Source organism: Aphelocoma coerulescens, chromosome 1 (assembly GCF_041296385.1).
Source record: "Aphelocoma coerulescens isolate FSJ_1873_10779 chromosome 1, UR_Acoe_1.0, whole genome shotgun sequence".
Lineage (NCBI taxonomy): Eukaryota > Metazoa > Chordata > Aves > Passeriformes > Corvidae > Aphelocoma > Aphelocoma coerulescens.
Window position 1 is genome coordinate 49,363,837 of NC_091013.1, and position 72,089 is coordinate 49,435,925.

The window sequence follows — 72,089 nt, forward strand, 5'->3', positions numbered from 1 at the left end:
TAAATAGGATAAATTTCTTCCTGTCATTTATTTTATTATACCCCTGACTCCTCCATTTTAAATCCATGAATGGAGTAAATAATGTTATGTATTTTTGTTACAGCTGGCATTTGGCAAGTTCATGCAACTAGGCTACCTTTCATGAAAGCAGGTAACAGATCATGCAGTAAACATTATAAATAAGCAACATGCAAAATATTATTTCATGTAACAGACCTAAGAGAGTAGCTCACCTGAGGGCAGGAGAGCAGTAAATGCAAAGTTGGCATGTGTCTCTTTACTGAAGATATTTTAGGGATCTTTCAAGGAAAAATCCTATGAAATTTAGGATTAAACTGAATGAATTCTATAGAGACTCTTACATAGAAAGAACACTAATAGCAAATAATAAGCTTTTATAGTCCATATGAAACATCCAGCAAAATGCTGTAGCAGGAATATAGTTTTCTATTAAATTCTACAGTCTGCTTCAAGAAAGCAAGAGAAATGTTTTCATTTCCATAAGGGAAACTCCTGCCCTCCTGCTCCCACACTGCTGAGTGGCTGTGGACAAAACCCACATTACTATTCAGTATCTCAGGTCACAGTTCTTTTTCGCTCTTTGATCTTGTCTTTAGCAGGCCACATCCATCTGCAAGCAGAACTTTCTCTTCTTTTGAATGTCTCACCGTAACTTTAATTTAGGTTTGGCAAGAAAACATTATTTTCCAAACGTCCTCTATCACTGTTGATAGCACTAACAATTTGCAGGTTACTAGGATTTATCAGTAGTCACTACAGTAAAGAAGAGCAGAAATTTGGTGAGATATCTATGTAATCAAAATAATTTTCAGTAATTCTTCAGTAGGTCACTATTACCGCAGGCCTGGTTCCTAGGGTATATCACAGTGTCCCGCAGCCATAGGGAGGAGGAGGAGAGAAGATCCAGCAGGCAGGAATTGTGCAGCAAGATTGATTTATTTAATTATTTTACAAACTCTTTTATAGACTTTTTTCTTCATAGTCTAATTGGACAAAGGATCAGCCACCCCTTGGGGTGATTGGCTAAAATCCTAAAACATCCATTGTCAAAATATTTTTCTACTATACCATAAACAAGACTTTTCAAGGTTGCAGGTGTCTTGGTTGTTTACATTCCCTGCTACCTCTTCTGTGAGAGAGAAAAGTCTCTCACGGACTTAGAAAATAGCAAGAAAATCCTTGCTAGCAGCATTTTTGTATCTACAAGTCACAACAAGGCAGTATTCAAATCATCTTTGAACATATATTGCAGGAGTTATAGCTAAGCTCATCATTTCATCTCCTTACCTTAGATTCATTTTATGGTCAAAGCATAGGGAAGGATTTCTAGAACAATGAGTTTTTGCTGAAGATATTAAGTATTGTCACTTAAAGAATCACAGTGGGTCAGCCTCCCGAACTGACACACTGCAGCCACATGTTCACTAGACTCAGTAACAAAGAAAGGAAGAGAAGACCTATGGCTGATGACGGAGGATGGGACAAAGCAGACTTTCCTTTCTTAGCAGAAAGTCATTTAATCACTTAAACTTTCTGGTCAAACCCTGCTCTAACTGGACACTGGTTATGAACTGAACAGGATGCTCTGAAGGGTCTTAGAATCTCTTACACGTGGAACATAATCACAGGGATTCAGGACTATACTCATGGTTATGTGACATCATGAATGTGTTCATGTTACAACATAATGTCATGTAGACATTTAGTTTTTTATAGAAGCCACTAAACAAATAAGAATCAGGTCAGCAGTTGCAAGCTGTATTTTTCAGCTCTGGAAACATTTTATTCTATAAAATTATGTCTGTTCCACATAAATTCTTTCGCGTTTACACCATTTATTTGAAGGGAGTCCTGCTCTTAGGGGTAATGAAGAAACAGGTACCTGTATGTAGAAGTTAAAAAAAACCCTACATTTGACCAAGGAGTCATAGACACCTGGCTTAGAAAGGCATTCTAATGTTAAAAATGCAGTAACATCTATGTGAGATTTGACTATTCCTTGCCCCAAACCTTTTGTAGTGGCAGAGTAAAAGCAGCTCTGACCCTAACCTGAACAAAAATCCATCTAGCTGACCTTTTCTATTACGTGTCTTTCTCAATTTTGGCATCTCATGACAGCAATAACATGAAAATTATCTTCATCTCCTGCCACTTCTTGACAAGCATCCTAGAACATCTCCCAAGAGATGTTGTAAGTTCACCAATGAATAATAGTAGTAATGATGATCTAATAAAGGAAAACCACTTAGATCACCAGTGTATGTGTATGTTGGTCTCCTAGAGGAGTGAAAATTAGTTGAATGACTGTCCTAAAACTGCAAAGGATCTGTACTTACATTTCTTTTTTATCCAAAACTAGACTTTAATGTAAATTTTGATTGTACAAGAGTGAACAAAATAGTGTATTAGAATACATCTATTTAAAAATATGAGCTCCTTCTTTATAGCTGTAAGCAGTCACTCCTCACTAACAACACACTGGAATTAGACATGCTTACTTTATGTCTCCAAAGTCAATCCCAGATCATGTGTCAGTTGTATAGTATTTTTTGACAGATGGAAGTGGAGAAGTTCAAAAACCTTCTTTAAAGAAAAAAAAATTTCCTTGTTTTTCAGTCAAAATAATCACATAAAATTAAATAATAATGAGAACCATAGTTAAAATAATCAGAAATGTCTTTCTTGAAAGTACTTCTTTAAAAAGTCTAGTAATATTTGGGATAGCCTTTCTGAAATAGCATTAATCATTAAGTTCTCTTTGCCATGTATCTTTTGTAGTAAATAGGATGGTGGGTTGTTTCCCCCTCACATACTATCTTAATAAAAGAATTCTTTACAGTTTTATTCATTTTATTATTCATGTGCTGGACTGAGTTTAAACTAGGATAGAGGTAATCTGAAATCAAAAGAAAACTCTCAGGTTACAAACTGAACCATTCTCTCCTTCCTTGCCATGTAGTTGTTTTTTGCTGATGCAAGATGTGTTATCCAGCTATCACAGTCTTTTCCCACTAAAGACTGATAACTAAAAATGCTGCTCTAGTCATTATCCATCAGGTATGCCTATGGGTGACCATGGCCTTGTCTCTGATCCGTTCTTATCCCAATTAAGTTTGTATGTCTGCCAGCTACAGTCTTGTTTTGCCACTCAGAGTGAATCAAAGAACCTGAATGATTTATTGATTATTATAGATTATTGAACCCCTTCCAACCTACTCATGCTGAAGGCTGTACTTGAAGAAGACAACTCAGAAGCCAAAAGCAAATGAGATACAGTAGGAACTGTTCTTTACAGAACTGTGCAATTTTACCAAGAGCCCAGCAATATTGTTTTGATTTGGAATGGAGGCTACAGAGCCGGTTCAGGAAACCACCTTTAAAGAAGCATAGTCATAACTAAAAAAGTTCCTTTTCCTGAAACTTTTCTTCTACAAATTTGCCTCTTCAGCCTAGCAAGCCAATAGTCCTAGGATGCACCAAACTCAAATTTCAAATATTCCTAAGTCTCTGGCCAGTTAGCAGTTAGCAATAATACAATTTTAAGACACAGAAAGATTCCCCCCCCGCCTTGGTTTCCTCAGTTTACTGTTCCTTATGCATTATTATCTCAGTCATTTATCAAATATGTCAAATATAGTTGCTCATTCCAAGAAAAGACATTTAGAAGAATGTACTAAGTCGGAGTTAATGAGCAAGGTTAAGGACTTCAGGTTTTTTATTGGTCCTATGGTGACTTAGGTACAAAAGCATGATTGAATTTGTTGCCTTACTTCCAATAAGCTCATACTATTCTATACCATATATTTGATTGTCATTTACATTACCTTCACTGTGCAAAGGGATCTAGGCAGAAGTGAAAAGCACATCCCAAATTGCTAAGTGCCTGCTTTGGGAGGTCATATGAGGTGGAGTCTAGATACCTATGCAGAAAAAGATTTAAAAATCAAGATAGTACTAAAAATCTGGAGAAAGCAGTGGAATGTAAACAGCAGTAAAATTATTTCTCAATTTTCAGCCAGTGTGGATGTTGGGGTGTCCAGAACGGGGTTTTCAGAAACCTCTTGCTCCCAGCCAGTTATTCAAGGGAACAGTATGCTGCATCATACCATGGATCTGATTAGCATTACTTCATGAATTAGGAAGGAATTCTTCCTATTGAACTAAACTAGCAGTAGGAATCTGTCGTGTTCCTTAGACAATGAAACTCATGTGCACATACTGTGTGCCTGCATCTGTCCTATCTCTGGCTCTGATAATTTTGCGCCAATTTTTAATCACTTTGGCAGCAGCAGTGAGGTCTCAAATTTCTTTAAGGTTGGGCAGCTGAGTAGAGGGGAGACAACATGAAGCAAAGGGCTGTCACACAGAAGTATATTGTCAAGATATAGTTTGACAAACTCCACTAGTTTCTCGCATTTCTCATGACTTTGGGAAGGTTGAATCCAGATGATGGTAGTAACTTTTTCCCAGATTAAAAACAGGTCCCTTAAAATATTATCTGTTAGCTGTTTGCAGCTGTGAAAGACTGAAAGAGCTATTTCCAGAAGAAGGTGAAGTGCATATTGGAAAAAGGATACACAAGGTTCAATGTACCTTACAAAATTAGAATCAAAATAAAAATGCTCACACCTAGGTACGGATGTGTTCAGAGATTTTAATTCACCTGCACAAACGCAGACACAACATTACTGTTCAGATGTACCTGAATATCTGAAACAACTATGTGAATTTAACAGATCTTGAACAGGACCTAGAGGAGAAAAACATAGGCTGGGGAAGTCATCTGATGGCCAAGAGACACACTAGAGCCCCTGTAAAGCGGTAGACATGCATATTTTGACAATTTAATAGTGTTAATGGGCTGATCTACTGATTTTACATAGGTGTATTTTGGGTGACCGAAAGCCTTCTTTAACTCCATTGACTGCATTGACTAAATTGCCATTGAGATCAGTGGGAACTTAGACACCTAGACAGTCAGATACACAGACACCTACACTATAGACCTTAATCTGTGAGATGGATCCTGTATCCCTTCAAGCATCTCTATTTCCTAACTCTTTAAACAAAGGCCAATGAAGTGATCAGCAATGAAGCAAAGACTGTCTACCCAAATGGCAGAGTTAACCCATGCTGGGTGTGTTAAATGCTTGAAATGAGAGGAGTGGGCATGAACTTTGAATTAATGAAATTGTGGCCTGATGCTTAAAATCTACCTGCTGCAGATGATGTTCAGGTAACAAGTCTGTCTAGTTTGTTGTGGTCACTTCTTGGGCAAGCAATCCCTGCTTCATGCTGTATCCACAGTGGATGTGTTCTACATGGAAAAATAAAATGGGGACATTTTGTCTTCTCGCTTTCTCTCCCCTCAACTATTCTCTCTTCTGTCCCATCCTCCCAGGCTCCTTCTGCTATGTTTCACTGTATAACTACGTGACACAAGAGGTGTAAAGATGTAATAAGGAAGAAAGAAAAAGGGTTTCCTTCATGAAAATGTGAGAGCTGAATTGTGAATTCATAAATTCATGATTGATATCAAACAAGAGTAGTCAGCTAATCAGATCAAGTCCTTGGATGAACACTATTCCCATGAAGGTACTAGTAAATAGACGACTTCAACTGTCTCATAAAGCCAGCTCTTCAGTTCCTTTCTAGACTTCTGCATAGAAAAATATATTTTTTAGTGCAATATAGTTACAGTCAATATTTTTATTTTAGCTGTTGTTGCAGCTATTCTTATTTCTGTCTTGGGTTTCCATAATCATGGAATCATAAAATCGTAGAATGGCTTGGGCTGGAAGGGACCTTAATGATCATCTACTTGCAACCTCATAGCATGGACAGGGACATCTTCCACTAGACCAGGTTAGTCAGAGCTCCATCTAGAATGAAAATACTTTGTTTAATATCTGGACATGTGATCTTTGATTTCATATAAAAGTAGGTTTTGAAAATTTTTTTGTTGTTAAATAAGAAGGAATGTACAGTAAATGGCTTTTATTCCTCTGTGAAAGAAATAAGGTCCAGGGAAGACAATTTTACAGTTTACACATACAAATACATGTTAAGAAATCTAACACCTAAGACATTGGAGATTTTTGTTAGATTACAGAAAAAAAGTCTTTCCTGGTCCCTACTCTGCTGAGATTAATTACGACACTGTTGTTCATCTTTTCACTGTATTGCAATAGGAAGCAGTACTTTTCCACTATTTTTTCTGCTCTGCTAATCTTGAAGACTGAGGCAAAACCCACTAATTCTCTTCCTGGTTAAATCAAACTATAATGAAATACTTCCTTGGTGACTCAAATAAGTCTTAAAGGAAAAGACAGTAAAGGAAATTTCAGGCATGCATCCTTTAACTTCTGGTTTCCTGATAACTTGCAGTAGATCCAAAGTAGACTGCAGTAGGTCCAAAGTGACTGCAGCCCACAGACTGCCCACAGAGTAGGACCCTTAAATAAAACATCATAGTCCTTTAAAAGTGAAAGTTTTGTGCAGGGAGGGGACAGAAACATATGAAGGACCAATACAATAAAAGATGCAACAGTCAGATCACTTCACTGCTCTGATTTTTTAAAAAGTTTTTCAGAAGGTCTTCACAGCCTTGTTTTGGAATGGTAGATTGCATTGTTGTAAAACACACATGGATGGATGGCTGAAACTGTGGTCTGCATACACTAGGTGAAATGTATCTATTGACTTACAAGCTGGCTGCATGTGTCAAAATGCAATCCGGTATTTTTGTAATAATAGCTAGCAGTCATAGTTGTAAATTATTTATGGAGACTATTCAGTGCAAACAGGTTAGTGCACACATCCTCTTCAGCTTGACTGCCCTGGTTTTAGATCACTCAGACATTCAACTCCTTAGAGATCTGCTCTTATCATTGCAAACCCTAAAAAGGTACCAAAACTGCACTCATTTCAGCAACTCAAAGCAGCTCAGCCATTTGCTAAAGTTCTACCTCAAGGTTCAGTGAATAAACACCATTTCTGCCCACCTCTTTCACACCCACCCTGGCCCTGGCTATGTAAGTTAATACCAGACATGAAGAGAAATCGATCTCTGGAGCTGAGGCTCTGGTGTGCTTCACTATCTTTGTGCAGAAACATGGAAGAATGTACATAGCAAAGGCCACCGATGAGCTTAACACAAAGTGACATTTCACTAATGCTGTGTTTCAGAACACAGTGAAATGACAGCCACCCAAAGAATACTTTGGTTAGATTTAAATGAGGACAGCACCCTATTGCAATGCATTACACTGATTTTCCTATGCACTGGGGTATTCAACTGCATTAGAATTTTGTCCTCACCAGTCCATTTCAAGCAACTGCAACTACTCTACACAAAAGACTAGGAGTTACGGAATTTTGTATTTAAACAACTCGGTGCCAGACAGAACTAATCCATCACATACAGAAAAAATCCTCGGACTTGACTGCTCTGACAGACACAGTATGTCAAAATATTTAATGTGTATTAGTCACTCTCGAGGAAGAGTTTAGCTAGAAAGAGCTTTGTAGTGACTGGTTTTACCACAAAATATTTCTGATAGTTCTGAACTTGAGACACTGATTCAATTTAGCTCTGCTTGGCCATTAATTTGTAAATGGAATAAAAGTTTATAGTAAATTAATAGCACTGACCTCTACAAGTTATGCACAAATTTTCTCGTGGGCAGTTTTGTCAACCGCCATCTTCTGCCTCATTCTCAGGAATTTGGATTTTGGCCTTTACCATCCACAACATTAGGCAAAGAGAAGATTCTAACTGTCTAGGCTGCAGAAAGAGAAAAAAGGGACAGAAAACCTGTACAGAGACAACAGACACCATTTCTCTTCAGTCCTTTAGCCTCCTTGCCTGGCTGTTGTGCAGTTTATACCACCACCAATTGCTGCAGCATGGGTCCCCTTGGGCCAAGAAGAAAGTTCCTGTCCACATATAAGCAGCTGCTTACAGACTAGCCAAAAGTAACTCCAAGGCATAGTCTCAATGAGAAACTTGCCTGGGGCTGAGGAGATTAAGCAACTGAAATCAGCTCTTCCTACTCACTCACATCTCAGACCTCTTCTTGTCACACAGCTAAAGTCTCTAGGGGAGAGTACAGGGCTGCTAATGCTCATCCTCCCCAGGGAATTTGTCTCCAAATCTCACATAATTTCCAATATGGATAGGAAAAAAAAAGTCCTTTGTCAAGGACATGGCGTGCACCCACGAAGGATGGAGGCGTGACATGCAGTAGTGTCAGTTAAAATGTGATACTGAGTTAACATCTCCTGTGGCATGATGACAGTCCTGGGTTTCAAATGGACCCCATAGCAGGACGTCAAAGTCTATACATGCCAGAAACTATCATTACATTCACTCTTTCCTTTTTTTTCCTCTTTTTTTTTCCTGGTCCTATCAATAAAACTGGATCACTGAGAATATCAGTCAGAAATTCCGGCTGGAAACGCACACAGTTAACTCTGACTTTCCTCTGTATTACAGACTTAATATAGATGAGACAAGGTGAAAAACCTAAAAGCAAAGTCAGAACAAAAACCCCACAGAAACAGATACATTAAAAAAGTTATATATTTAAAATTTATAATTACTGAAATATAATTATAAAATTGTGCAGTTAATGACAGCTGAAAAGTAAACCTAATGCTGCCCTGAATACATTTTGCAGGAGTATGGGAAGGATTCCACAAATCAGAGACATTTTCTAGGGCAGATTTCTGGCATAATTACAGAATCACAAAATAGATAAGGTAGGAAGGGACCAGAGTGGGTCATCTGGTCCAACCTCCCTGCTCAAACAGGGTCATCCCAAAGCACATTGCACAGGACTGGGACCAGATGGGTCTTGAATATCTCCAGTGAGGAAGACTCCACAATTTCTCCGGGCAATCTGTTCCAGTGTTTGGTCATCCTCACAGTGAAGAAGTTCTTTCTCATATGAAAACTGGAACAAGTAACATCAGAAATAAAAACTCAAAGTGTTTTTCCTCATTCCTACACTGTTCAGCTTTCATTACCAAACGAAACACACTGAATCTGTATTTCCAGTTAAGCATACAATTCCCACTGCCTGAGTGTCTGTTTATAGCTCTGTGTCAGACCCAAAATATCTCAGCATGGGGAAAAAGCTCAGTACAGGAGTGTGTGAATTCAGATTATACCGCACAAATCCTTATTGTGAGTATAGCCCCCCCATGGGTCTCAGTGCTAAATTATCTGCAATCTTTCTTTAGAAAATGGAGAGACACCAGCATCTTCTGAGGGACATTTATTGCACCTGAGAAAGTAGCAGAAATGAATTTCCTTCTGCAGGCGTCAGAGGGCAATTCAGTCCGCGTATTATTTGGAATTGCTTTTGGAGATGCCCACATTTTTCTGTCCCTACAGTAGGATATTTCAGTGACTAACATAAACTGGAATTGTTAAAGGCTGAAGTTAGATATGAACATTTCATCCTGGTGATTCAACGTGCATGAATGGAAATACTTTATTTCAACAGAGATGGGCCATTTTATTCCTGTTCCAGTTTTGAATTTATCTCATGTATTTTTATTTTAAAGCAAATTCCTTTCAATTGCAAAATTAAAGATACTTAAACTGTTTTGAAGATCAACTGTAGATACAAAAATGCTGCTAACAAGGATTTTCTTGCTATTTTCTAAGTCTGCGAGAGAGAAAAATCTCTCACAGACTTAGAAAATAGCAAGAAAATCCTTGCTAGCAGCATTTTTGTATCTACAATCAACTTCAGCTTTTATATGAGAAAAATTATTTTGTAGCATCTTTAGACTACTGTACTTTATTATTTTTTAAATTTTACAATACATGATACTGCAATTGAGTATAACTTTTTAACTGAATTTCAGTGTTTTTAAATACAGAAATTTTTTGCAAAATTAATGGCCTGCTTTTACTCACATCTAAGTAGCAACAGAGACACCTAAATAATTTCCTTACGCTGAATATTTAGGCTGGCTTTATAAACTCTAGAACATATTGAACATTTATGAGGCAGATGCTTGGCAATGTTTAAAAATGGTACCATAAAAGGAAAGAGTTCTTCATATGGGATTTTTAAAATTAGATAAGTTTAGGTAGTGCTTAGAAGGTTTATTATCACTCTCACAGTGAAGGTATAATATATGCTCACTTAATTGTAATGTCTAAAGACCAGTTTAAGAAAAAGAAAAAAATCCCCAAACACTGACAAAAATATTGAAAATGTGGAAAATTTAAGACAACTCAAATGTTATCTCCATAGGCTACTTTCAGTCTAAGCACTCAGCCCCTCACGTTCAATAGCATTTTCTGGATATAAAAATATATGTGTATATATACATGTGTATCAGTACTCATGTATGAAGGTCTAGGCTCATATATGATAATTAAATCTTTTGGTTGCTTTCCTCTTTAGCACAAGGAATTTATATTACATTGAAGCAAGACCTTACAGCAATGCTAATGCAGAAAGCTAAAGAGGTTAATATCCTCAGTAGACAGTATCATTTCATCAATAAGAGAACTATTCAATGACCCTGTATTGGAGTGAACTCAGCATAATCAATTAGCTTTGTCAAGTAAACAGATCTGTCCCTTTGGCTGCTGTGTAACTTGATATTTCTTCCTGTTCTTAGCGACTCCGTGAATGGGGAAATAAAATACCCTGAAATTATACCAGCCCTGGCTGAGGGAAGAGAGCTATTTAAAAAACTGTTTCGCTGAAAGTGTCTGTCATTCTTAATCAGAGGTTTTTGTCTTCCAGCAGAGAAGGGCAGTAGGACAGGCCTTCGCCCAGCACCACAGAACGCTTAAACAAAAACAGTATTTTCCATGTTTAGATGAATTAGATGCAAATCAGTTGGAAAGCAAAAGAAAATAAATAATGTGCCCTGCACCACTTGACATAGCCGACGTGAGTAATTATCTTCACAATTTACCATCCTTTGCTTGCTTTACCATTTTTCTTTCTCTTCTCCTTGTTTTGGTTTTTAAAGAAATAATAATGTAATTACTATAACACTAATTTGAAAGTAATGATTTCTATACACTTAGCAGGCTCTGAGACAAAATCTATGATAGGTCATGAAACAATGGTCTCAGACTGGACTCGTGTAGTTTGCATTATGAAAAAAAGGATGGGAAGGAGAGATCATTACTCTGCATAATTAGCAGGCTTAATTAAAAAATGGCCTGAGATATCAGCTGTAGCATCAGCTCAACAAACCCCCTAGGGCTTGTTCATAGATTCTGCTGCTCTCTGATTATACCAGTATGAATCTAGAAATAGCCACTTGGAATCACTCTCTCAGATGGGCATTTGCTAAGTGCTCATACACTGTTATTAAATCGGTTTGTTTGGCACAATTTTGTAAAATGATACAGGCTTTTAGACCTTTAGCAATTTGAAAAGAAAGCACGGCTAGCAAGGTGGAGTAATTCTGTGGCCTTTCAGTGTTCCTCCTTTTTGTTAAATGAAGGCCTTCAGAAATGTATTTGTCCAAATTTCTCAAGTTCTATAAACCCTAATCCATTTGGATTTTTCAAACAAACCCAACTATGAAAGCTTTAAAAAATTATATCACCTCAGGTTTGAATATCTACAACTCAAATAAAAGTGGACCGCAATTTGAATTTCTTTGTATACCTTAGATTTGTGATAGTCACATAAAACCATATTTAAAGCTTAACACCTCTCTTCTGGTTTTATTTTTGCCCATGATGGATGACACATAATGCTTCCTTCAGAGGTATGGTAAAATCTTTCTAGCACACCCCTGACCATGTAAAGAGGCCATTTATGTGAGACCGAAAACAGTTTTTTCAGAATAAATTGGTGGATAGATAGCAGTTAGGAACATAAGCAGACATGTTAGGGATGCAAGATTTTCCCGTGTCATTAAATTAAACACTGGTTTGATCTGGTCAGCACATAATTGTCCAAAGTGGAATGTCACTAGAGCACAAGAGCTAGTGACCTGATCCAGTGGAAGGCATCCTTACCCACATCAGGGGGGTTGGAACTAGATGGTCTTTAAGGTCCCTTCCAGCCCAAACTGTTTTATGATGATTCCATGATCCTGTATTGATTAAAAGACAAGTCCCCTTTGATAGGTACATGCTGGCAGTTAAAAAGCAAACTTGGCATCATGTCAGAAAGGCAGACCACCAATGTACCTTTTCAAAGGACTTTTGTAGGCTGATCATGGGGGAGGTTTTTATCGTTATTTCTGTTATTTTTACCTATTTTATAAAGCTTACTACTGTAAGAAGGAAACCAGAGATACTGTTTATTTAACAGTAAAGATGACTTTGAGTTCTTTCCTGCAAAACGTCTGGGGCTACGAACAGGCGAGAAATAGGTTCAAATCCCTCAGACCTAGCCTGTGACTGAGGGCACTCTGACAGCCCACTGGAAATGGGAGAATTTCCATCACCCTGGAGCAGGTTGGACCCATCACCTGTCCGTGAGGCTGCCCATCAGCCCTGGAGCATCACTGCTCTCATGTATCAGGAACCTGTCCTCTCTAGAGGCCCATCTAAGTACAAATCCTATTAAGATATTTAGATAATATGGTAAGATGCTTCTTTTTATGCTGAGCCCTTCGAGGTGATTAGACAGGGAAATCCTTGCTATCTATTCAAGAAGGTTTCTGGCATGTTTAATGTCATGGGAACATTTTTTTTGTTTCTTTAGGTTACAGATATCCTCCTAGGAAGTTATCTGTCAGAAGAAGGAGGAACTAAGGAGTGTACGCGTCTGTGGGGAACAGACAAAAGTTTCTATTCCATGAGAGAATACTGAACCAACAAAGTCCTGAAAGGGAACAAAATATCTCACGTGATATATTCTTTACTGTCGAGTACAAATAGTGTGCTATTCAGCAGGAATAGCAGAGATTCCCTATTCCTAACTGAGAGGCATGAAGGAAAAGTAAAAATCACCAAGAAACATGACTGAAGAATAAATCAATATGAGTTGAAAGGTCAACAAGCAGCCTGCTGGTAATCTGCCAAACAGTATTTAATAGGTCTATTTTATATTATTCACAATTTTTAAAAAATTGTGTCAGACAGAGAGACAGATGCAGTGATACAGCATTTTTGTCTTGGTGAGAGAAAAAGCTTTGTTGAGAAACATACACTGATCTAAAAGTAGCGTTCATCCCTAGAGCATCGACACCCCTTGAGGGTTAGCCATTATTGCAAATGCAATGACAATCTTTCAATACAGACAAATTAGCTGTTTTCTAGAGAGCTAATTCAGTTCTTTAAGTTACATTAATTTATCACAGTTTAATTACCACTAAAATTATACTAATTCAAATTAGAGGTGGCAGTCATGTAACACATGTTGGACACCTCGTGTGAATTCTTGAAAAATAATGTTTGTTCTGTTAGAACAGGGTGCAGTAATTTCCAACTACAAGGATGCGCTCATTTGACAAATATTTTTAATAGCTCCTACATAAAGTAGTTTCTGTTGTTTTCTGTCTTCACCCCGCTATTCAGACTTTTCCATAAGCTGAGGTTTAGTCTTTTCTCTGGGATGGAGAGTGTTTCTCGGCATTTTTAAACTTGTGTTTAAAACTGTTAAGCTTTCTTTAATTAAAATACTGCTCTAATTACAAGGCAAAGAAATTACAAGGTAAATTAATAAAACTAAAAACACTTCAAAAATATTTCATTAACTCAGATACATTTATATTTCCCAGATGGGACAGGATCAGTATTCCAAATGTAAAAGGCTTGACTTAAAAAAAAAGCAAATAAGAAAAGCATGGAAACCAACCATAAAATGCCAGGAGAGTAAACAGCTGACACATATGTAAGCTCAATTTAGAAGGATAAAAAATGAGTAGGAGAGGAATAGACCTCCTGGGTCAGCACAGATACTTGTGTTATGAGCCTTTTGATAGGTGGATCAAGTTTCTGTTCTATCACTACTGAGACTTTCCCCACCAGTATTTGCGCTGAAAAGCTGTGCCAGTGTCCTGTTTTAATGTGTGAACTTTCTCTAAATTCCAGCTAAGCTCAGCCTGAGCACATTTTCTTTAGAAAACACTGTCCTTTGCATCAAACAGGTCTCCCTTGACAGTCCTCCTGATACACCCAGAACAATATTTTCCCCTTTCATCTTCCTAGTCTTTGTTCATATTTGCTTTTCTATATTCCCCTGATTGCACTAACAGAATGACTCGCACTTGTAACTGGCTGAATTCTTCTTTCTTAAAACTGGGGGAACCAGAATTGCATTTGATATTTCATTTCTCTCACAAGTACCTTGTATAGATGACCCAACAGTTTTTTTTCCCGGTGGGGAATATCTCTGCCACATACTTGCTTGGCTTTGTCCCAGGGAGGGCCAGCTGGTGACTCTCAGACATTGAGCAGTCAGCAGCCCACAGATCTTTAGTCTCAGTCTCTCCCATGTGGTGAACTCACAGCTTGTAGTTGAAGTTCTTCTTATCAGCCCCCCCCATGAATCACTCTGTTTTGCTCCATTGAACTGAAGAACTCTAAAACTTAAATGCAACATTTTTAACCTGTGTGTTTCAGGATAGGCACTAAAATCCACATTTAATAAGGAAATTAGTGGGGTCTCTGATGAACACATCTGATCTAAAGCCTAATGATTTCTAGGTACTCAGATGCTGACTTTCACAAAGAAAAAATATCCAACTCTCTTTACTCTTCAAGTCATAATTTAGAATTCTATGCTACAAACTCAAGTGCAACGTGCAGCCATTTTTTTCACCCTTTGGAACCTTGCTTATCTTTATTTCTTCAGATGTCTGCGCTCTAAATCATAAGAAAAAATCTGCATAAGAAACCTCTAGAAAGTTCCAGAGGCAATATTTTGTTCATTAAAACTGTCTGAGCTGACCTGCATACATTCTTAATGCACCAGAATAAGTCCAAAGACTTGGGATTTGAAGTAACTAGATTAAGAAGAGCAATGGCTGAAAACAAAGTTATTGAGAAAAAAAAGTCTGGTTTTGGTTCAGATTTTTTTCTTAGTATATCTCCAAATAAATCACAAATATCTTGTGTGATTCACCTCATCTAACTTTAGCCATTTAAAACCTATTCATGTTATCATAGATGGTTTTCTAGGTTGCTTCTATAACTAATGGAGAGAGACTTCTTTGTCCTTCCAGCCTAAAATAGGTATTTAAGACAGATAGCATTTAATGTTTCATGATTCATTTTTCCTATCTTTAAATTGTCTAGAAGTTCATATCTTTCTTCATTGGCTCTAAAAGGAGTGTGTCCAATTAGTACAGACCTTCATGAGTAACTTGGGGACAGGCAAGATAGACAAGATGAACCTCAATCTTTGATCTAATACATTATTTGAAATAGGAATGGTAATTAAGGTCCGTGCTGGTGCTTTTCAAAAATCCAACCTTCCCCTTTAATGAAGCAAAATAGCTTGAAATGAAACAAAGAAAAATGAGCTAAAATAGCAGTCTCTTCAAATGGCCAAGGAAGAGAGACTTGGAAAATGGTGAGCCATTTTGAGAAGGCAAAACTATAAATTAGGCACTCAGAGAATTCAGTAAGTGTGAATATAAATGAAAAAAATAAATGTTAACAACTTGAAAGTCAGAGACAACTTCCCTTAGTGACAAAAATCATCAGACCATTAACTGAAAATTACAGCTCTGCAGGATCTGGGGGGCTCAAAGTGAGACATAGATCTATTAAGTATTAAGGAGAAAATCTAGGATGTTTCTTTCAAGATGAAGTATGAGGGGTATTTGGTATATCAAGGATAGGTTGTCCTGTGGGCAAGTATTAGTTGCTCCTGATGAGTCACTGGAAGTTATAAATGCTTGTTTGAAAGTGTTTTAAGTCATTGGGGCAGATGCTGTTAGGGTAGTATTCACCTTGACCCAAATTTAGCCTTCCAGAAGTCATCAGTTTTAGGCTAAACTGTGTCTACTTCCATGAGTGAGTGGGAGAAGGAGAGAAAGATTTGATCATTTGCAAAAAAACTTACTACCTATTTAATTTAAAGATTTGAGGAGATCACAAGTGTAAGATTCAAATACAACTGATTTTGTCTCTGTTGTGAGGGTTTGAGGTTGCTTAAAAGAACTGACTAAACCCAAAAGAGAGACCATAGTGCAGCCTGAGGGGGGTGACGCAGCACCAGTCTCAAATCTACATGATTAACTAACTGAATCCCATCAAATTTGATAAGCTCCTGAGCCCCTTCAAGCATAGGAACCACACCTCCTAACTCACTGTTGCAGGCACCATCCAAGATCATAAGGCACCAAGGAACTTTTGAAAAAAATTATGACTTCAGTTTTAGAAATACCTCTGATTGTGATTATAAATTACTTCCAAAGGATTATTTTTAGAGTTTATTTTTACCTGTGCTACTTATTTTGAGAAGTTTTATTAGAGGATACAATTATTTATTTCAAACAGAACAACCTTTCTGTTGTTGGTAATAACAACAATAGCAGTATCAACAAATATGATGGAGATGGATATAGTAATATTAGTGTCTGATTTCAGCTACACTAAAGATATTGGCAAACTTCCAATTGAAGGAGGGGAAAAAAAGGATTCATTAAGATTTTACATCCAGACTCTTCCTCTGGCTTGAGTCTCACAGTCCAGCCACTCCTGTGAATAGCAAGGAAATGTTTTGTTTCACAGGATGAACCATCACCTCTGCATCCTGCAGCCAGTTTATTCTGATGCTCCTGATGTTGCTGCAATTTCATCAATCTCCAGTGCCTCTGCACAGTATCAAGTTAGCAGAAGATGTGTCAAGGGGCACACACCAGAGCTCTGTATGCCACAATTAGGAAAATCTATTGCACTCTAAAAACAAAGCCACTGCTGCACAAGGTCACCACACACTAATAACAGCAACTCTGTGCCTCTGGAATTTATGAGGAAAAATCTTCCTCAGAAATACTTGGGTGAAAATCAGTAACTTGTATTCCATTACTACCATGGAAAATGTAAAGATACTAAATTAACTGCATTTACAAGAATGGTCTTTTTGTTTGCTACAATGTGTTCATGCATGAAAATCTTGAAGCAAAAATTAATGCAGAAGATAATTTTTTGTTACTAACACACCACCGGTGGAAATGCTGAAGAATCAAATTCTCAAGTACCCATAAATGGGTATGAGAAACTTCATTTCAAGGTCTACTTCTGACTAGTTTTTTGTTTCCTCTTAAAATAAGTGGCATTTTTTCCTCTTTGGGAACCCAGAATTTGCAATACTAAATTAGTCCACAGGTGCATTATATCCTCCTCTAGGCTTCCCACAGTGATGTTGTTACAAGAAGCAAAGATTGCCATAACAGGCACTTAGCTCATTACACAATGCTGGTTAACTTTAAAAAATCTTTGTGGCTGCCTCAGACAAATTTTGTCTTTTAACATGAATAAGAGGCACTATTTATTTTGAAGACTTCTTGACATTTGGTCTGTTTTATGCTTACAGTAGTAATTTATTGCTCTGTCATGCTGAGGACACATGTCACAATCCTCACTATGGCTTATGGTACCTTGGTGATCTGTTACACAACATCACAAGTACCTCTCTCATGTGTAATTATTTCCTCGTTCCTTTCCTCAGTGGAAAAGATTTTGCAAATTATTTACATACATACATGTATCTATTATTTATATTTGTGTATTTTTAGATTCATAGATTTTTAACTACACAAGGGACTATTGTAATCATCTAATGTGACCTCTTGCACAACACCGTGATTCCTTCAGGAAACCCAGCAAGCTAAGCTGTAGCTTATTCTTTAGCAAGACATCTACTCTTGTTTTAAAGACTGCATACAAGAATGTACCACATTCCTAGGTAAATATGCTGTACTGTGTGTATTTACATTAAAAAGAAAGATTTTTTTTTTTAATTGTATTTGGAACTGAAAGCTAAAAATGGAAACCATTTGGCTTTTCCACAGAAGATTATAGACAATCCCAAGGTGCCAAGCAGTGCAATAGAAACTTCTTACTGTGGTTCAAGTGTGAAACACTTGCAGTCAGAGCATCGCAAACTTTGCAAATGAGAAGCAAAAGCATGAATATAAACATTAGTCTTCAGAAGGTCAAGCATAGCATGTGGCAGGCAGGACTTGCTCACTATATTAGAGAAGTTATACGATATTGTACTTGACACCTGTGGAAACTTCTTCAAGGCACAGAATCTTCTAACCATTTGAACTGTTCAAACACATTTTAAACCAGAAAAAATCCACAACACGTTGTGAAAATCATATCCTCTGCACATATGGAGTCCAATCTCCTGGCCAGATTGAGTTCAGAGTGCACAGCGTGAACACAGAAGTGACTTTTCCCATTTGTGGATACAGATATTTCATCAACTGACAATATCTCTAAGGAAACACCTTAAAATATTAAAGTTATGCAGTCTTTTTATATGCCATTTTAGCCTGGTTTTCTTCATCCAGTTCTGTGGCAGCTATATTCTTGAACTTCAAGATGCAGCAGAGGAGAGGGAGTCTTTGTGTGGACAGGCACTTATGCAGACTCTCTCATATTTTCACAAAGTGAAAATAGCCTCATCCTTGCTCTTGGCTTGGTCTGCATAGACACATTAATTGTTCTTGTGACAATACTTCACTTTTCTCCAACACATGAGCTCTAAGGAGATAAAAAGCTAGATATGGCAAGTTGCTGTAAGACATAGGGTACAACTGTCTTCAAAAATGACAGTGATGAGCACAGCCCTTTGGCTTCACATACTGAATTGTGATGCTCTGCAGAAGTTCAACTGAATAAGCTCTGAGATGTCTAGCAGGAAACTAATTGTAAAGGAACTATCCTTTGCAAAAGAAATAAGATCGATCTTTCTAACCACAATTTTCTAAAATTACTACTTTTTTTTTTAGCCCAAGTAGAAATGTCAGATAAGTGCAACATGCACCTCCACTGTAGGACTTCTTAAATTCCACTCCACCAATACTTTGATTGAAAAGGAAAACAAAAAAAAAAAAAAACCAGTACCTACAGCTGTGGAGAATAAGAAAAATGTCTTCATTTTAAAAGAAATTTATGCTCTGCTAGATATCCTTCTCCCAGTACAGAAACCAAACTGCAGGAACCCAAAGAATTCCAGTATCAACCAGTGCTGATATCCTAAAGTTGAAAGCAAAATCAAAATAAGGACATATTTTGACTTCTGAGGACAATAATGATTAATCTTAGCAATAAAAATAACAGCAGGTAGACTATTATACTGAAGATCATATCCTACAACTATATCGACTCCATCATTACTTGAAAGATAAATTAAAGGGATAGTGATGACTAATTTCTGGTGATCTTAGACAGATAAATATTTCTTCTAAAAGTAAAGAAAAGATTTTGTGACAGCCAAACGTACATTTAATCTGGAACCTCCAAGTTAAACTGTGATACTTGGGATTTTGAATCTTAATTGCTAATAGGGAGAGAGGAAAGCTGTTTAAACTATTTTTATTCAGTGAATTAAACCAATATATCTCAGAGACTACACAGATTGCAAGACTCTACTGAGAAAATATTATGCAGAAAATTTCAAGAACTGTAGCAAACATTGAAAAATCTTAATATTCTCACCATGCCTCAAACCTTTGAAATTCACCTGAGGGTGTTCTATGCCTAAAACCCTGCTTCAAGATTTTTTAAATATAGGAAAATAAAAATAAACACACACTTGCACAATCTGATTAGAAAATCTTCCCTTTCAAATTAAGTCCAGCATTCCTGTGTAACTAAGTTTCCTCCCTAAAATAATTAAACAAAGTCAAAGACACCACATTTTTGAGTCTTCAGTTCTAATACACTAAATTTCTTTTTTTTTTTTTTACCCAGAATATGAATTCTGGTAATAGTTAAAAAAAAATTATTATGGAACGAAATCTCAAACATCATATTAAAAAAAACCCAAAAAACTTACTTTGCCAAGATATAAAAGCCATTTACTGCACATATCCTGCATGAATAATAGGTGTTTGATGAAAGTACAGTTAAATAGATAACTTGAAAATAACCAAATGATCATGGAACAAAACTGGGGGTTTTTTTCTGCATAACTGGCTCCTCTTGAACCTCAATGAAAATTTTCTCTTTGGTGTACCATTAACATCTGCAGAGGGACATATCCCTGATTTCAAAGAAGAGTGAGTCAGAAGCAAAGTTGCCACTCAACAGGAAATTTCTAATTTAAGAATTGGCTTTACATTAAATTTTAGGACAGAAATTATTGTTAAGTATTTATTGCTTATAACTATAATATATATATTAACAATTTATATTGTTAATATTTAAGACCTAGCTACCTTGTCTTAAAAATATCTGTGGAATTTTCACCATGTGAGCCTCGATTTAAAAGCAGGGCTGAAGAGGAGCTGCTTCCTATTCCAGTGGTTATCTCAGCAAAGTATGAAAGTGTTAGTAGCCTTTCATCTGGGCCACTGACAGAGTCAAGCTTGTCATCCCAGCCAGCGCAGTGGTGTAAGTTCTCCCAGGGAATGATTTATGTGGTTGTTAAATGGGCCAGCAAGACAGCTGAACTGTCTGCCACTGGCTACAGAGGTGGGAAGATGGTGAAAGATTTTTGAGTTCTCCCCAGCACTGCGAGCACCAGTGCTGGCCCCATGGTGGCGAGTTGCCCTGATGTACTGAGCACACCCATCTGTAAGCTCCAGGGAAGAAACAGGCATTCAAAAGAGCAAGAATCTTTTATGTTTTTACATGATGACAGCAAAAACCATAAGGCTGCGAACTGAAGGACAAAATATTGCTGCTAAGAGCTTACTGGATTGCTAAAAGCTATTAAGAAAATGGAAGCTATTAACATCATGCCAAACAATGGTTCAATAAAGTGGCTTAATGTGAAATTGAGATACTTTGTATCACTCTAAAATGATCATACAACTAATGAACTGCAAACTTCAGCAGAAGACGGTGTTTTCCTACCCATGTGCACAACTATGCCCTCAAAATGCGACACTTTACATAGTTGGGTTTTATCTGCAGATTTTCTGTGGTGGCACCATGTGGATTGTACACCTACACCATACGAGTAAAGTCCTAATCCTATACTCCTTTTTCAGGGGAAAATCCTTCAAAGTCCAGTTATCAGTAAGGATCAATAATTGGAAAACTCTTAAAATCTTCAACCCATTAACCCTCAGTAAATATATGCCTTGTTCAAAGTTCAGTGTCTTTCACTAGGAAGTAAACAACTAGCTTTGAAATCCTAAATAAAGGTTCCATAAGCTCTTTTTAAAGTATTCTTCATTATACTATATTTGCCAAGACATTATCTGTGAAATGAACAATATATATTTTAATTTATGTGGTTTATGTACTGAACATAATAGTAATATGATAATATATAGTATTTATCTTTTAATATCAATTATAAATACAATATTTTATACATCTATGAAAATTATTGCAGCAAAACATTTTAAAATTTATTCTCCAAAAGAACTTCAGTTGGTTACCAAAAGGCATTTTTGAACCTGGAGGTTTTCTGCACATTGTTAAATTACTGTCTAGAAATAATAATGAGAAACAGCATAAATCAGATTTTCAGAGAGCTTTATAACATGTTATCAGTGTTAAGAGCGTATTGTTACAATCAGCCTCACATGGCTGAGAGCAATAGCAGTTTTTACTGGTTATCTCTCTTGTCAGGTCCCAGTCTAATAGTCTGTGCTCCATTCCCACCCGGAGTATTCAGACAAGGAGACATGGAGGCAAAAAAAGAGATGCCCATAGTCAAGAAAGCCAGCTGAAATTATTCTTCTGTGGGTTCAAGGCATTTAAATTCTGCCCCATTATTCTAATAAGTGCCAGTATAAAACACATTTTGTCCTACCTATTTTTCTATGAAAGAAAAGCCTGGCAAAGTCCACAGTATAAGAGAAAGACTTGTAGAAAAGTATTTACCTGAGATGCAACAACTGAGAAATTGGAAGTTTTAATTTCAATTTTTGTGTACTCTTCCTGGCCTAAAACATCTGAACTTTTCAATATGAAACAATCCTAACCTCAAAATAGTATATATAATACTAGCTGAAGTATCTTCTGCTAATTATTTATTTTAGTCTCTCCAAGATAGAAAGGAATTAGAGTGCTTTGATGAGAAATAATGGTCAAATATATTGATCTGTACTGCAAGATCTGCAAGCGAGCCCAAAATGAAATTATCACAATTTAAAATCATATAAAGTAAGTATTGACTGTCTGCAAACTAATTCAAATGTGTCCTTACACAGGACAATGACTTCTAGGAGTACTGGAATTGGGCCAGTAGTCTGACAAATGGTTTGGATGAATCCTATTATTAGACAATTATTCAACAGAAGTAGAAAGGAACCATCAGGTTAATTTTGATGACAAATACTGTGCTTTTGACAGTTTTAACAGAATGAGCTACACTGTTACTCCTTTTGCAATAAGGTGATGTTCCTTGAGGTCATAAATGTGCCTTCATATGCTTTGTGTGTTTCATATGCCCATGAAGGTATGTAAAAATATGCTTACATGTGTACTTTATAGTTAGACAAATGGATTGGCAGCTACGTACTCAAACAGTACACATGCAGTGCATTTAATCAGAGCTGTGAACAATGTACACCCAGAGCAGATTGATTAAGAGGATTTTTACAGGTTCACCGGAAACCCTCGATAGCACTTGACTATAATCAAAGCTTTAAATACAATACCAGAAATTGAGTAGGAATTGAGCTGGCACCAGAGAGGCTAACTCTGCACATCAATACTTAAAAATAAGAGTTGTTGTGTGGAAAAGAGTGCTAAACTGGAGAAGTGCCAGCTGTTGAAAGCCTACATTTAAGGCTGAGTCTAAGGACTGCCAGTGTTTCTGAAAAAAGACTGGAAGAGTAGAGGATGGGTCCGAAAAAGCAGCACCCACCCACAGTGGGCAGGGCTCAGACTGGCAGTCTGGCACCTGTACTCCACCTGTGTCAGCCTGGGTTTAATTTTTCTGCTCCCCATACATCCATCTAAGGAAGATACTTCCTCTTCTCACAAGATATTGGATACCAGCACTTGAAAATACAAGAGAACACATCAACACATTTTCAGAGTTGTTCTAAGGAATTACAACAATTCTTAATACCTGACCTGCCCTGATAAGTGCCGAGGCCCTGATCCTGTAAAGAGGGATATGTGTGCTCGAATTTACATGCTGTAATTAAACCCAAGGAGACTACTTTCAAAGCCTAGAGTTAAACAAGGAAAAGTTTGTAATATGAAGTCTTATCTTTCATTAGAACTGCAGATATAATTGGAAAAAACAGACAGACTTTCTTGCATACAAGCCCTGTTTCATGTCTTCAGGACTTGGCAAATAGCCAGGTCTTTGCAGGATTGAAGCCCATATGTTATTAGCAGTGTTTCATTAGGAATAAACACTCTTGTAAGAGGAGCTTATTAAAAATTTGAGTTTCTTTGCTTAGAATCCTCCACAAAACAACCAAAAATTACAGCTTGTTCTCTACCTGACTTCTCATATCAGTAAGAGCAATATGAAAATATTTATGAAAGTGCTGCAAAGAGTCAGTTTGATCACTGGTTGCAAAATGGTTTCTTTTGTTCAAAAAATAATTAAAAGTTAATTGAGCCAAAGCATGTGGGCAAAATTGACTCTGCAACCCAGCATTTACAGAACTCGCCCAAGATATGGGACACCAGCACTGAAGTCTCTGGTTCAGCAAACAATTCATTAGTTTTATAAAGCAGAACAACTTTATCAAGGAGATTAGTGAGTCCTACTTTAGAAGGGCCAAAGTCCTGGTGATGAGGATTCCTCAGAATGTGGGATTCACACCCTCTTTACAAAGTTGGGAGGCGCTTTGACTACTTCTGAATCATCCTAAATCACACACCTTGTGGTCACTTCTGCCTATAGAAATAGCTCATTCCTTTTCAAAATTCATCAAACCAATAAAAACAGATATCTAGTGCTTTTAAAATATCTTTTAAAAACTCTGAGAGCTGTTCATTTTTGGAGTGAATTCAGGACTTTCTAGTTTTTGCCTCTGGTTCTTTCCAGTAATTTTTACCTCTAGTAAATTCAAATCAATCTGTCTCTGCCTTCAAACACATTATCACAGCTGTCTCTCATGTTGAAAAGGAGACATGAATATGGACAAATATCAGCTTCAAAGGTTTGACACAGAGCTGGGAAAAGTTATTACGTTACTTTCTTCAGATTCATTGAGCTTTGTGTCACGCCCACAGGTGCCAGCTAAAGATGCAGAAAGACACGAGATAGGGTCTGTTTCTCAAAATATGAGGATGGAGATGGCAATGCCTGTGACCAAGTCCAATGTAATCGTCCTGAAAACATCTCCAAATTCTATGGGGATTAACTCTGCATAGGTATGCACCAGTATGTTCCACACAGCAATCTAATTTTGATAAATGCAGAATGAGGACCTCCAGTTTCACCAAAAAGCACATTATCTCTTAGTTTCAACAGACAGTGTAGTGTCTGACAGTAAACACAGTCTCTTGAACTTGGGTAGAGAGCAAGTTAGCCAGATCAATGGGTTATCTTGCAAAGAAATAAAAATTAAGGAAAGTACTTTCAGGTATAGTTTTCATGAAGAACCTGAATTGCAGTTTGCTAAAGGCTGAGGTCATTCTGTGTAAAGTGTAGGTATTTGCTCATGCTGTTTGCATGCTCCTCTCTAAGTATCATAATTGGGGATCACAAACTGGACAGTGTGGACTTCCCTTTAATCGGATCCTGTTATTTAGATGTAAAAGCATATTTTATGGTTTTATTATGTTTATCTTACAACTTCAGTGGTATCCACCATATGCTTAGACATGGGAAGCAGTACCCAGCAATTGGGATCTGGCTGGTACCACCAGGACCAAAGATTTGGGAAACGAGCAGGAGGAGGGGTACCTGGCTGGCCAGGGGCTTCCTTTCTTTTGCCAGGATTTAAGCCAACTTCACTTCACTGTCTGACAATTAAACAATAAAACTAGGGATATTTTAGATGAACAAGACATGCAACCTACAGAAGAATGAAAGTGTTGCCATCTTAAACATCATATACAGTCACAAAAAATTATGTCAAAATTTGGTTTTCAGAAAATGATATTGACTCATCTGCTGCCTCAGTCCACCTTGATGAAACAAGGCAAACATATCCTTGAGCAGTCACCGGGCTTAGCTGATTTTTGTTACAGTCTCCAAAGTCAGTAGTCTCATGAAACACTGCTGCACTTTTCTTACTCATATCCCTTAGAAATGAGCTCCAAATACATCTCCATAGCCTGACTTCTGCTCTCTTTTGCCCCTGTGAAAACTCTTCACATTGAAGGGCTGAAAAAAGCTAACAAGTAAATGATAAAGGATAAGTTATTAAACATATATGCAACAAAACTCTTTTCCATGTTTTTTTATCTTAAACCTTAACCTTCAATGCACATTTTTTGTCTTTAATTTCCAGCTCTCAGTGTGTTCCACCTACTTTAGGCCTGAATGCAAATAAAGGAAATTTAACCTCCAGTTTTTACAAGACAGCCAAACAACTTTGTACATAAAGGCTAGCTCATGAGGTCTTATCAACAAGAACTACAATCTTCGCACATCTGGTTCACTTTCAGGCTGTAGTTGTACAAAATTATGGTTCACCGTTTAACTGGAACAACCAATATACAGAAGAGATCTGAGGAAAAGGGTACTTAGTGCAAACATAGTACAGCAATATCCTAAATTTTGTTTACATTTACTCTAATCATGGCCACGTTCTGGACAACTAGTAATGCAAATATTTCCACCTAATGACTACTAAAATTCAGAGGTTGAAAGGCAAGTTGCTTCCTTCAAACAGCAATAATTCTTTAAAAAAAAAGACAAAAAGAGCGAAATATACAAAATTGTGTTGGAGGGGCAGATACTAATATATTTCATGTCTCAATGTATACATATTTTCTGTATTGTTAACATGATATTGGTATCAATTAATCCTTTTTAACCACAGAATCATAGAATGGCCTGGGTTGGAAGGGGCCTTAGAAATCATCTACTTCCAACTTCCCTGCCACGAATAGACCTGGTTTTTCAGAGCCCCATCCAGCCAGGCCTTGAACACCTCCAGGGATGGGGCTGTTCCAGTGACTCACCACCTTCACAGTAATGTTTTTTTTCTTAATATCTAATCTAAACCTACTCTGAGTTTGAGTCCATTCCCCACTGTTCTGCCACTACGTGCTCTTCTAAAGAGTGTATCCTCACCTTTCACATGGGCTTCCTTCAGGTACTGGAAAGCCTGAATGCGATATCCCCAGAGCCTTCTCTTTTCCAGGCTGAACAATTCCAGTTCTCTCAGCCTTTCCTCATAGGAGAGGGGCAGAACCTCCTCCCTAGCCCTACTGCCTTGGATGCAGCCCAGGACACACTTCACTTTCTGGGCTCTGAGAGCACATAACCAAGTCAAAGCTCTTACCACCAATACCCCCAAATCCTTCTCTACAAAGCTGCTCTCAACCTGCCCATCCCCAGCCTGTGTTAATACCGGCACAGCCCTGACCCAGCTGCAGCACCTTAAGGTCTTCAAATGCTTCACCTTTTTCCCATTTACAAATCGAGCCTGGTTAATCACAACAGACAATGGGAGACAGAAGGAAGATATTTCTTTCCCTATGAAGGTAAGCCATTAATTTCTTTAGAAACAACCTGTCAGCCCTTGATCACTTACTGGAAAGCACAGATTCAATTAGCCATAAACAATTTTTCAAGGAAAACACACGTTGTTCAATGAGAACTGAAGCTAGAAAAGGATGCAAATATTGAAATTTGGCCCAGTGTTTGTACAGGGATATCTTGTAATCACATATTATTGAGGCTTTGCTATCCAGTCTGTAAACGTAAATGTTACATTTCTTTTATGTTTGTTTAGGTTTTTTTGTAGTTATGCTTTTGTATTATATTAACATACTTTGATGATATACAGTGAGAGCTTTTTTCATGCAATGAAGGATAAAGTACAGGTATACAGGAAATCTGCAAAATATGGGAAGAGGCAATAAAATCCCTAACTGGTTAAAGGGGAAACACCTGCTAAACAAAAAGTTTGTATGGTTGAGCTACAGAGGACTAATTCAATTAACCTGTCAGCTACCTGTGGCAAATCAGCGAGTAAATGTATATGCAAATAAATAGTAAGGTAACTACTGTTCTTGCATTGTTCAGTAAATGCAGAGAAATGAAAACTGACACAGAACAGAAAGTTTAGAGGTCACTATGGCAAATATAACAATCATGTAAATGGTGTTGGTAGCTGGTCAAAGGGGCATACAAAAAATATAACTTCTGTTGATTTGGCAATAAGTGTAAACTGGAAAAGTAAACGAGTCCCAGTACTTTACGAAATCATGAGCGTCAACCTGGAATAATTTCCACTGAAGTTAACAACATTTGTTCCTGTTTAATGTGAATGTAAAATTGGTCTGCAGAAAAGATCAGAAAGCCATATCCAGCAAAGGTTGTTCTCATGTTTGCTGCTACTATTTGGCAGGGCTGTTCCCAATCCACCACAGAAGGCCAGTAAAGTTGGTCAGGCAGGACTTACCCTTGGTGAAGCCTTGCTGGCTGTCCCAAATCACCTCTGTGTCCTCCATGTGCCTTAGCAGAGCTTCTAGGAGGAGTTATTCCAGGATCTTCCTGGGCACAGAGGTGAGGCTAACAGGTCCTCCTTTCTACCCTTTTTAAAAATGGGTGCAAATTTTCCCTTTTTTCAGTCATCTGGAACTATGATGCCATGATGTTTTTACCTGACTCCCATGACTTTTCAGACATCATGGAGACTGGCCTGGCAACTACATCAGCCAATTTCCCAGGACTGTGGGAAGCACCTCATATGCAGACTTACATACCTTCAGGTTCCTTAGATGGTCATGAACCTGATCTTTACATACAGTGGGAGGGACTTTTCTTCCCCAGTCCCTGTCTTGCAGTCCATCCACCCAAGAGGTGTGGGAAGAGAAGCTGCCATTGAAGACTGAGGCAAAAGAAAGTTGTTGAGCACTTCAGTCTTCTTGTTCGCTGTTACCAATTTGCCAGCCTTGCTCATGGGGGAGGGAGGTAGACTTTCTCTAACCTTTTTTTTCCACCTGACACACCTTCTAGTTACTCTCTGCATCCTTTGCCAAGTTCAGCTCCAGCTGTGCCTTGGCCTTCTTGACCCCACCCTTACACAACCAGGCAGCACTCTTACACTCTTCCAGGATACTTGTTCCTGCTTCCACTGCCTGTGCATTTGCTTCTTTCTTCTCAGTTTGACAGCAGGTCTCAACTCAGCTATGCTGGTCTCTTGCCTCTCTTTTCTGATTTCCTACATCTAGGCATCAAGAGCTCCTGCACTCCCTGGAAATGATTCTTAAAGATCTACCAGCTCTGTTCTGCTCCCTTGTCCCTGAGGGCCATTTCCCAGGAGGACCTATTGACTAATTCCTTGAACAACTGCTAGTTTGTGCAGAGTGTTGTGTCTTCATCACCACACACATGGAAGAGCAGTAAGGGATAAGAGTCTGAGGGCTTTACCAGGCTAGGAAGTATCCTGGTGATGTTTCCTAGAATCCTAGCTGTATACTACCAAGCATCACCTGCTTATTCAAGTGTTTTATCAAGACAATTTAAATTGAAGCATCTCAGGAGACCTAATGCTGAAATTTTTGCCTGAATAGCATACTCTCTCTGAAAGTAAAGCACTCAATTGTCTAAAATGGAATGTCATATTACTTTTCAGGGAGGCTTTTTGCTGGCAATATTTAGAAAAAGTAGATCAACATATGCTCTAATTATATTTAGCATAACAACCTTATTTAAAATGTAAATGGTTATAGTTTTTCTTTAATGTTACTTGTAATAAATCTACACTGCATTAATTCCCCAAGTAAGGGTGCATTATTTAGTGTATAAATTAAAAAAAAAAATAAAAAGGTCTTTAAAAATGTTTACTCTTTACAAATAATGGTAAATACAGGTACAGAACAAATTTACAAAACAGGAAGGGTTTTTTCTGGCTTGGTTAGAAGGGAGTATTTTTATTTTGGGGATTTCAAAATTTTGTGAAAAATTTTTACTTGTTTTTCCTCTTTTAAAGAAATGGTGTCAAAGACCTAGGACCAGACAGACCTTGTCATGTTATGGAACCTTTCCTCTTCATAGGCATTTAGCAGGTGTCATTGATAGTGAATTCAGTATATTTGATTACACGCAATACTCCACTCCTTAGGTAATTGCAGTGGGGATGCATGGTTTAAACACCTCTTAAGGCAAAATCTCCATAAAAGAGGAGTCATAGAATATTTTGGCTGCTTCCTCGAAACCTTGAGAAAAAGCATCACTAAGGAACAAAAGCTGTCATACAATGAAAATGTGCCCGATTCTCTTGTTTCAGGACAGCACTTCTCACTTTTTTAAGTATTTCAAAATAGGCATTTTGCTATAATGAACTGTGTTTATTATAATCCTTATATGGGAGGTTTTTGCAAATTTGTGAGACTGCAGATTCCCCTGAGAATGCCAATGCATTTTTCTGAGATCAAATTCTACCTCATTATCAATGGGGTAAACTCATTTTAAGATGACCAGTAGGATCCCTTCTGCCAGGAGGAAGCTGCCAATGTTAGACCACCCTTCATTTTACAGAATGGGACTCAGTTTCACAACTCCTTCAAATTTCACATGCAATCCAAGCAGTTCTGATGTTTCTCTCACCCCCCCTCATAAATCATCAAGACAGGTTATCCACAAAATTCATCAAGAAGTTTTTCCTGACAATGTGAACAAGCAGGGAAGTGAGTTAAGGTGAGTTTGCACAATCCCATGGATGACTTCCTATCCTATGTGTGACTTCTTTTTCTCATACAGCTACTAACACAGCACCTCACAAGGAAGTAGAGAGGTGAAGTAGAATATTAAAAATTCATTTGGGTTAGACCAAAATTACAATATTATGAAGTATCCTTTTAACACCTAAAATGTGGAAAAATCATAGCGTTTGTAAATATCTCCTATCACACACCAATGCCATAAAAACTATAGCTGGCACCTACATGTATATCAGGTTTAGGTGTGAAACATCTTGCTATCAAGGGTAGTATTGGACAAAATGAGACAAACAGATGTATGTGTTTGTGTGTGTATTAGAATATACAAACTACACATGAAAATATGAGAAAAATCAGACTGTCCCTCTTTTTCATTTTGCCTTTTTCATTTTAGTTCCAGATTTCTAGCAACACAATGGGTGAACTGCATCCATGTTTATTAAAAAAAAAAAAAAAGTAAAAAAGAAAGAAGAAAAAAAATATCTCCCCATGAGTTATCCCACTTACAACAATCTACCAAAAGCCTAAGGGGCACTCACTCTCTTTCCCCATCAGCATTACTGGTGCAGAAAAACTGACACTCACAGCCACATCAGCTGCACATCCCTTACTCTTACGAGCCCTCCACTGCTTTGGGGATGTATCTGTCAATACAACACAACATTTATTTATTATTATGTTTGCTTATGTTTTTATATTTAATCTGATTTGTTTAACGCTTCTCCCTTGCTGTTTCCTCATCCCTATGCATATATTCAACACTACAGTTCAGTCAGTCTGAAAGCAAAAAGCACTGGAAATATTATATTTCAGATATTTCACATAAGTTTGAACATATTCAGGTTGAGTTGCCATCAAAACACAGAACACATTTTTGACGTAAAAACGTTTGGCTGACTAGTGGGATTTGGTTCATAGTTTGTTTTTAAATTCCTATTGTGTTCATTTATGAATGTTTATATCTTCCTCTAATGAATACTGTACTTCATTTCTGGGAATGAAAGCAGGATAGCTTGAGATAAAATAGTGTCACAGATTTCTCAGTCCAGTGTTTCTCTCCAAATAAAAGGGGCTTTCTTAGGCTTGAGGAGAGATACAGTCTACACACGATTAATAGCATTTGCTTGTTTTCCCATTTTGTACATGCAAAGCCAAGAAGACTTTTAGCTCCAAAAAGCCAAAGAGATCTGGAAGAACTGGTACTTCTTTGGACAAGCCTCTGACCAGAAAGAAACAACAGGAATGTTTTGCAGAAAAGAAAATAAAGAAACAAGGCAATGCATTTCATTTTAAAGAGCTTTTTCCCAACACTGCTGCCTGAAATGCTAGAAGGTCTTTGTGATACTAGCTGGAACTGCTGTGAGGTAATTATATGTAGTTACATAAAGCAGCCTAATGCTAGGCCAGCAAATTGTCTAAAAGAAGGGAGTGTATTCCTTGTTAAATGTTTTGTCATGATGACCATGCCCTTTATTTATCTCTAACACAACATGCTTATTCTGCCCCATCCACTGTTTTCACCCTGCAAATTTATGAGGCTCTATTAATCTTCTGCCCTGCTGACTCTCTCTGTTGCAAAGTGTCAGCAGACTTTTGTACCTTGCTAATGTACAAAGTGCTTCTTATGAGTAATATCAGCATTTTGCCTTTTAATTGCACATATAATTTTTAGGTCTTACAGCTAATAAGGGAATTGAGACCGCGGTTCATCATTGTCTCGAATGGTACTCCAGGGGTGTAGGGACTGTAGAAGCTCAGAGAAGAATATACTTGTCCTCATTCCAAGCAATAGTTTCTCTCATTACAGCAGCTCCATTCACACCAGTACAGTTACAGGTTTGCCAGCACTTCCATTACAAGCCCAGCTTTTTGGGGTTTCCAAATTGTTGTAAAAATTTATAAAACATGAAATACATTCTATCAGCTTAGCTTATTTTTTTCATTATTATGATATTTTATTTTTTCCAATGTATTATTATTGCTTTTTTTTGTTCTCGTTATCATTGTTATTGGTGGCAATATTATTACTATTATTACTATTATTATAAATTTCTATAGAAGTTGATTTTAGTGCTTTAAATACCTCATTACTTGCAGAGGAGAAAATGTTGTTTTGCAATCCTGCTGAAGACTGGCATTCCTCATATTTGAATTAAGTCATAAGTTTGTTCATAGCTGGTTCCATCCTTTCCATCCAAAACCAAATTAGAAAAATGATAACGTGGTGCTAATTTGGAACAATGAACAGTAATTTTATATTAACAACCTTTAATAAGGACTTTTCCCCTCATCTTGAAATTCACATTACTGAGGAGAATTCCTATTGTTCAGACAGCTGGCATGAAAAATACAAATTTGTCTTCCTTTTCCCATGGAAGTCAAACACAGAGAAGAGCACATGTATCATATACTGGGGAGTTTGAAGAATATGTGCCAAATTGTGCAATTAAAAGCTTCTCTCATAAGTATGCAAAGCAACAAAAAGTAAACAGACTGACTATTGGAACAACATGCCATGGGAGCTGCTTGTAAGCAAATGACTGTCCTTAGCTATTGGGCATTACTTTATTGTGGAAAAGTCCACATAAGAATGAGAGGTCTGATATATTTTTCAGATCCTGCTAGGAATGGTGCAAATAGGTGTATTGCCTTCATCAATAGACGGTGCTGGAAAAATCGTGACAACAGATGAGGAGAATGCTGAGGTACTCATCAAAATTTTTGCCTCAGTCTTCAATGGCAACCTCCCTTGCCACCTCTTGAGTAGATGAACAGCAGGATGGGGATGGGGTAAGCAAAGTCCCTCCCACTGTACATAAAGGTCAGGCTCATGACCACCTGAGGAACCTGAGTGTACATAAGTCTACAGGACCTGATGAGATGCATCCCATAGTCCTGAGGAAATTGGCTGATGTAGTTGCCAAGACCATTTCCATGATGTCTGGAAAGTCACGGCAGTCAGGTGAAATCTATGGCAGTCAGGTGAAGTTCCTGATGACTGGAAAAAGAGGAAACGTACTCATCTTTAAAAAGGGTAGAAAGGAGGACTCTAGGAACCACCAACTTGTCAGCCTCACCTCTGTGCCTGGAAAGATTGTGGAACAGCTCCTCCTAGAAGCCCTGCTAAAGCACATAGAGAACAGGAAGGTGATTTGAGACAGCCAGCAAGTCTTCACCAAGGGCAAGTCCCACCTGACCAACTTAATGGCCTTTTGTGATGAAGTGACTCCATCAGTGGACAAGGGAAGGACTACAGATGCCATCTACCTGGACTTCTGCAATGTCTTTGACACAGTCCCGCACAACACCCTTCTCTTCAACTTGGAGACATGGATTCAATAGGTGGACTGTTAAGTGGATAAGGAATTGGTTGGATAGTCAGATCCAGAGGGTAGTGGTCAACAGCTCAGAGTCCCAATGGGCATCAGTGACAAGTGGTGTCCCTCAAGGTTCCATACTGGGACCAGTGCTATTTAATATCTTCATTAATGACAGATGAAGGGACGTAGTGCACCCTCAACAAATTTGCACGTGACACCAAGTTGACTGGTGTGGTTGACACACCTAAAACATGGGATGGCATCCAGAGGGACCTGGATGAGTTTAAGAAGTGGGCACATGAGAATCTTATGTGGTTTAAGAAGGCCAAGTGCAAGGTGCTGCACCTGGCTCTGGGGCAACCTCTGGTACCAACACAGGCTGGGGATGAACAGATGGAGAGCAGCCCTGCTGAGAAGGACTTGGGGGTGCTGGTGGGTGAGAGAGTGGACATGACCCAGCCATGGGCACTCACAGCCCAGAGAGCCAAACATGTCCTGGGCTGCATCCAAAGCAGCGTGGGCAGCAGGGCCAGGGAGGGGATTCTGCCCCTCTGCTCTGCTCTGGTGAGACCCCACCTGCAGTGCTGCATCCAGCTCTGGGGTCCCCAGCACAGGAAGGACATCCACCTGTTAGAGATGATCTTTACAATCCCTTTCCACCCAGGCCATTCTATGGTTCTATGATTCTTTTCAAATTAAGAACCACTTTGGGTTCTGGTTCATAATGCAGAGAGTGTGGGGAGGAAAAAGGGACTGTCACTATATGATCACCAATGATACTCTTCTATCAGAAGTTGAGATGCTTCTACATGATCTCAGAAGGTTCATGCCATGCAGATCAGTTTCTTATTTCCCTTTCCCCTGTTCCTGCACACTCATAATATCTGGGGAGATAACACTTCAGAACAGCTAATGTCTTCCCTCTGGTTTCCTCATTCTTGCTCCAAAGTTTACCAACATTTGCACCATGTTGGCTATTCACCTGCAGGTTTTTAACATTTGGTTGTTCTATCATCTCCAGCTCCAGTACTGTTGTTATGAAGTGATGTATTATTCATGCAATCCAGGGCTCAATTTTCAAACTTGTAGACTTCATATTATATTACCATCATAAATATTGATTTCAAGGCACCCACAAGCATTTTTAGTCCTTCACTGAAAACACAAAAAAGGGACATCTGTACTCCGTGGAGCATAAAATCAAAGGCTGTATACACATGACACAACAGGATGCCAAGCTAGGGATTCTGAATAGATGTCCAGGCACACAGTGAGGACTTGCAGATATGTACCAGGGCCTGCAAGCTGTGTAGCCACATTTCCACACATTTGGGAGCTTAGACTGATGAGTGTGACCTCTTACTGAGTTTGGGCACTTCACTGCATTGACATATCTACACTGCTTCCTCTTCTGGAGTCAGTTCACAGAATGGTGGTGGCATGTTGAGAGATGACTTTAAGTGACAGGTCAGATTATAATAACACCAAAAAAAAGGGACAGGAACAAAGGCCATAGTTTACATAATCCTGGAGTTAATTTTGAGCATTCAAGAGGTTCTGTTCTCTTATGAAAGCTGTCTTCTTGTTCATTTGTGGGAAAAAGATTATGAGATGAGCAGTAAAACCTGCATTACTGAATGCAAAGTGAGAAAGGCAAGGAGGTTTCAAACAGACTCTGTGTGAATGTTCACAGACTTCTTCATGAACTGTATCCTCACTCTGGCTTCCTGACTCCTTGTTTACTTTGGTGGAAAAGATTACCCCAGTTTCAATTGAACAGAGCCTTGTTGTTAACACTGTTACCATAGTTCTGAAGGAAAGATCCCAATTATACTCCTTCCAGCCAGGTTTCTCAGCGGAGTTAAGAAAGATGTTGCTGCTGTGTAATCAATGACACCTGTAGGATCTGGAAATCCACTGTAAAACAGTCTTAAGGGAAGTATTTGTGTGTGTGTATATATGTATAAAAATATGTTCTCTATAGAAAGGATGAGGAAAAAATACCTTTTAAAAGATCAATATATTAGGGAGAAGCAAGGTTCACTATAAAGGCTCTCAGTCCATCTTGGCATTACAGTAAATTCACAATCCTTTCTCCAATACTCACAACATCTCCAGAACTGCATGACAGAATTACAAGCCTTACACTTTCCATCATCCTGTGTCTGTGCTACTGAATTTAAAGAGTACTGTAAAAATTCCTACTAACATAGCTACTACTTATAACAGGAATAAACCTATAAATTTTCATTTGGTAGATTTTGATGAAAATTAGATACCAGAGGGGCTTCTAAAAATACTTTTAGGCAAAAAATTAAAAAGATGTCATAAAGATGTAACTAAATGTTCACAGTATAAAATGCTGAGGAAATATAGACATTCTCACTCGTGTTTTTAAAAAGGTTACCCAAATGTTAATTTTTAATTACTTAATTTTCTTACATTTAAATTGCCTTTATCATTTCACTCTTTTATCAATTTCTTTGTTAAGCAGTTTGAAATAATTTTTTTCTTACCTATCACAAAAATGTCTTTCCTTCTGTTTTTCTATTGTTTCTCCCCTCAAAGAAGAGTGATATTCCAAAGGAAAGTCTTAACCTTAGTTTACTTTTCTGGTTTTCTGAGGCTTACGTTATTTCTGTTCTTAAAATGTTTATAAAAAAAATATTTAATTCTTTTCTCCACTGACTGCATGATCTTGACTTCTTTATTTCTTTTTTTGGCTCCTCTTTTTAAACTAGCAGTAAGTACTGCACATAGCAGATTATCAAATGCTCTTAAAACAAAGCTAGACTACATTAATTAATGTTGTATGTGCACTTGAAGTGGGTAATATAGTTCATCCTCTGGCACTCAGCTCATTAATTTCAAAATGTATGTTACTAAACCTCATATCTTGGTTTTATCTAATTAAATTATTAAGATGAAACTTAATAAAATCAGAGGTTTTTAAGTGTCATTCCAGGCACAGCTACAATTAAGAGATCAAATATGCATAGTTTTAGAAGACTCAACCCAGCAAGACCACTTTTGTGTATGATCAATTTTGCCCTGTTTTTTTCCCAAGCTGAACTGTCTTTATTTCAATAATATTATGATTTGCAAAGATAGACAGGAAATTAGTACATACCACTCTGAACAGATAGGTTAATTAAAGTTCAGTCTGGTATTGATATGTACATATTATAGACCATATGGAATCACAGAGTAACCTGGAATCACTACTTTGCAGTCAGTCAAAATAACAAGTACCAGGCACAGAATCACAGACCTTCATAATGGAAGAGACCTCAGAGGCTTTTTATTCCAAACTCCTGCTCAAAGCAGGAGCAGCTCCAAGGTCACACCAGGTTGCTCAGGACTATGTCCAATCAGGTCTTGAGAACCTCCAAGGACAAAGATATCATAACCTCTCTGGGAGATCTGCTCCACTGCCCCACTGTTCTCACGGAAAACAAAGACTTGCTTATATGAAGTCTGAGCAGTTCTCTTCCTTCAGCTTATGCCTATTGTATTTTGTCCTTTTATCATGCAACACCATGAAGAGCTTTGCTCTGTCTTCTTCATGGCATTCTCGTAAGGTTTGGAAGTCAGCACACAACAGTTAGTTGCTGTATCTGTCAGAGCTCCCTTCCCTGACTCACCTGGAACTGGAAAGGTTTTTCACAGGATTCAACCAGGGCTACAGCCTGTGCTTCTGACTGAACACAGAAGAGCTATGAAGCTTTAAAAGGTAGCTGCCATGGATGTACAGTAGAAAGTGGTTTGGTGTAAGACCTAAGGTGCAGTGGTGGAAGGATGAGGAAAGATAAGTTCTGGGGCCACATTATCATTATTTTGGCACTTATCAAGTCAGAAAGTATGGTTACTCCAAACATGACATAGTCTAAAAGAGCTGGTCATGCATATCTGGGCTGAAGAAACCTCCCCACAGAGACAGCCACAGCTCATGCCGCCTACACAGTGATTATTATTCACTGACAATATTGGCAACTACATTTGATATTTTTCTCTGACACCTGAAACTGGGATATAACAGTTTGTAGAGTTAAGTTAGGTGGCCTTCATGTAGGTCAAGTAGCCTCACCTACAGAGGCTATTTAGAAATAACTGTAAGTCATGTTATGTGGGTACATCCCACATGTTTGTTAGCACAATGTTAGAGAAAAAGTTCTCTACACAAAATAAGCTTGAGGCCACTGCACAAGAGAAGTAGCACCAAGGAGCACATGCACATCACAAGAGAGGGGATGTAGCTTCAGTCCCATTTTAGCAAGGTAAGTCAGCCCATTCATGATACTGGGCAAGGCATTGCCTCTGCTGAGCTATGCAGGATTGGCCACATATTAAACTGTTGGTTCAGGATTGGAACAAACTATTAATTTAGGTGAATTGAAGGCATCTTGTCTATCTGCCAGATCTATGCATGCACATCTAGAAGGAGGTATGGCTGCTCTCACAGGAATGACAGTTTTCATTTAGCAACAAGAATATTAAAATGTATTGTCTGAGTTTAAAAAAAAATTCTTTGAGGCAGCCAAGATGTCTGTCCTGCTTTGTCTATGTTTGTCTTCTGAGGATGCTTAGGGAAACACCTAAAATCTTCCTAAGGACAGACCAGCTCAGTGAGTAAGGTTTCTATGCTATAAAAGACTCTTTGTCTATATTCATTTTAGATTGTACCTACAGAGGATTTATAGAAACAATACCTAGGTGGCACTGAGGAAGCTATCAGTGCTATTTACAGACAATTTAAAGGAATAAACCTGCAGTTACGCCTGTGTTTGCTTTCCCTTGTGGTCTCCCTGCAACGCTTTCTAATCCTATTGTGACTTGATTGTTTCACAGCAAAGTGCTCCGCAGAGGCCAGTAATTGGCACAGAGGTTCAAATTAGATTGCTGTGTGTTTAGGAAAGCAGGGGTCATTTCCCATCAGCACCACTCATTAAGAAGCAGAGTACTAAGTTTTCTATTACAAAAAATACTCAAATGTGTGTGCGTGTTTGGGAGGGAGGTTTTATGTATAACCTAGAGCACAATCAGTCTGTGATCAACAATATGCAAAACAGCTTTGGTAAAGGAATAGATGAACTATATACTCAATAAAAATTTTCTTAATGCTGCATCTGTCTGCCTGTTGTACACAAATTCCTTTTCACCTTGTAAATATGAAGTTAAAGTGGGTGAATTCAGTATCAGGCTTGGAGGCAGCTGGAAAGTTGGCCTTTTATGCCCCTGGCTCCTGTGAATTTTAATCAGGTTCCCAGTGTTAATTGCACAACAGCCAAGTTTCAGTTCTGGCATACTCGAGGCCCCAGCCAGCTCCTGCACTTGCTGTGGGGAGGAAAGAGAAGCCGGGGTTCAGAAATTAGTCCATTGGGCCCCAAATTAACTGAAAGAAGAGAGATAACCTCAGTGTGCACCAGAAAGGAGGATAAAGGGCAGGCTGAACTAAGAAAAACAGAAATAATTAAAAATTATGTCAAAATGAGCAAATGCTCTATGCGACAAACTTAACTGATTGTTAACAAACAACTAATCATCTGATAATGTTTAAACAGAGGAGGGGCATTTGTGCAATTCTTGCCTCAGCTGAGATACCCTGGGCACCTGAGTTTCTTGAAATGCTGAGTAGTGTCCTTTATCTAGGATGACTAAGGGAGGTGTCTATCTATGACCTACCTGTGGCTCCTTCAGTACCAGAAAGTATGCACTGCTGCACTCACACCTCTGGGGAAATCTCACTTGCTAGGCTTCCATCAACCATTTTTAAATCACTGTGATTTAGCATCTGTTTTGCACAATAGCCTGGTGGTTAGAGGTCTCCTTCCAGAAAAAGGACACCCAAGGAGTAGTTGCAGGCAGCTGGAATCCTATACTGCCCTGCTGCAGAGGAACCCTGTGGGAAGAGAGTGACAGTGTATTTCTAGGGAGCGTATTTTCTGCTGCTCAATGAACCATGGGCAGGGGAGAGGGAAGGTCACTGCATGGAAATTGCAAGAAGGCAGGAGGAAAACAAGCAGATGAGTATGTGGGGCTCGGTGGCAGCACATTCACCTGGGACTGAGCAGATAGGAAATGTTGGTCCATGCCCTGAGGAATGGGAAGTTTTTCACATGATGCCTTGAAATTAACCCCTTGAGGACTCCCCATCCTGCCTGGTCACTTAATTTCATATACCTGTGTCAAGTTTCAAATCCCAGTTTCACAGAAGTGTGATGCAGGAGACAGATGGTGTCTGGAACCTGTGCCTCATACAATTGCCTGCTCCATCTCTAGTGGATCTTCATCTAATGAATCCGCATCAGCATCTTCCTGGACACCTCCTCCATTCACTGGGTTCAGAGCTGATATGCTGAAGTCAGCCTTGCAAATTCTGCTCCTAGGGCACCATCCAGCAAGTGATCCTGTGCTTAAACTGCTTTGTTCTCCCCCTCATGAATCTATTATATAAAATGTTTCTTGAGCCCTTCAAAAAGTCCTAAAATCTCCCATGGTGGAGAGAGAATCTCATGAGAAAGGCCCAAATAGACCAACCCAGGATCTATATCCTGGGGCTACATCCTCTGGCTTGCGGACAGCACATTTTTGGACTCCACTAGTGTCCAAAAATGGACGCCTAAGAAAGATTGTAAAGACAAAATGTAAGAATACACAGGGTCCTTTCCCTAGACTTCTCCTAATCTCCAATTGCTTCCACCTCTGGGCCTTCCTGAAATAGCCTGGGATTGTATATCTGCCGTAAGCATCAGTTTAGTATTTTTTTTCAGAGTATTTGTCCAATGTCCTTTGAACCTTTGCAAACTCTTTTCTTTCCAGGAAAACATTTATTCTGCTGAAAACAAAATACATTGAGATTGTCAAGTAAACTAACTCATATTTCCTTTTCCCTCTCCTCTTACCAGAAAGATGCATTTTTCACACATCAGAATGGAAAAAAATCTGCTGTGTATGTGGAACACAGATAGCACTCTTCACTTTTACTTGCTCCCTCTGACGTGAGCCTTAAAGGTACACTATAATGATGCAACCTGTCACAGAGAGCGATATCAATTCTAGGATGATGATACAAAACAAACAAAAAATTATACCTATCTGTGGAGTTTTGCTGTGTAAATGAAGTGAAATTTCAGTCAGTTCTGGCATTTCTCTTGCCCCCTCCCTACTCACCATCAACCTGTGTCATGCATTATGATTTTTTATCTGCATTATCTTTTATATCTAACATGGCAAGTTAGCTTTGCAGAGACCCTTATCTGTATACTGGGGACTGCATTCCTCTGTCTTCTCATCACATGCCTATTGAAATGTTGTGAAATCCACAGCCATCTCTGGATTGCAAACGTGCTAGCATGTAAAGTATTAAACAGGAATACAGTTTTTACTTCAGTTCTGCTGAGATTTGCCTTTGTCTCCCTAGGATTTTACCACATATTCACTAACATGCTGAGAATACATCTTTTTTTCTCGGTATGGCAACAGAAACACTGTTGCTCTCTCAAATCTCATTCATTGTCATTGGACTTTCACAACTATAAACATGTGGGAAAAAAACCTGCTTGTCTGCTTTCTTCCTAGAGAAGACAAACCGTGAGAAACCAGCATGATATATTGAGAAATATACACATGCATGTGGTGTCACACCAGAATGAATGGCACAGATGCCTTTAAAGAAAATGGGAGGAGGTGGGGAAAGACAGAAGAAGTGAACACAATGGAAATTTGAAATTTTATAGAAATAAATGGCTTTGTAAGGTTTTATTTCATGACACAAATCCTAAGAACAGGAGAATTGCAGCATCTACTGGATCAAAATCCCACTTAGCCCAGTATCTTCCAAAGATGGCCAGTAGTGGTGATCTAAGAATTTATAACCATGTTATAACAGGATCACCAGCTGATAGAATTTCTCCAGAACAGAATTTCTCCAGAACAGTCTCCTTGTCACCATTGATTTCTTGAATGGAGCTCTATCTGATGGTCCAGGGAAGATTTTTCTTCCATTCTTTCACGCATTTTTTTTTAATTACATTTTAAGCATATAGAATATTCACTGGCTCAGCTCTACAGCTATCAAGCACCCCTTTTCTCTCTTTTAAACCTACAATTTGCTAGTGAGAAAATAACAATGCACATTGTTCTGTGTGGCAAACAAAAACCTTCTGCTTCACTAATGTCCCATGTCACAAACCTGAGGGACTGACCCCTGAATGAGAGTTTCAATCTTTCTAGATGTAGCAATATCAACAACAGGGTCCATATTGCAAAGCCCTTTTCTAAAAGATGTGCTTTCATTGACTTAATAGTACCACAAGGTAGAATGAAACAACTTTGTATGTACAAACCTACAAACCTGTCCAAGCTATTCCTTTTCACACAGTTTAGGGTAAACAGTTTTATTGAGACCATCACAATCAGTAAAACAGACACTAGTTGCACAGGTCAGAGAATCTGACCTTAAGTACAAGCCCTGCTGAGGTCGTTACATTTCCTCATATGCTTACACACATGGATTATGTTCAGAGTGAGAGGGAGGCTATAATATATAAACTCTTGTGGCGTGTATTGCTCAGGATTAACATTACTTTTCAATGGTTCAAAATGTGGTCTAAATTTTGTTGGTTCCCCTATTACCTGAAAAGATTTTTTTTCATATGCACTATTTCTAATTCATCTCCTCTCTTTTTAATTTATTCTAAAGATACCATGAAATCAAAATAATTCAAAAATCCATTAAAACATTCAAATACAATAATTTCACCTACAGAAAGGACGGTATGTAACTATCAGAACAGTCTAACTTATGTCAAATGACAGGTCAAAGAAAGTTCATTCCTAACAATGCAAATCACAAATCAGTGTCTCAGGAACAGCATATATGGAACAATGTCTGAAACATCAATAGCAGTTTTTCCCCCTTATAATTATTATTAGCTTGGTAATAGTCGTTAGTGACCTATCTCCTTCTGCTGATTTAGTAAAGTGCACCTAATAACAAGCAGGGGTCAAATGTACAAACCAAATGACACTGCGTTCCCTAGGTACATAGTGCAGTTTCTAATGATGTCATAAATGCCTCGCAGTGTTTATGTCTCATGCACCAAAATTAAGCCTATTAGAGTAAAATATGCCAACTGAAAACGTTACAAATCTTGTCTGGAATATAAAGCAAATCTTCCTAAACAGTTCTAAAATGACAAACTACCTCTTGTGTTAGAAAAGCTTAAACTCTAAAATAGATTCTATTTCAGCTCAAAAATCAAGGTTTCAGAAATTGCATATTTATTATGTAAATAGTGAGAAAGAGAGGAAGCATTATCACATTATGACCTCTTTTTTGCAAGAGGAATTAATTTTTTTTGCAAGGAATTAACTGTGACTTAAACAAAAATATCTTTTTTTGAGAATCCATCCTTTTCCTAAGAAGGAGAAAGTATTGTCCTATTATTTTAGACTTTATATGAATATTTTAGCAGAGAACAGATGACCTTCTCTTAGACAAAGAGAGCTGGTTCAAAGCTCAGGGAAAAACTAATAATGCTTATATCCATCTCCAAATTAAGGTAATCCATAAAATCAGCTAGTCCCTCACTTAACTGTGCTGGAACCCACTCAAGCCATTGAGTTTAAAACCGTGGTATTATTATTCTTTGATGTCTATAGCTTAGCAGCACAAAGCTGGTCTCCAAGCACTTACTCTCTATAAAGAAGCACAAATGTTTGGCCTTTGAGCTGTAAATATTGTGTCATCATTGATTTTTAACATATAAAGTGTATTTTCCTGAATGTCAAGTATTCTCAAAGTGTAGGGACTCCCATGAGCACAAAGTGTCAGGAATTAAAGACAGTTTAAAAACAGGAGCTACAAGCAAGGAAAGAAGAAAATAATAGCAAGAAATGAGAGAAAGAAGAAATGAAAGAATAACTAATATGAACTTGCCGAGTACTATCATTTCTCTCCCAGATGAAAGTGTCACTTGGTGAACATATCCATGATACCGTCAATAAACCTTTCTTACTACATAAGATGTTTTTCTTTAAGGGTTTGTGTTCCCCATGCCCCAAAGATTTTGTCCTAGCTAAATGATAGGGCTGATTTGAGGATCAGATATGCAAACAGTGGAAGTGTCAGTACTTGAACGGAAATGTGACTCTGAAAATTACAGCACTTCAGTGTTTGCTATTCTGTGTTCTATCAGCTGTTTTGATGCTACTTTGCCCAAGTGATCTCCTTGAGAAGTTGTTTCAGAGTAAGACCCTAACTTAGCTGGGGAGGATAGACTAGAATCAAGTCACTCTGCTCTCCTGGACACACAAGTTCTGCGTCACCTCCAGCAATGTCTGACTCCTACCATGAAGTACAGAGGGATGACTGGAGGGGAACATAGCTTCCCTCCTAAAACACCTGTGATGAATCCAGGCTGAAACAGCACCTTGATGACACAGCCAGGAAGAAAAGCTGAGAAGGAGATTCAGTGTACTGGATGCAATGTCTTTTACAGCATAGCCTCAGGCAGCACAATTCTGTAATGTCCTTTACATAGACTGGTGGTCAATCACCAGCCTATCTAATAAGGAATAAAAAGAATGTTCTTTTTTGATGATTATTCAGAGCAGACCCATTCCCATACCTTCTACAGCCAGTGCAGATAGCCAAGATTCCTGACAGGGCTATACAGAGCAGCTTATGTCAGGTTCCTCCTTTGACTCTCCACCCCTCCCACAATCTTGTGGGAATACTTCCCTAAGACAGATCTTTGAATAGCGAATTCAGTTCAGATTGGAGGAGAGATGCAGTCTTTCCTCTCCCAAAAATATCTTCAAGTAGCTGTATTGTAAAATTTGCAGTGGCTAAATCCCTGTTTGCTTTTATCTTTCCCTATCCCATATGCCACAATCCATAATTATTTGAAGGATATTACACACCAGATTCAGATATTTCTTTGAACTATTTTCTCATTTATTGTGCTTATTAGATGTTTCTTTTGGAACTTCAAAAATAGTCTGTCATCCATCTAAATTTCACCTGCCTAAGAACAGTCAAGTTGCTGTCAGATATTGTCTCAGACATTTACATAAATATTGACTATTTAATGCAAAGCATTCTTTAAATATATGGGGACATATGCCAGCTCCTCTTAAGAAGGTTAATGAACTCTGAGATGTGAAACATTTAAGGAACATTAAAGGAATCCTTTTGATAAAGGCTACCTCTTGAGACTTGGTGAGGATTTCCAACTCCCAATGTTAAAGCACTGATCTTGTCTCAGCAGCAGACATCCAGGGCCTGGAAAACCTGCCCTAGAGACCAAAGATACTTCTTTTATTTAGTATATCAAGATGAAGCTTAAGAAGTTATTTGACAAGTACGAAAGTGCAAGCACGGGGAAAAGACTTCTGATAGCAGGTTCTTTTTACATAAACAAAAGTGTACCAGTTTCTCAGAGCTAGAGGTAAGTATGTTCAGGAGTAAAAGCAGGATCTGGTCTATTCAACTAACTGAAGTTCAGGAATTGCATGTATACTATTCCAGTGATGGTAACTGAGATATCTAGCAAACTGATACTCCTAATGGAAACTTATCCTACCTGATTAAAAAAAAAAAAAATCTTATCCAAATTAGATATCAAATTGAGGTGTTTTCAAGTCTAAACAAAGCAATTACAGAAGCCCTTTGGAGAACCCTTCAAATTCTCTGAGAAACACCTGAGTTTTTTGTTTGGGTTGGGTTGGGTTTTTTAGTATTTATGCAAGAATTTAATTAAGAAGTCTGCTTTTTTAAACACCAAAACATTTAAGAAACAATTAGGTAGACAATACCTCCCCCAAAACATTCATTGTTTTTAGTTGGATTACCTCCTGGATAAGAGCTACAGTTAACAGTTACATTAGACATTGGAAGAAAGAACTGAGGACTGCATTTTACATCTAGAAGTGGCTCTCAGAGGCATAACCTCAGCTATAGGGTGTGATGGAAGGATCCCAAGGTGAAATTCCATGTCTGGTGGTGATTAAGAGATAACATAAGATGCATCTTCATCCGGATGTAAAACACTTATGAAGAAGAGCAAAGGAAGTGGTGATGTATCAGGAAAGACATGTAACTTGTCAAGTCACACAATATCAGCTCTTAGATGCTACCAATAGATTTGAGTACAATTTTAAGGTGCATTTGAAGATCTCAACTGGACCCATTTGCTTCTGAGATCCTCTTTCTATGCATCTGACGCTGAAGTGGAAACTAAATCCTCTCTGTTTTGCAAACAACCACCTGTAGTCACCAGGATCTCCAAGTAGAACCGAAGTCCCCTCATAATCAGAGCTCCTGGAGTTGTAGGTGGGGACCTTTCTTCTGGATTTTGCGTTGAGGATATCTCTGTCTAAATGCTCATACGTACTTTTGGCATATAACTTATGATTGGTACAGATGGTTTTAAAATAGGTACTGTGGATTAAACTGAGAGAAAACAAAGCCTACCAATTTGTCAAATGCAGTTATTGTGGCTTTCATTTGTCCTCCCACCACAAGGGAGAATTGTCTTTTTAAAATAAATTTAAAACTTATGAGCAACACCTACAAAAAAAAAAAAAAAAAAGAAAAAAGCCTGGGGTCCAGTAAAGATTGCAAAGGTTACAGGTACTCCTACACATTTCCAGAAAATTGTTTAACTTTATATCTTAGCAGTAAATATGTCTTTCTCTCTCTGTCTCTTTCTCACCCACTTTGAAAGGTGACACCAACAATTTAATGTACACTGGGAAACACGACAATGGTTCATGTTGTGCAGGAATAGTTTTGAAAATCTAAAATACAGCTATTGATTGTCTCAAGCTATTTAATATTCAATTAGGCATTGAACTTTGGAACGGGCAGAATATACAAGATTTTTCTATCCTTGAATAGCAGTTCATCTTTGTCTATGAATAATACATCTTGCTACAATAGTGCAGTCGGATACTGATATAATTAGATACATTTCTGAGGTCTGCCTATGGTTCATGCATCAAACACTGATCCTTCAGGCTGCCTTGTATAGGTCTATAGGCTTGGGACACTAAAGAAATGAACACAGTCATGCTAACAGTGCCCTCACTCCAGTTACAGATGTAAGATGACAGCGACTGCTCCAAGGCATACTAATTACAAAGTATTTAGCAGTCAGTCTCTAGCACACACCTGCCAGAAGCAGAGAGGGGGGAAATGTGATATCCCTGTTTCTTATGTTACACAGTTCCCAGCTGGAAGGTAAGTTCTTAAGAGGCCAATGACTGTACAAACCATATGCTATCACAGTTCAATCACGCCCATAGCTTTCCCCATTTTAATGTATATTTGGCATTACTAGGTAATGTGGCATCTTCGACTAATCTGATGGATATGTTAACTGGTGGGAATATTGAGATAATACAGTGCTACAGATAACATCCATTGCATTATGTTAGCTTGTGTTTCTGCATAATGGCTCCAGCTCCTTACTTGTTCTAACTGTAAAATTTGCCAGGACACAGCCCATTTAATATAGACACAGATTTTGTTATTTCAAATTATGCCTACTGTGGATCTTAACATTTTGAGTTCAAATAGCTCCTAGAAAAAAAAGTAAACAGCTCTGTCTGAGTGAAAATTTTACCATGTAGATCTTTTAGCTGAAAGAAATAATATGTAAACCAGTTAGAAGCATCTAAAAAAAAAAGATAAATTTGATATGTCCAATTTTTGTTGTTTTTAATAACTAACTGCAGACTATTATCACCTTTAAAATCAAACTTGTTCTAGAGTCTTATAAAGAAAGTAGAGAAAAGGACCAGAAGGAAAAAAGGAATAACATACCCATTTAGTGATGCTCTGCTATATAAAAAGGGAAATGGGGAAATAAAATAAAGAAGGGTTTAGCAGCACTACATTTCAACAAATTTCAAATGTGTGCTTATCAAATTCTCTGTTCATGAGGGATTTCAAGGAAGCCAGGCACTCTAAAACTGGGGGAAAATGGAATGTTTTTTTTTTTTCTTCTGACACTGGCAAAGGAAAGATCAAATTTATCAGAATCAGGGAATTGCTTTGCTTTCACATCATAATACACACAACTGCTGAACCCAGTGTTTTCTACAACAGTCTTTTTACTTGACTGCTTAGAGCCCTGGCCACTGGGCTAACAGAGTTGCCCAGCCTAACTCCAGGCACACTCAGGCTTTGAACCCACAGCCTCTGATGACACAACAGAGGTTCAGTCCTCTGACCAGCAGCTGCGCTAATACGATTCCATATTACAGTAGAGCTGAAGACAAGAAACCTTTAGAAGCTGCCTGGTATCTGAAGAGAGAGATTCACAATCAGAGTAGCAGCAAGCCACATCAATGTGCTTTTGTCGGCTTAGAAAACCCTATTTCATATACATTGGGTCTACCATTAGCACACAGGGGCCCAGAGTACTCAACAGAAGAAAAAAGGTTCCCTAGTGCTTTGACTACACATTTTCCATTTCAGTCTTAAGACTTTTGGGAAGGGACTCCATCTTTTTCCATGCAAACTTTCAGCTAATAAGTAAAAGATTCAATCAAATTGCTTTCAGCCAAAAATTTTGTGAAAATTTTTTGATGAACTCACTAACTGTAAAAGATTTTTTTCTTTCTTTTCTCATTCTCTCCTCATCCCTGAAATCTCATCCCTCTCTCTTGCTTTTGATCTTGTCAAAGAGGGAGAAAGAGAAAATTATGTAGAAGTACAAAATGTGTTTTACGACCAATCACCTGAAGCTCTTGTATGTAACTTCCATTTAACAAAAATGCCTATGTTCATTTTTTATTTTAACTAGACAAATACAAAAAATTTCAAACATCATCCATTTGTGAAATACAGCTGTTTGCATTACCATGAAAGAGATTTGGAACTCTTTTGGTTTGGCTGTTCAGTTTATATGTCATCTTTAACTGATTAAAGAGGAATGAGGAAAGTGACCTAGCTTTTCTCTTCCCACTATTCCCTTCCCCCTTGTCTTGCTCAAACAAAACAACCTTGATCACCAATGTAAGTCATACCTCAGTGAATTCTCTTGATGACTTTCACGCTGGTTGTTTTTGAGAAAAGACTGAGAAAGGCTTCCGGATTTCATCTATTGTGTGACTTTATGTACTTGGCTAAATTGTATTTTTCAATAATTTAGATTTATGTATCCTTCTGTGTAGGCAGAGAACTCAGGCTCTAACACAGTGGCTCCCACCCTTCTGTCCTTCAGGTGCAGATAACTATAGCTAAAAGAGGGCTAAAGCAGACAAGTGGAAAACAGAAAAGGTGAGAAAAGAACAGTGACCTATCAGAAAGTTACCATGTTTTCCAAGGAAGAATTCACCAAAATCCCCATATCCTCACTTCAGAAATTGTCATGCTACTACAAAATCTGTGTGTACATCCAAATCCCACCATGTAGACTCACACTTCCCTTCACAGAGCTCAGCTGTAGATATCAGCATTGCTGGAAAACGTGTTTATTCACATTAACAAAAGCATGTCCTTAACCCTTTCCTCACCACAGTATTGCTTACTGTGTTGTCAGACAAATACCAACCCAAGTACAGCTATGGTGCACAGATGCTCTCCTGTTCCTCTTCCATGATCCCATGGGCTTTACTTGCTAGTGAAGGAAGTGCAATTCTTCAGCCTTTATTCCTGCATGATCGACACTTTGCATTTGACTGTGTCTGCCTGGGAGCTCACTATGCCAGGGGGTTTCTGGAACAGAGTGTCAGAGGGTAATCCCAGTGTATGACAGTTGGCAGAATGGAGTTCAGTACTTTTCCCTAAAAGCAGGACTTGAACTGCCTAGTGAACCAAGCAATTTCTCTTTGAAATGGCCTACTAAAGATCTGGACTTCTTAAATTACTTTCTCCTTTTCCAAGTGGTGTCCTTGCTTCCAAACTACTTTATAAATGGAGCAATAAGAGCTACAAGAAGCTGTATTAGATTACCACTAGATAGTCTCTCTTCTCATAAGGATTTAAGTCTGTTATTCTCAGTGTATTTAATTTAGGCCAAATTCTAATTAAATACTTGATTGCGCACTGCATTTCACTGCTTTGCATGAAGAATCTCATCTGCTTGCACACTGTGTGGGATGGATACATAAATGTGCAATTACTCACTAACAATATTCTATATAAATCTGCACAGTTATAACTGAAAAAGAAAACTAGTGAGGTTTTGTGACTCTGCTACGCACAAAACACAATAGAGCATAGCAAGGTAAGCAATGACAATGGCTTGATTAAGGATAGGTAAGATAGTAAAGGTGCATATTACATGTATATTAGTTACCTGCCTGTGTAGCCATCTGAGTCACTGCCCACAAGAAGCCAGGGTTTCTGCATCCAGCTCTTCTGTGACATCACAAGGAGAAGACATCCCAATGGCCTGAGGCACCTGAGCCACTCAGATCTATTCTGCCACCTTTCTTCTTAGACAGTTTCCTGAATGTCTTCGGTCATGACACCCACTTATCCAAATCCTAACAAGCACACTAGTAAATAGTAAAGCATAAGAGTGAATTCTGTAGACTTGCTAGATTTTAAGCTAAGAATGTCCACAAGAGGAACCATGGATCAAAATGGTTCAAATTTTTTTTGCAGTAACTAAAGCAAAACACTCCTTTAATACTTTAAACAATATATGGGTTGGTTTTTTTCCCTAAAACTGACATTTATTATGAATGTTTCTTGAGTATACACCCATGTGTTTTATTTTTATAAAATAAAATATCAGGCTTTGCTTCACATTTATTATTAATGCAAGATACACCAATCTCTCTTAAAACTGTTGTATCAGGTGATATTTGCAGGTGCAGTTGTTTTGTTTAGCACATGTTCTTTCAAGGAAGGGGCACATAAAATGTTTCCCTCACAGTCCACAGGCTGGTATCTCAACAGGGAGCTGGACACATACCTATATTTCATAATATGTGCTCGTCTGTAGACTGTTCCACAGCACCCTGCCTTCAGTGCCACAAAAGTGCATTCACTGACATATTCCTATTTCCAGCTTCACACATTTCTATATGCAAAGAACACATCATACACATCCCCACTATGGGAATGTCTGAGGGGAATAATCTTTACTTGCAATCAGAGGTCAGTAAACATGCTGGAGCAGGCTTTTGAAGACTGGTTATATGCACTGCTGGTGCTGGTATAGCACATCTGGAAAGAAAGGAAGCCTGATGGAGCTGGGATGCTGTGCTGCCTATAGAACAGCAAAGTCCTGATCTTTTTAGGAAATCTTTCTAGAGAATTGTCCTAAAACAGGAGAAAACCTCCATTGAAAAAAATGCCCTTAAAGTGAGCCACACTTTTGAAATGTGGCCCCAGCTGCAGTGACATAAGGGAAACAGGGCCTGTGAATTTAAATCACTGCTGTCTTGCTGGATGTGTTATAGAATCGGTTTGGATACCTTTTATGTTCTTTTCTTGATTAACTGCATTTGGTTTGAGGGTATTATTTCTTCAGGATACTGCCCTAGTTGCACTTGGCACAGGTGTTTGAGCTGGGACGTCTCTAAGTAAAGCAGTGATGGGCTTGCTGGGAAGATCAGCTGAAAGGCACAGAAACCCCACCTTTACACCAGTACCTAGGAGTACATAGTCCTATGAAGTAATGGACAAAAATAGTCACTTCCAGAGGATCATTCATCTCTTAAGCTGAATGTCTCTGCACTCACCATACAGGTGATTACTTCTCACCCACGTGGTTTATTGAAAAACTCACAGGTAGTTGGATGGAAACTGAATTGAAAAACAGCTTTGTTGGTGTTCATAAGATATACTAGAAGAGCTCTGTATGAAAGAGAACATCTGATGAAATCAATAGTTACTGTGTGAAACCAGAAGATACTTGTTGTCTTTTCATTGCCTCATTATTTCATAGGAGTTATAGCTGTATGTTATACCTAATACTTTAAAGATTTTTTTAATGGTGAATATCTGTTAGTATGTTTTGGCAGATATGTCTTGCTTTTTAGATCTAAAAGATGAATATTCTTCAAGTCCAATAAGGGCAAAGTTTCATGCTTGTATTTTGATTATTGTTACGTCTTAAAATCTATTGACACCATTAGATTTTCTCTGTGTATCAAAATACTAACACTGGAAACTAATATTTAACCCCTATGTTAGAAAAGCTAAAAAAAATCATATGCTAGGAGTTGCTGCTTATCTTTAATTTAAATGATCAGCAAACATAAAACCAAATGAACTAAAAATGCCCAAACTGGCATTATATGTTTAGTGGGTGGAAAGACTGATGTGAAAGCTGTTGTAAATACCCATTCATGAAATCATCCACTATGATCAGAGGTAATGCAGTCTGTCATGTCTTGAAAGAGTAGTTGAGTACAATTTCTGATAATACAGACATTGAACTGATGACAGGGACCATAAGAAGAGGATATAAAACTCATTTTAATCTGTGGGCGCTTTTTCTGTAGCCAACCAGCAGAATTGAGAGAACACGACAAAAGTAGACAGGGGGAATTATTTAAGGAAAGTAAATGTTAGAAAATGCCAACCCTCTGCTATTAGCAGCCAATTTTGAAAGGGACTTTTAAACTGAAGTATCTCTGTGTGGAAGAGTTTTCTGAAAGCCTCGTTCAAAGTGCAGTGGGGAGGCAGCTAATTTTCCATGTAATATTATCTGAGGTGTGGAGGATCCTGAGATGATACAGCAACACAAAAGACAGCACATGACCACAGTATTAGTTTCAGTGAGTTCAGTAGTACCATCCACAGATAGCACATTAAGTAATGAGTTCTAGCAGTCCAGTCAAGCTGCTTGTGCCATTTCCCTACCTAAATATTTTATATATAAAAGTATCACTGGGACCCAAACAATGAAATTATAACAAGAAACCATGAGTCTCTCTTTAGTGCCTAATACCCTTCATCAGCTGGAGCTTTCAGTACAGAAAGAGAAAAAGAAAAGACTAAGCTGAGAAAGTTATAAAATATATTCATATGATTTATTCTATGATTTTTACCATCAAACCGAATATGTAGTGGCACATGCCAGGTGACCTTTTGGGTGGGTGTAACAGCCTCTAAAGCTTTCTCAGCACTACTCCATGTGAAAGTGCAAGAAACCCATTTTCCAGTTAAAAATATATAGGGGTAAACTAACACAGTTTTAACTGAGATGGGGAAATGTATTTTTTTAATATTTGTGATATCAATGCCATTACAAGGTGCTTATAAATAACAACAGGCATCTGGAAGGACTGGCTCCTATCTCAGGATATTTTACATCAGGAGACTCGAAGTACTAATGAAAGGAAGGCAAGTAGAGAAAAAGAACTCTGAAATTGACAAATTATGTTAATCTAATGATAGAAGTTTCAAAAAAAGAAGATGGAACAAAGAGGATGAAGACTTTTGTATGTGCTCAGAACTTGTCTTTAATACTAGAGCATCTATGGAGCACACTGTACAACTGTATAGGCAACAGCATCACATACTACTGTGATCTCTAGTAGATGTAAAAGAAAAAATTACACTTAAAACAGAATACCACAAAGAGCACAACAATACTTGCTTACCTTTGTTTCCCTTTTTCAAAACATCTTAAAGATTGCTAAGGAAGCAATCTAGCTGCTTGGGTCAGTTTGAGCAAAAAATAATTTAAGACTTCTAAAAATGTTAATACAAGTGCTAAAATTTATTTGGTTAATTGCTGGAATAATCAATAACTAATTTTCATTCTAAACTAGGTCCTTCACGTGTCTTAAATAACCCAATGGAAGATCATTTACATCTCAATAACAACCCTTAACAATGTCATGTCATCAAAATCCAAACTAAATCTCAATAATGTAGGTTAGTGACCAGTAAAGGACTTATTACCTGGGTCAAGTCCCTGGGGGCTATGGTGGGCCAATTGGTGAACGCCTTCCTTGTGTGTGGCTTTTACTTCAAAACATGAGCTTGCCATCCCAAAGGAATGATCCCATTATTTGGTGCTATGTCATTTTCTAAATGGTTATACGTTACACATATTTCAGGAGCCTGCAGCAGAGTCGTAATATGAAGGTCAACCAAGCATAACAAAACAAAACAACAACCAAAAAAAGGAAGACAAAACAGACATCAAAGTAATATGCAGTAGAGCGCTTTAAAATAAACAAATAAATAAAGCTTTGAAAGCTTACTTGGATCTTTACCTTGTTTTCATTAAAATGTTTCTGTGCAAGATGGTAATTAGCAGAAATGGGAAGTTAATGTATATTAGTCTTATGTACAAGCTAGGAAGAGAGAAAGGCATAACTATTTTAAGATGCATTTTAACAATGCTTTCGTGATACCAACACACTTGCTGATGATATTGAAATTTTTATGTTAATTAAACAACCCCTAACCACTCAGTACATCTCAGATATATACACTTTGTAATTACCTCCATTATTGAAATAGCTAGTTTGATTTATCCTTGCCACAGTAACATTCTAGCTTCTGTTATTTTTGTCTTTAGAAAAACATAGGTCCCAGTGAGGGAATATAAAACTATTACTGTAAATTAAATATTAAAGCTAACTTATTTTTGCATAAGAACACTGTCAAATAATGGTGATAACTATTCCTAAGAAATGAACTTTTTTTTTGTATTTTTTGGAACACTAATTAAAATCTAATTTTCAGTTCTTTTGTAAATTCATATAGTTAGCAGGTTTAGTTTTACTGATGGCAGTGGCTTAACAGGGAGCTATTATAGTCTTAGCTTAGTGATTAAGAAATACAACATTTGTTGAAGAGCTAGGCCTTTTAGTCTAGAATGGATTATCACTTGATCCTTCCTTAAGCATTTTTATACAGGAGTGCATTATCCTTGGAGCCACCCTGGGCTCCATGCCTCATTAACCTGGGTGTTAGATAAATCAAAGGCAGCCTCAGAGACAAAGATAAGCAAACTGCAGGCCAGCAAGACGATGATGTATGGATCCAGGAGGCTAATAGGAAAGTATTGACAGGAAAATGGTGTGCTTATCCTGCAATCACTGCATATTGCAATGAGAGCTCCCAAAAGCAGATGGGATACACTTCAGGGAATGCAGGAATAGGAGATTGTTAGGCAGAAATGGATCTTCACATCTTAAATTCTAACAAGAACTTTCTTTGGGGCTGCACTTCAAGCACAGCAGAGAGGTTAGTACCCAGGCAACTGCAAACTCTAAAAAGTGAATTCATGGTAGGGGTAAACAATATTATTATTTTAAGATTGTAATATAACCTCCAAAGCTGAATTTCACATATGTCAAACATTAAAGCAAACACACTTTGCAGAGACAATACACTGAACAAAATTCCATATGCTCAGAAAAATAATTTCTGCAGCCTCCTGCAGAAAACAGCATTTCAGCTGTTAATACCTTTCCAATGAGGAGGGTGGTGTGATTCAAAATTTGCAAAAATTCTGCAAAACAGGGTTCATTCTGTGTTTTCCCCTTGTGCTTGTTTTCTGTTCAGTTGGAAAGGTAACATATTCTAAAGAATCTAAGCCTTAGCCACAAATCAACTCTCAGGTCCAGTAATCAGTCAGTTTCCACTGCTTGGAGAAATGGAAAGTGGTCCAAGTTTTGTAAGGCCTGCTGCTGGTTTTCTGGGGTTTCTTTGCCAACACTCAGTTCACTGGACTGATTTTAGAAGGATTTGTTTTGCAGGGTTGGGGTTTTTTGTCGGTTTAAAAAACAGCTTAAAAAATAGCTGCACTAAGGGAAAGCTCCTAGAAAATAAAGCTGGATATGACACGATTCATTCTCCCGTTTATTTATTTCCCTTGACCATGGTCTGTTGTAATATCTTTTGTCTTAAATGTGCTTACCTACTCTTTAAAAATAGTAGGTGTCCCCCTAAATCATTTACCATGCTGTCTTTTTCCTTCTTTACTTTAACTATCAGCCTAGTAATTTTAAAGTAATGTTCCTGTGGACCCCACTGGGAGCAGGATCTAGTCCCAGGCCTACATCCTTAACAGCGTTGATCTTATTTTCCCCAGTGTTGTGACTTACTAGGGACAAGGGCCAGGATGAAGAACACCCAGCAGCATTTTGAAAAGAGTAAACAGAAATTTGAGTTAAGCTAAATTTGATACATAAAATTTGAGTCTATTTTACCAAGGCTGGTCTGACCAGCCAGACTGTTCAATGCCCAAAAACAGCTGGTGCTCAAAAAAACAAATGTGCACTGAAGGAAGGTGCTATTTGCAGAGATGCTCTGTCTCTTGCTGCAGAAGTGGGAAGGGACACAGGCAGGGAAGGACTCAAGTGATGGTGAGAAGGAATTCATGGTGTCACAGCACTAAGGTACAGATGAGTAGCACACTGGGTTCTCGCTCCACTTCTGCCATGGAGATACCAAACACATCTGAGAACATACTTTATTCTGCAATTCTCACTTTTTCAATGCGTACCTTGGAAAGAAGCACGGTTACTGCAGGTGCACTGATGGGGAGATGGACACCTCTGGGACTCAGTGTCAATTCTTGTTTCATGTTGCTTACCTCAGCATGCCTGAGGCTCGATGCACCCAGGTTCTTAACAAAGGAAAATTTAGGAGGTGAGATGGTCCATTAACTCCATACAACCCTTACCTAATGGCACCACATTTAAGGCTTGCACTTGATACTCCTAGGTGGAAACTCAAGGTAATGGGAGCTTATACGCTTGGCCTTTGGAATGTTAGTTTCCCTTAGTCTGTACTCATCCTGTGTGTTTCTACCTTCCTACAGCCTATATGCAGCCTCTCTTTTAAAATTCCACCTGGCTCTATGGACTACTACCTCCTCCTCACTCATGTTCCTAGATAAACTGCTCCTTCTTTTCTTGCAATCTTGGCATCACTAGGGAAAAGGATGAAAACAAATATGAGCAAGCTTCTCTGTGTTTCCCTGGCTGATAAAATGTAAAAGCTTTGTTAACAGGCTCAGGGAGCGCTGTGGAGGCAAAGCTTGTCTCTGTGCCTGCTACAGGTTCTCATAGTGAGAAGGAGGAGGAGGATCTAGAGCCCTTAGTGCTGACTTCAAACATCAGTATCCTTTCCCAGCAACTCTGTGAGGCCCAACCAATCTCTAACAAGCAAGTGAAAAGAAAGCAAGCCATGGATTTATAATTTGGCTGAGATTGGGGAGGCTTGAATAGGGATAATGAAAAAGCATTAACTGTAGTTTAAGGAGCATCTCTCTTTTCTGAGATGCTTGACCTTTTAAATAAAAGGTTGAAAAAATATTGTTTCTAGCAAAATACTATTTTTTAATCATCAAACCTAGTCCCAAAAGTGCTGAACAATCTTTGCCAATTTTTTTCTAAACCAATTTTGTTTCAGGCAAAAATATGGCATAGAAAATTATAGTCCAAATAGTCAAAGAGCAGCTGAATTAAAACCAACTGAACAAAGACTCTCATAAGGGAAAATAGCACAGAACTTGATGTATATGTTCATGCGAGCTGCACCCTGAATTATTCTGCTTTGAAAGAGCTGTGGAGCTTTGAAAATTACTTTCCTTTCATCTGGCTATTCTGAAATAATGCTTCAAGAAAATATCTAAGTGCAGAATTGCTCTGCGCCACCACAGACAGAAAAAAGACATAAATAAACTATTTTGTAAGTCTGAAATTTCTAGTAGCAATATTCTTCTACTATGGAAATTTTACATTTTCTGGTTGTTGTTCCACTTTCTCTCTCACTATCCCTTCTCCCCCACAGAATACATAACTGCTAAATTTGTGATGTGTACAGCCCTGAAAATTTGGAAGTTTCCTCCTTGTATTCCAAAAATTATTGTGCCATTTTCACCCAGAGGAATACCAGATGTGTTTTCTGTGATATAATGTATGTGTTTTCTAGTGTGACAAACTGTTGTATAAGACTTTCTATTAAATTTGGGCTTTGCCACATGGGATGAATCAAATCCTACAGAAATATAGAATTGCATATATAGTTACACTTGTCACAGTAATAGTTATGACTAGATATTAAAGGAGCTCAGTATATCACAGGTCCTATTGCTTTTCTCTGTGACACTGGCTTCCAACCAGTTTGGGAAACTTTACCAACATCTAGTGAGTTGACTAATCAGAAGTTATGTTCTTTAGAAAATCTGTCCTCAATATGGGTTCTAATTATACACTTTTGAAAGGATATTTCTTGACCTTTGCATTACAAGTCATTATTATTCCAGCAATTAACATGATAACAAATTGGAATTTCCTGAATTGCAGATAATGCTACTATTATGCCAGGCAGAGTAATACTACAAATTTCCTCCTCTGGAGGGACACATGGACCATTTGTCTAAGTTAGATGTATTTAGAAACTGAGCTGACCTTCAAATTTACCAGATATGTTAAACAAAACCCTCTTTATCATGTATGCTCTAGGAAACCTCCAGTCAAGCCTTTATACTAACGATAGTAATGCAAATCACACCACTTTCAAAGCAACATGCTTAATAAATTAAAACACAAATCTTATTTACCTACTTACTCACTTCTCAGTCATCATGAGTCGATTCCCTGACAGGTTTACTAAAATACCACTTACTTGTTTTCCTATCATCACTGACAAAAAAAAAAAAAAAAAAAAGACAAGTGCATTTTCCAGCTCAGCAGGTAGGTAGACAATTTTGCAAGGCTTAATTTTATATATACATATATATATATATATATATATATATGCTGTGTATCTTCTATATTTTCATATATAAGTTTTAGTGTATATATATATACATATGCATGTATGTATATATATTTCTAACAGTAATTCCCAGTGTGAACAAGGCATCCCAAACATTTTCCCCCTCTGAATAATAGACCGAAATTAACTAAGCATGGCCTGAATGCTGTGCATTTTCCAGCCACTTCCCTGCTTTTGATTTGTTTGCTGCACTTTATCTGGTCCCCTACATGATGGCAGGGAGCAGGTTGATTAATGCCCATGCAGAGCAGTGGAAGGGGCGGTCGCAGGCAGGTGGGTACACAGAGGAGGGGCAGGGACTCGGTTGCTGTCCTGGTGGTGGCAGTGCCTTTAACATCCCTCCCGGGGTCTGCCTGTTATCTGCCTGCCCCCACAGCCGGCAGCTGTGCTTCCCGATGGCCTGATGGACTGGCTCGTGTACCTGGGGACGCAGGCAGGGTGCATCCATTACTCATTTGTGACAATAACCAATCGAGGAAGATGTAGAACTCAATTCCAGCAGAAAGACCTATAATGTTGGAGTCAGGAGGTTATCGCTGTGGGACCTGCACCTTGCTCCTTACCCCTCTTATCGAGAGCTTTACGGCCCCTGCTGGAGCAGCATCTTGTAAAGCTGAGGGCTGCAGATCTGGAGCCCAGATTAGCATGCATCTTCCTAAATGCTACAACATTTAATTAAAAAGTAGGTGTTAGTCAAATTGTTACTGACTGAGAAGATGCTTTTGGTAAACGGGAGGCAAAAGCTAAAGTGTTTTACCACAGAAGGAGCTGTCAAACAATTTCCTTGAATTAGATCTTTGTAGAAGATGATATGTTTCTCACTATTCTCATTTCACAGTGAAACTTTATACAAGGGACCCGCACAATCCCAAATCCACACCATAATGCCTATTAATCCAGGTGAGAATCTGTGATTAAGGACCACCTGAAAAACCATAGCACTTGAAAAAATTACAAGGGACATAGCTTTTGACAAAGCAAAGATGTTGTTTAATGGCTGCCTATTCATATTGAAATGTTCTGAGAAAGAGACTGTCTTTTAGAGTGAAATTAGGAAAAAAACCTCAGGGAAGATCATTAGGATATGTGCAACAAAAGAAATTAAAAACTCACTTGGTGATTTACAGCCTTTTCTCTAAATATCTTGATCCTAGGAGGATCCAGGTAAATGTTTTAGGTGCCTTAATTGTTTAAAACAACTTAAACTTCTGAAAGAGAAGATGGAAATAGGACTCATTTATCATTAATGCCTTAAATTATATTTAGGAAGCTCATTTAATCAGTCATAGAAACCTCAGATTCTGGCAGTACCTTAGCAAACTGTGCCTGAACTGGAAATGGAAAGAAATAGTTTAAAAAATGGTTTTATCGGGGATAGGATGTCCTGGGTTAACAGTGTAAAACTCCTAATTACCAAATTACTGGTAGATGATATCACCCTCTGCATCACCAGAATACAGAATAAGAATTTAATTTTATCCCTACAGAAGACTATAATCCTATTCACTTAGCTATAAATCAGTAGATCTAATAAAAACAACATTCAAAAATAATCTGTAATATTTTTTACACCTTCTAAGAAAACTTTAAACTGGAAAGACAACTGAATATTTAGGCATAAAACTGACAATCAGTTTTATGTATCTATCTCCATTTATATCTACTTTCTTTAGGAGAGTGTTCCATGATATATGAATAGCATTTTAGCATAGCTCATTTTAGTATGCTTTCCTCTGTACTTTTCCCAGGTTTATTAACATATTTTAACCTTTTTTCAGCATTACCAATGTGGACTTTAGCAAATATTAATTATTCAACATATCAAAAGCCCTGTAAAGGTAGGATGAGAATAGAGACAGCAGTAAAGAACCTTCTACTTTGCAACCCCAGAATAAAATTAGCTGAATTAAAAATTATACTGCATCAGAATAGAATCAGGAGAAGCAAGACTTAGAGAAATATTTAGGGCAGGGGAAATAAGAGCACCCTTGAGAAGGTGAGAGACAAAAAGAAGGAGACAAATAAATTTTAAACTGGAAATAAGTAGAGTCAAACAAGAGGTCTGGGTATTAAAAATTAGTATTTGTATGAACAGAGAGGACCTTGCAAAAGAAAGATGGGAGAGGGAGGTGATCACACGGTTACTGAGTGAAGACTCCTACAGCTGGGCTGTTTTGCCCAGGCTTGAAGAGCCAAAGCACTATGATAATAAAAGAGAAGAGCAGCAAGAACTGCCAGGTGACCACCAACCAGAGAGTTCCCTTCCACTCTGAAAGGGCCATTGCAGCCACTCTGAAATACTGATGGTTTGAAAAACCAGGAGAGATTTTCAGCAGTTTATGCTTTGAGGAGAGCAATCCATTATTCCTGTTCTCAACTGATAAATCAAACCCCATTAGAGAATCAGGAATGAGCATAGCTAAAATAGCTACAGCTTGGCTGAAGATCTGGGGACTTACAGCTCTTTTATCTGCAGCTAGACAATACAAAAGAAGTGTCTAACTTCAGTCTCGTGAAAGAAGATTAAGGACACTTCTGCCTAAATCTCTCTTATGAGATGCTTAGACCTTTAAATTTTCAGGAAATTCCAAGCAGAGCCTACATACAAATAGGGCCTATCTGGAAAACAACATGGCCTATATACCATAAAAATGTAGGTGTCTGGATTGTTGGTTCAAGCACTGATACTGTACAAATGTTGCTGTGCTTCATGGTATGGCTAATGCATGGGCCTGCCAATGCAATGCCTGAACACATCTCAGGGAACAGCTCCAGCCTGAGACTGCTCTCTCCCTGTTGTAAGGGGAATTAACTGTGCTCTGCCACTTGCTCAGAGGATTGGAGAAGAGCCCCTGACCCACTGAGCTTATTAGTATAGACTTTAGGTTCCTTGTTCCTAAAGCTGATGTAGTCTAAAAGACAGCATGTACAGACACCACAGGGGCAAAAATTATAAAATTCATATAATCCTTTATGCTGGAAAAGACCTGCAGTATCATCCAGTCCAACCATAAACCTAACATTGTCAAGTCCACCACCATCACTAACCCATGTCCCTGAGTGCCACGTCTACACATCTTTTAATCTTTTAAACACATCCAGGGATGGTGACTCAACCACTTCCCTGGGCAGCCTGTTCCAATGTTTAACAACCCTTTCTATAAACAGGTTTTTCCTAATATCCAATCTTAACCTCCACTAGTGCACCTTGAGGCCATTTTCTCTTATCTTGTTTCTTGTTACCTGAGAGAAGAGACCAACCCCCATTTTGCTAAAACTCCCTTGCAGGCAGTTGTAGAGAGTGATAAGGTGTGCCCTGAACCTCATTTTCTCCAGGCTAAACAACCCCAGCTCCCTCAGGTGCTCCTCATCAGACCTGTGGTCCAGACCCTTCACCAGCTCCATGTCCCTTCTCTGGACTCTTTCCAGCACCTCAATGTCTTTCTTGTAGTGAAGGATCCAAAATTGAATAATATGCCACTCTGAGTATGTGTGTGTGTGTGTGTGTGTGTGTGTGTGTGTGTGTGTGTGTGTGTGTATACATATATACATATATATATACACACACACACACATACTCAGAGTGGCATATGTTTTTATAGATATATATGTGTGTGTGTGTGTCATTGTGAGCATGTCATCTACAGTAAAACTATTTCTGATGAACTTTTCAGGCAGGATGCCTACAAGTTGAATATCTAAGTCAAACCAGTGATGTATGGTACTTTAGAATCATCAGGGAAAAATTAATCGACTTCCAAAAGTAAACCCAGACAGTTCAGGTTTGAGTCTTAGGATGAGGTTAATTGTTCTCTGAAGGTGTCGCTTCTCCTTATTGGTAATCCATAAAGCCCAGAATGATGAGATCAGCCTTAGATTTTAGATGGCTAAAAGCAGGCAAAATGAGTTCTACTTCTGTGACTTTTTGGCTGTTCGGACAATTCAGCAACAAGTGTTGAAATTAGAAACACGGCCCGGATCTTCTCTTTGTCTCTCACATTCACTTCCCCTAACAGTGAGATTTGGTTCCACAGGTACAAACTGAGCTCCTGTTTTCCAACTCACTCTGGTTTGATTGCAGCAAACCCAAGAAATGCTTGTGAGATAGTGTCAGAAAACGTTTAAAGGAGAGAAAGCCTTTTGGAAGAATAACTACTGTGCAGGGGTATCTGAAAACAATATTCACAAGTTTATTTTAATTTGGTATTATCTAGACAGGAACACTTTGAACTATTATACAGCTTAATTAACTTCAACTAGTGCACTTTTCTGAGTTAGCCCTCTAAACATGGGGTGAATCTGCAATAATATCTTTAGTCATTTTTAGGTCAGATGTAGATTTAATTAGGTAAGCATATGAACTTCAGCATAGAGATGAGGCAAACAAGTTAAGACCCATGTGGTTAGATCCAGTCAGCTCACCCTGTTTTTTTAAATGAATATATCATTAACACTTTCAATCAGTATACAATAAATTCACGTTGTTTGCCACCCTATGTAGGATCACCTGGTCACTACCTATGGCCAAAATATTTGTGAATGTAAAAGGATCTACCCAGTTCTGCAGCCCTGTTCTAATTAGCAAAATTACATGGGTGAAAAGGAAAATGTCTGCACTGAGATGGATTATTTTTAGTTCTAATATTGAGCTTGTGCCTTTTTTCATCAACTATAAATGAAATCATGATCAGAAATGCTCTTTGTATCTCTAGAATGGCTCAGTAGTCACAACTAATAAAAGATGAACTTTCTAAAGTAGATCTGGATAGGGCCTTGCATGTACATTTCAACTGGACTGCTTTGAAATAATCTGTCTATAACAGGAGCCTAGTTAACTACAGACCAATGATAACATGTTTAACCATATCAGCTCTTGTGATACCTGAGCTTCCTGAAATGTTCCAGAATGTGAGGGTTTAGATTTTCTTTCTTTTTAGGATTTTGAGGTGACTCCCTTTTTTTTACATTATCCCCTTCATTTGAAAGATCAGGAAAATTGAACTGCACCATGTGTGAGTAACATTTTTAAAACTTCAAGTGAAAGAAACAAGAATGTCCTTTAATCTTGCAAGAAGCTCACTAAGAACAAACCACAAGCCTAACATTTTATGATGCAGTGTGTCTTTGGTAACAATGTATTTTCACTACAAAAGGACTTATTACCTGTTTATCTGTACCACATTGGACACAGCTGTTGGAAAGCTGCATGGCAAAAGAATGACCTGAAGGTCCTCATAGACACCAAGCTGAACATGAACCAGCAATGTGCACCTTCTGCAAAAAAGGCAAATGGTGTCCTTAACTGCATTTAAAAAAGTGTTACCAGCAGGTCCTTCCCCTTCATTCAGCATGGGTGAAACCATACCTGAGTGCTGTGTTCACTTCTGGGTTCCTCAGAAGAGGAGAGACATGGACATACTGGAGAGGGTTCAGTGGGGAGCCACAGGGATGATGAAGAGACTGGAGCATCTCTCATATAAGGACAGGGTGAAAGAGCCAGGACTGTTCAGTGTGGAGAAGAAAAAGCTCAGACGGATTCTTATTAATGTGTATAAATACCTGAAGGGAGGCTATAAAAAAGACTAAGCCAGACTCTTCCCAGTGGTGCCCAGTGACAGGGCCAGCGGCAATGGGCACAAACTGAACCACAGGAGGTTCCCTCCAAACATCAGGAAACACTTTTTTATTGTAAGGGTGACTGAGCACTAGCACAGGCTCCACAGAATGTCTGTGAGTCATCTCCATCCCTGGAGATACTCAAGGACTGTCTGGACATGGTTCTGGACACCAGGCTTGAGCAGGGGGCTTGAACCAGATGACCCACGGAGGTCCCTTCCAACTTCAGCCATTATTTGATTCTGGAATCCTATGATTTTTTTACTGAAAAGTGTTATCAATCTTCTGTGTATACCCCACATGAATTTGCCCCAGAGTTACTCACACAGTACATATTACACAGCTTGTAACACAGCTGTAGTTTCCATGGCAGTAACATGAAAAGTTTTTTTCAAGAAAAACTTGAACTAAGACTATATGCAAGCTTTGCCCACATTCCATTGTCTTACACAAAATTAGAGTTTGACAAAGTCTAGGTAGGTTTGGAACATCTTATGTTAAAATTCTAAGTTTAAAAAAATCAGCTGTGTACTAAAGAAGTTAGTATATGAGTTCCATTAAAGAATCCTTTTGCTACATCTCTATCCCATCTGGATGCAAACCTCTGTCTTCCTGTAGATAGAATGAATGTATATATAGCTGAATTTCAACATCACTGTACTTGATGAAACACAGGACTTCAAAAACATGTTCAAATCTGCGTGAAGCATGAAAAGCCACTCCTGGCACATATTCAAAAACAAGGAGAAATTGTTGAACTTAATTCAGTTGAAACTGGTAAAACATAGAAAAATTTTCAGATTTCCATCACCTTTAAATGGAGTTATACAGAAAAAATATTCAGCTGTAAAGAAAATTTTAAAATCACCTTCATTGCCTCAGATCAAAGGGTTCCTCTTAAAATCAGGAAATCATGGCTTGGATGGATAGTGGAAGTTTTCTTGCAGTTAGACTCTGTTACCACCAAAGGAAAAATTAAGGCAAAGTCATTAAAATATCTCAATAAGAAGAGCTGTTTATTATGTCTTGGACAGATGAAGAAACGCTCAGAAGTCTTACTGCTTTTTTGAGTCTCTCCTCTTCCATGATGGATTACACTGTCTAGGTGGATTGACATTATATCCCAGAAAAAAATATACCTGATTGAAACTCCAAATTTTAAATTCAAAAGTTTAAACTTACCCTAAACTAAACTTAAAATTAGCAGCTTAAAAAGAAAGTTTCAATGCTTTGATTTTCCCAGGAATTTCCACTGTGAGAGGTAGGAAATAGTACAAGTTTTGACAGCTTATTTTTTGAAAAACAAGATTTTTCCACAGTTTATATTATTTAAGAGTAATTGGAATAGCAAAATGAAATATATAAACCTTCACATAACACAATAGAAAGCAATGGTAAAATATAAAATGCAACACCTTTTGAAACAAAGTAGAAACAAACAAAAAATAGACTATATTTCACCTAAAACATAAATAAGCTTTGCTGATTTTTTAAAATTAAATGATTCTTACTGTTTTTCAAAGCAAGATATCACTGGAACCAATACACTTGTACAGAATAGTTTGACGAATCCAGACTTTTTACACTAAGGTTATTCTTTCCTGTATCTCTTTCATGGGAATCATACAGTTGATATTTTGGTATCAGGATAATTTATAAGGTATTGATTGAGTTTTAGTAAGCCAAAGTTTTCTCAGTCATAATTCCCAATGAAGCTAGCAGAAGTTCTGTTCAAATTGAGGTGAGAAGTCTGATCCAACATAATGAAGTTTTAATGATTCAATGGAATTTGCAAAAGGGTTCTTAGTATAAACCTAACCAAAAAAAAATTTGTTAGTTGGTTTGTTGCTGTTAAATGTCACCATAATACTTAAGAGGTGGAAAAGCTGCTCAGTTGAAAGGAATCAATTTTAAAAAAGAATAACGGTGAGGGAACTTAGCAAAATGCCAGCAAGGTAAATGACCACTATATTCCTAAAATAAATCTGTCCCCTGGAAATCTCCAACCTTCCCTTTGTAGATCAGCAGACAACCTGGACTTTAATTGCATTTAAGTCTGCTCATGCAGAAGTTAAGAGACCTGCCCCAGCAAAATGTGATTCTGTATGGAGAAATAATTATATAATTAAATGTAATTTTCTTGTATTTTCTTCTCAATGTGTTTGTCTGCCAGTGTTTTCCTCTCCCTTTCCTTCCATTATATCCCTTGCAAAGGAGATGAAGCAGCCGTGGTTTCCAGTGAAATGGAAGGATAGCAGCAGGTCCACAGGAAGAATTCAAGATGCTTGCCATAAACCATCTACCACATACAGCAAACCAGGATTTTTTCCAGGATTATTCAGAGCCAATGCAAGCCTGCAACATACAGTGAAACGTTTGGCTTGAACACCCTATGGTGATTTTAATGGAGGAACAGTTGTTCACAAGTATGTGGAACTCCCCTCTTTTTTCTTTTTTTTTTTTTTTCTTTAAATATTTTCCTCAGCTTTGCTACAGGAACTTAACTTTTAAAAAATTACCAGGTCATCCACTTTAAAAGTACCTTCATTACTGACAAGTAGAGAGTGCTTTAGGAAAACTTTAGATATGATTTAAGCTTACAATATGATTCTGGAAACCACAATGTATATCTTGTATGACTTCACTTTCAAAAGCACAGCTTCAAGATTTGCATAGAGTTTGTCCAAAGTTTCAGAGACACCAGTGAACTGCAAACATATTTTCACTGGTTTGATTTGTGGATTTGGGATCTCACATATTTTAAATTTATAAATTTTTTTTAATTATTAAAAAAAACAAACAAATTTTAAATAATAACATTAAACATAATTTAATTTTAGTGATACATAAGTTAGCATTAAAATGTAAAATAGTTTCAAAACAAAACTTAAATTTGTATAAGAAAATCTCTAGACTCTTGAAGATTAAATACTTGTCTCTGATACTTTTAATACTACTTGGGCAAAACCAGAAAATATGGCTAAATATTGCTCTCAAGTTTGGCTCACATGAATGTAAAATCCAATGTACATCAGCTAAATATGTATCTGAAGAAAAAGCTGTGGAGTAGAGATTTAGTCATTCCTTCTGCAACAGTCCCAGAATATGCAAATTATTGAATTCATCCTTTAAAAGACAATCACACACAAAACAATTTTTTGTCTAATGAAAAGCAAAACATTTGGTCTATACAACCTTTTACTGGCTGACCATTTCGTGTAATAGATATACTCTTTAATTCTACACAAACTTATACATTTGTTAACACTGGAGCAGAGAAATACATTCCTTGAGATCAAAGGTACAATGGAGGCTGGAACTCCTGGTACTTTGAAGAGTAATAAAAGCTCTGGGTCTGTTTTTTTTTTTTTAAATTTCCAAATGTGAAACCCCTTGTACATTTTACCCAAGACAATGCATGTGCTTGGATCTGCAGAGAATCTCAGATAACACCATGAAGCAGCATGTTGCCATGTTTGGCTGGACTACCCAAAGCAACACCACTGTGGACCCATGAATGACCCTTTTCTCCCCCTTACTCAGCACTCTGTGTAACACAATACAAGCAGAGGCTGAGAAAAAAAGCCCAGAGGCTATCTACAACTTTACTGATCTGCTATAAAATGTGCAATCAGCTTCCTGGATGTTCTCGTACTACACTTTTTTCATCTTAAGATGTGCAGAATTGAGCACAGGGGAGGGCACCTGAAGCCAGGACTGGAACCTCACACCATGCTGTACCTAGAGCCTCAGATTTCCTTCCACTGAGTTCCACCACCAACATGCACGAATGCAGTTAAACAAATGTTCACACTAATACTGGAAAGGGATTTTAGGCAGAAAGAGAAATATAGACATACATCATGTGCCAGCGACCTCTGCAGAGACTTACTGTGGTGAAGGTTTTAAAATTCTCTGCATACAAACAGTTAATCACCACAACCATTTAAAATGTCAGTGGAAAAAGAAATGGTTTCCAAGAGCATATAACTGCCCAGATAGCTTTCATCAGCCCAGCCACATGAAAGACCCAGAGGCAACTGCAAAGCCACCATCAATACAAATGCCTGTGGAGTCCTCTCTGGTGCCAGATCCTGCTGCTTTGGCTATAAACAATATCTCCTGTAGTGCTGCATCTAGGATCTCTGGCTGCCAATCAAGCAGGAAGAGAAGGAGAAGGAAGAACTGTCTAATGCACTTGAGTAAATGTACTATTGCCATTAAGTGCTATATTTTATACCTTTGTGGAATAAGTGGTTTTGCAAAAGAGCAAACCTCCAAAATGTTAAAAACTCATTGCAGAGAAAATGTAGTGGCAGCTTTGATGCTTATTTTCTATGAATATGAACATTTTTATAGACTTCAGTCTCCCCACAAAACATTAGGCTAATGGACACTGGGCAATTCTTCTTAAGTAACTTTATGGTCAGTCATTCTTGCATGTTTGGGTCAATCCGGGTGATGCTCCTAGTGAGCAACAAACAGCAGACGGTGTTTGCAACATGTATCCGTCTTCCTCATTGGTCCTGACACAGGTGCTCCCATTGAGAGCAGGGTTTATATGCTGAAAGCAGACAGGGAAGTTGTGGTTTTAGACTGCACACATGGCTCTTGCCCTTAGCACTGCCGTAATTTTGCACCTGTGTCTGAAGCAGTTCATTCTGTTTCACTGTGAACAAGGCTAAACATGATGCCCAAACTGGGAATATCCGATTTGCCCTTTTTTGGCTGGTGTCTGGTCTGTCTCTTGGATTAGGCTCTTGCAATGGCTCAGATTATCATGAGACTCAAACCAGTCATTGTATTTGTGTTCATCGTCAACTCAGGACATAATCAATTGCAAAAGAGCAGACTAGGCTCCAGCCTGCAAACACAAACTGTCTAGTTTTTATTAGGGTGCATGCTTACCACAGTGGCAGTGATGCCACTTCCACAAACCCAGCTGAATAAGAAAGGAGTGACAGACTGCAATCTTGGATATCTAGTCTATAATTACTCTGTATTTATTTAGATATGTCAGCAATAGCATTTGCATCAGGGGCTAATTGCCCGTTCGGTTTTATGCTAGTAATTGACTGCAAGCCCAGAAGTGCAGGCAGAAGGAAAAAAAATAGAAACAGAGAGAAAAAAAGGTCTACTGAAAGCTAAATATAAAACTTAGCTCTGAAAGCTCTGGTATTACTTAGATAAAAATGAAGCTATGAATAATTATTGCTGTCAAACTTCTACTAATGAAAAAAATGTCCACTACAAATGTATTCAACAATTGCAGACTGTGGCTGAAGGCATAATTTAACCATGTTGCGCTGTCCTCTCTTAGCTGTAAGCTTTTCTTCCAAATTGAACTAACTCTTCATTTATAGTTAGCTGCTAATGTTTTAGGCAAACAACCGAACTCAATTGGCAGTGCTGAATTTATTACACATTACAGAAAAGCTCAGAACCTCCTGGTAGTACGTAATTAAATAGCACATTGACTTCCTCTTTCTTTCTTTCTTTCTTTCTTTCTTTCTTTCTTTCTTTCTTTCTTTCTTTCTTTCTTTCTTTCTTTCTTTCTTTCTTTCTTTCTTTCTTTCTTTCTTTCTTTCTTTCCTTTTCTTTCTTTCTTTTTCTTTCTTTTTCTTTCTTTCTTTCTTTCTTTCTTTTTCTTTCTTTCTCTCTTTCTTTCTTTCTCTCTTTCTTTCTTTCTCTCTTTCTTTCTCTCTTTCTTTTCTTTCTTTCTTTCTTTTTCACTTTAAGTGACTGGATAATCAAAACAATTAGAACTTTTCTGTAAATTCTTCAATAGGTCACCAGAATGTAGAAAATAATGCCTCAGTAAGAGTATTTCAGTTTTTTTCCAAAATCCTCTTAAAATTATAAATATTTCTAATATATTAAATATGTGAAACATATGCAGGTAAATTATATTAGCAAGGAGTTGATCAATGAGTTGATTTTTTCTCTGAATTCCAAGGTCCCATCAGTTCTCTACTGAGGTGGTATTACTGAAGGACAGAAATTTACTTTAGAGTTACAAATAAGATGAAATTCAGATTCAGTATGTTCTGTGTTATTTCTGTATCAAATAGATATTGCACAGTTCAAAATCAAATGCAATGTAATACTAAAATGGCATAGGTGATTAATATTGGAGACCAGTTAATGCAAAAAATGTTAGTTCTGCCTAAGGAGGATTATACTGTGAGACATTTGGTTTATTTTTATCAATTAGCTTAATCTTTGATTTGAATTCTACACCCTCTGGCATCAAGAAGATGCTTGGATGTTTTTTTTTTCTTTAAACAAAGGATTATTCTTTCTCAAAAGGGGATTGTCTAGTTCTTTTATTGTTTTATGTCACACAAGGGAAAAATGCTTTTGAGGCATTACCTCTGAATTTAGCAGGGACGAGAGTTTACTGCTATATAATCATTAGTCAATGCAGTAGCTGAAACCTTAAACAAAAGAAAACAAACTACAAACAGGCAAGCATCCCCTAAAGGCACATCAGAACACCAGAGAGAGGAAGCATGGATTTCAAACACGGCTGCCCAAGCATGTGCTAAATATTGCCGCTCCTGACTTTAAACAGCACACTGAGGAATACAACATCACCTTCTAGTCTTTGAAACAATACTAAAGCTAGAGGAAAAAGAATTGAAAGGGTTTAGAAAATGCACTTTACTTCTACCCTTTTCTTTATTTTGAGACTTCATGAAAATTATATCTCCAAGCCAATAAAATCTTTCAATATTAGGGAACCCCACCATAAAGCTATTAGAAACGTAGGATTAGACCTCAAATGTCTTTTTTCATGATGTGTGCTTCACCAAAACAAGCAAACCGCCTGATCCTTGTGAATTGTCTCTGACAATTACTGCTCACACTGTGGTTGTGAGCCACAAGAAAGCTTCAGAAAGATTTTTACCATGGCTGTACAATTGCATGTACAAACAATCACCAGGGCCACATTTGCTTTCATATGGGTGATCACCAGCCTGGGGTAACTGTAACTACTTGGAAGGAGCTAATTAGAGAACTGTATTTCATCCTGATATATGGTCAAATACTATACAAATAATACATACAGTGAAAAGCATCTAATTTATGCTACTTGTGAAAAAGGAGGGTGATGCCTCTAACACAAATGAGAAACATTAAATACATTCTATTTTCTTAGTTTCTTTCTACTGGCATATTAACTATGAATTCACAATATATTGTTGGCGTTATTCAAGACAGTGAATTAATTTAAGTATTTGTCAACTCAGAATAAATTGTAGGTCACTGATTTGAATACAATCTACATCTGTAATGAACTGAGACTGGATCCAGCCCACTCTGCAGAATCATTTTGAGAATTTAGGGTTTCAAGCAGGAGTCCAAAATACACCATCTGATGATTGTTCAATGATCTCTACATCTGGAGTTCCTCTGTAAAGATGGGTGTCCAGCATGCATAAGCTTAAATCTGTAAGTAATCAACTGGAAAAAAAATGGCTCTGTCACAGTCCATCTATCCAAGAGAACTGCCCATCCATTGAAGGATGCTGGTGTAGGGAGGGGTTCTCCAATATTGCTACTTTATACACTTTTGGAACCCAAGATTCCACAACTGCAGCTTCAGTTTGCAAGACTGAACCTCACCCTTTCATTGCCTGTAATGGCACAATGATTTTCAGGAGTCACTGGGAAAACAGAGAAGACAGGAGGCACTAATGGGAGTTTATGGGAGTCAGATGCAGAGCAATAAACCAATTCCAAGAAAAGTTATGAATTTAACATGTCAAGAAAGGAGAAGTCCCAGGAAAAGATGACAGTTTCAAAAAGATAGGTGTAAGTCAGGTCTTTAGAAAGAGTTTTCCTGTGTTTGGTCTTCAGCTGTTTTTGTGAAATGTGGAAGGACAAATAGAAGCTGGATGAGGTTTTTTCAGGGACAACTCCATGAGGCAAATGAGATATTTTGCCATATTTTATCCTCAGATTGATTCTTTCTGACAAGAGCATGACCTCACAGAATGATGTCTAGACTCACTTCCAAATCTTATGACCACATAAAATCAACTGAAAGCAGAGGAAAATTCCCTCGGGGACAGATGTTTTTCCCAGTGTCACAGCACTGTGATTGCATGGGAGCTGCTATGCTGGGTCCTCTTTTCCATCACTGATGCTGGAGCTTCCCCTCAAGCCAAACCTGTCCTTTACCTGCAACAGCTTCAAAGTTTTTGCAGTAAGACATAGTTTCATTGGGACAGCATAGCAAAAGGCAAAAAACAGACCATCTCTTTTTTCACATAAAAGACATGGGACTGACAGAAAACTCTCCATTAGGTAATGAAAGAAAGGCTCTACCCAAGTCACTTGAGGGTTGACACTGCTCTCAGTATTAATAAAGAACAAATGCTTCCTTATATGGTCAGATTTTAATATAAGGCTTTGGCCTAACCTAGCTGTTATTAAAAACTCAATCCTTGAAAAATGTACTTTTTAAAGATATTTTGAAAGTCTCATTTGCTGGAAATGC

General features: G+C 37.9%; 1 long non-coding RNA gene across 1 annotated transcript; it reads left to right on the top strand.

Annotated features, from left to right (window-relative positions):
* Nucleotides 1-26,701: 26,701 nt before the first annotated feature.
* On the top strand, nucleotides 26,702-35,167 carry LOC138107265 (uncharacterized). The gene is made up of 3 exons (XR_011149363.1): nucleotides 26,702-26,737; nucleotides 31,075-31,287; nucleotides 32,539-35,167. It is a non-coding gene; the product is annotated as an uncharacterized lncRNA (long non-coding RNA).
* The last annotated feature ends 36,922 nt before the right edge of the window (nucleotides 35,168-72,089 follow it).